Source organism: Anguilla anguilla, chromosome 12 (genome assembly GCF_013347855.1).
Source record: "Anguilla anguilla isolate fAngAng1 chromosome 12, fAngAng1.pri, whole genome shotgun sequence".
NCBI lineage: Eukaryota > Metazoa > Chordata > Actinopteri > Anguilliformes > Anguillidae > Anguilla > Anguilla anguilla.
Window position 1 is genome coordinate 365,568 of NC_049212.1, and position 58,889 is coordinate 424,456.

Consider the following 58,889-nt stretch of genomic DNA (forward strand, 5'->3'; position numbering starts at 1 on the left):
TTTTCTCGTTGAGCTGTTGAATGTTTGGGAAACCCAGGCTAAGTGTGTTCTTGATGTGTATGCAATGCAAAACAGACTTGAGCAATTAAATGTTTATTCTTCCTGAGATTATAAAACCAGTGTGGTCAGCATTAAAAATCAAGACTGCATAAGGATTATATCCTCTTGAGAACCTGCAAAGTATTTCCATTTTTTTTCATAGGACAATTGTCTTGGGTCACAAAACGATTTTGACTTTGTTCAAAAATGTATTTAATATCTCTTGTAGTGTAGGTTTCAGCATTGTAGAAATATATGGTTCTTGAAATTAAGACCATAGACTTGTGTCCCCTACAGGGGCAAAAGTAAATTTCCAGATCTTCGGAAAATCAGACATTTTGTAGCAGAACCTATGTGGTGATTTTTAACATTTGGTTAAAGGTCTACATCAGTGTTGTTTAAGGAGGCTAAGCACCAGTGGTTTTTTGGCACAAGTTTATTGTTCAAATGACTTTTGATATAAATGACTTTTGCTCAGGCATCTGAGCCAGGGAGAGGGATGTGGACTTAAACTTGCATGATCACCATTACCAATTTTTTTTCATTATCATGTAATGCTAGTGTTAACCATTTGTATAATTTTTTCATTCCATATACTGTATGTGTGAGTGAGCTTTTTCCCAGGTTTTTGTCCATGTCAGTCTGGTTTATATGTTTATGATGGGAACTGCATTCACAGCCATTTTTTCCCTCCACATTGACACATTTTTCCAGCTAACAGGAATATGGTCAACTGCCAGACCAAGCCCCAATAATGGCGGCTAAAGACAGTAGCCACAAGCCTTATGAACAGTAAGTCATCACACCCTGTATGGTCAGAATTTAGGAATTGCCTTCAAAGAATGCAAACATAAGCAGAGGACCTATTGGGGGAAGGGACTGAGTGCAGTGCATCCGTTTCTTCTTGTTGTGTTTTTCACAGGCTCTCCAAACTGCACCATATGTCTTGCAGCCTGAAGAGAAGATTGTAATTCCTTCAGAAAGTACAGAGACATCAGGGATGAGTTATCTAATGTGATCTACAGTTGCATGTGTACATTCTCAGTGAAATTTTATGACCTGTCATATTTCATAACTGAAACTACATTGCATGTTGCTGTCACATTCAATAACAATTTCAGCAAATATTTTATAAAAACAGTTCTCTTAAACCAACCAAAAGCACTAAACTTTTGAGAACAAATGCAGTCACTAAAATTCAATGTAATTTAATCATATTACACGGATTACATTGTATTTATAGATTTTTATAACATTTGGTGTACTTTTGTGTAATACTGGTCCAGTTTATTAAGTACAGTTACAATTATGGAAAATTGTTCAGAAATAATCATTTAAATTATGTAATAATAAAAGAAATTATGGAAACAGTCAGAAATGGCCAAACAGACATCATTTCCTATTGTATATTTTATCTAACATTTTCAGTGGAATCTGAATAGTACATCCACTTTAACATATAACCTCCTCTTGAAATGTAGGCAGAGAAAATTCTCGAACTCAAGTTTTCTCTGTAAATGCCCTTTATTTCCTGGAATCTTTAATTTATTTCTCAAATTGATAATGAGTTGTGACGAGACAGGGGTCCTGGATAGTGCTGGAGATAGTGTGTTTCCTCCTTATCTGGGCCCAACCCCAACACACATGGAGCCCTGTGAGGTCCCACCCTTGCGAATGGAACCTGTCTCCCCAGTGAGGGACACATCCCCCAGTGCACAGTTCTGTCTGTCCTAATAACTGCATTTATTTCTTTGGAGTTCCATGCAACATGTTCCATGTCTTTTCATTCCATACTAGTTTGCTCTTGCAGAGTCTTTAGTAACCACAGTTTTATAAACTAGTTTGTTTTATGGTCACACACCATTTAAACAATGACATAAATGACACCATTTCTACAAATTAATTTGATCTCCAGGCACAAAAATTTTGATATCCATGAAGTTTGCCAACATTACTCTAATAAAGGACATCTAAGGACTTTGCCAAACATATGATTGTACGCTCTCACAAAAATTAAAACAATGTGTGTTCCATTTCACTAGCTAAATTTCCTTTTTCTTTCTTTTTTTTTTTTTTTTGTTTTGTTTTGAAAAGATCAAATCATTCAAAAGCATAAAAAAATCCTGTCTAAGTAAGCATGTGCAATAATCTTTTGGCTACATTATTCATTATTAAAGAGTAAACTGCAATGAGGGCACAAATACAAATTTTAAATGATCATGAATATTATATTTGAGGAAATGCAGGTACCACTGGATATAATCAGGTTTTATTTAAATGATTATTTAAATGATTAGTAATTCCTAATTATAGCTAGTAAATGTTTCAATTAACATAGTTGCAGTTCTATCAAGTGAAGTTACATATTTGAGCTGAGAAAACCTGGCTTGATGGATAAGGAACTAATAACGTTATGTTCACCAAATGTAAGTTGAAACTGTTCAGTCTGCTATTGGGAGGATCTATCATTGGTCAGCAGCAAGGTTGGGAGCTGATAAGGACTGGGCAAAGCTGGAAGATATGCAAATGAGGGAGCGCCCTTATAAGGCGGACTGGGAGGGTCTTCCCAACTGTCCCTGGATCTTCAACAGCATGAAGACGGGCTATGACAATGGCTTAACTCTTCACTGATTCGCTCTTCCACAAGACATTAGCTGCAAAGGTAAGAGATGTTACATAGATGACTGCTGTCTCAATGTTATCAGAACAATATATTAGCAAACCAAATCTGATAATTGTCATAGTCCAGAAATATATTATAGGTCTATGCTTTATTAAAATATGAAAACAAGCTGACCTGGTTGTGTCCAAATAATGTGAAATTATTACTGCACATTAAAAGCTATGTGATAACAACATGGTTACTACCAAGCTAAACAAACCATTAGGTTTTATATGTGTGATTTCTTCTCGTTTTTCATTAAACCTCTCTTCCCTTTAGACTGAATCAGGGAATCAGATGAATGGTGACTTTTTCATGTGGTGCACTCTGGGCAGGATATCATCATATACTGTAAGTTGGTTATAGAGACACTACAGTATAGATGATGTACTATCCAGGGCTTCATTCCCTCACTTGGAAACACTGGGGTTAATGGCATGGATTCACTAGCTGGACGCACACTTGGGAAACCAGTAAGAGAGTGGCAGTCAAACCGTTACCATTACTGAGCTTTAGTAATGGTAAGGGTTATATTGCCTCTTCTCACTGTCATCTGGTGGACAGAGAACTAACAGTTACTATAAACCACTGTGAATCATAAAAATAGCACTTATTAATGTTTTCATAAGAAATAATAATTAAGCTTTGAAAATGCATATTGATATTGTGCTCAACAACTGAGTAACTACAATGTTTTCTGAATAAAGATGTAGTTCCCGCCACAATATGCCTGCATCCTCTGTCTCCCAAAGGACACAAGCTTCTCTGCTTGCACATTTACCAGTTTAAAAAATTTGTTTTTCTTTTATACTCAATTTACATTCCTCATTACATATTGTACATGACAAATCTTACAAGACACATTATTTGGCTTGTATCTGAACAAACACCTTTGCATTTATCATACACATCCTTATTTACCTAAATTAGTTCTCTACCTGCACATTAACATAGACTGTGTTGCAAAGACACTTAAAGTGTCATGTAAAACAAAAATCAAGAGTATAAATATTTTTAAATGCTTTTAATGCTTAATTATGTAAAATGGTACACATATTTGCAACTCAAAACAATAACAAAATGCTGTATGGAAACAATAAACAATATATAATTTCATATATAATAAAACGTATTGATTTCTGATGTAACTAATTTATCTCAATAAAGTGATATGAGTTCTGGTTTGGTAGTGAAATGGTTATTTCTATGGGGGCAACTGGGGCATTTTCAGAGAATTCATAGCTTGCAGCCCTGTCTGTTAATGTTTTCTCTTGGTTTGTTCTTAAAAAGCCAATATAGTTTGTGTAATTTTTACATTTTCTTGTGAAATTTGAACAAAGTATGTGCAGTAAATGATGTGGCTCATTTCATTTGACTGCATAGCGTGACATAAGGAAGCAATTATTAACTTCACAGCACAATAACCAAATCAGAGAATTCAAATACAAATTGTATTACTTTTCAAATATGAGGGTCATTTTTACAAAATAATAACTTGTTGTGGACAAGCATCTTACTAGTGCTTCATCACAAGAATAAAATGATTCCAATGACATTGCTTATACACAGGCTATGGACAGGGCGCTTATGAAGCATTTAATACCACTGATTTTATCATAAGGCGCAGTGATACAACAATACGTTGGAATACATTGCTGCTCTGCATGAATCCAAAAGTTTGTAATTAAGCTAACCACAGCGAGTACATCCTGAGTGACAGCCAGTCACCCTGAGCTAACCACAGCAAGTACATCCTGAGTGACAGCCAGTCACCCTGAGCTAACCACGGCAAGTACATCCTGAGTGACAGCCAGTCACCCTGAGCTAACCACAGCAAGTACATCCTGAGTGACAGCCAGTCACCCTGAGCTAACCACAGCAAGTACATCCTGAGTGACAGCCAGTCACCCTGAGCTAACCACGGCAAGTACATCCTGAGTGACAGCCAGTCACCTGAGCTAACCACAGCAAGTACATCCTGAGTGACAGCCAGTCACCCTGAGCTAACCACGGCAAGTACATCCTGAGTGACAGCCAGTCACCCTGAGCTAACCACGGCAAGTACATCCTGAGTGACAGCCAGTCACCCTGAGCTAACCACAGCAAGTACATCCTGAGTGACAGCCAGTCACCCTGAGCTAACCACGGCAAGTACATCCTGAGTGACAGCCAGTCACCCTGAGCTAACCACAGCAAGTACATCCTGAGTGACAGCCAGTCACCCTGAGCTAACCACAGCAAGTACATCCTGAGTGACAGCCAGTCACCCTGAGCTAACCACAGCAAGTACATCCTGAGTGACAGCCAGTCACCCTGAGCTAACCACAGCAAGTACATCCTGAGTGACAGCCAGTCACCCTGAGCTAACCACGGCAAGTACATCCTGAGTGACAGCCAGTCAAATGAATGTGATCTTTTCTCAATATAATTGGTGATCCATCACAAATTACGTACACTTATGCAAATATGAGCCATTATGGCTGCTGTAGAAATGGCTTGAGAAACCACCTCCTAAAGTTCAGAAAATGGTTTATTTGTTGGGTCAGGCTAACATGCAAGGATATATATGACCTGTTTGAGCAGAGGAAAAATTATGAGCAGGTTGGGTCCTACCTCTCATTTTCCAAGAGACCTGGAGAATGCCATGAGTGCTCAGCATTTACTTAACCCAATGGAGATGTCATTACATAACATTACATTACATTACAGGCATTTAGCAGAGGCTCTTATCCAGAGAAACTTACTCAATGTTTCTCATAACATTGTCTCGAGGAAATGTCTCCAGGTATACTTACTTAATAACCTTTAATGATGCCATCCATTACAAATGAAATGGCAAGGTTTGCCATCAGTACATAAGCGAGTTTGGGGTTACTTGAAGTGTATTTTCTTGCATGAAACCATGAACCCTGAAAGTCATACACCTAAACTTGTAAAGTTGTCTAAATATCTAATATATCCTTTACACAAGAACTACCTTGGCCAATTGAAAAAACATACACTAAAACTGAAATAATATTTAAAACCCTCAGAAAGTAAACTATCCAGATTTAAGTAAGATTAGGTTTTCAAATGTAACATGCTGAAATCTTAAGTGCCTGTGATGAAATTGCCTGACACCGTGGTGTAAATTTGCAGCCCCTGGGAAATGTTTTTACTGTGGTCCTCCAGCCCCTGATTATCCTGTTGTGAATTTGTTTTCAGTGAATTTATGTTTAATTACAGATCATACATTCAGTGTAATTTATTCTTCTTTATCAACAACAGAGGAATTGAAATAATTTTCTAAACATTTTCCCCAGAACATAGGCTATTGTGAGCTTTCTTTGAACTGTTTTTCCATGGCATATGTATTGCCATTGAACATCTGCAATCCACTTCCTTTAGTTAGAGACATTTCTGTTTTATTTTATATTCTGCCTGAATTTCCAGTTATCTTTATTGTCTAATGTTTGCCTTTAAGGAGAAAATTCATACTGCTGTGTTCGGGTTTGTGGTGTGCAAAACCCCGCTTTTATTTGTTTAAACGATGCTAGCATGGCCAGAGGCATTGGCTGTCTATTTTGGTATTATTTAACATCAAAATTTCATCCACGGGAGAGTTGTCCGGACAACATAACCCACCTACTTTCAGGATTCACTATTCTACCATTTGTAAAGGCTTTCCCATTGAACTGAAACGGGCCTTCCTCTGCCTCTCCCCCTTCTTACGCTGCATGACTGAGCATGCGCCAGAAGTTGGTGCCGCAGAAATCAGCGGTGATTCGGCAATGCATCGTTACTAAACCGAAAATATTGGTGTTTTTAGTGAATCATAACGATGTTTTAAACCATGCCTTTTGTTCGAGTTTGTGGAGAGTAAGTATGTGCACTCTACATGTGGTTCGTGGTATTATATTTGACATTTGGTCTCATAAAGTCTGAAGCCGGTAGCAGCAACAAAGAAGTCCCCTTTCATTGAGTGTACTGGTGGTAGCAAGCTAACAAACGTCGCTAAGGTAGATTTTTTTCAGCAAGCTTGTGACTGTGTTGGATATATTAAGGTAGCTAACTATGAGTAGGACGTAACGCTGTGCTAATCTGATCTTGTTGCCAAGTTAATTAGCTAGTAAGATAACCAAATGTGTCAAATGGTGTTACCAGGTGCTGGTACATAGTGCTAGTTTCTGAAAGCGCAAGCTGGGTTGGCTAAATTAGCAAAGTATATAGATAACGTTAGCTAGCTAGCTAATGCCACATTTTACGATGCAGCCTAAACTGATACTAGCTTCCTAACTTTGCTGTCCAGCGAACGTTAGAACTTAGCCCTGCATACTATAAAGTTGCGTTTCTTTGAACCGTTAATACGTTAAATTGAATATCAGTATTGCTTGTCGCATGTTTGTATTAACCCGCTGCTAATGTTAGCTTGCTAGTATTGTTAAGAGGTAGCTCGGAGTAGCAAGTATTCATTCCTAGGCAATGGCTACGAGTTTTGCCAGCTAAGGTTGCTGCCGTGCTTAAGTGAAAGGGCAGCATGCTAAGTGAAATATTTATTATCTTTTGACCCGAATTGGTTAAGGTTAGTCGTCTTAGCTTACACTAACACCTAATGTTAAGACGACTAAGCCAACACAACCTTGATAACCTTATCAAGACTACTGCTTGATAATGTTATACTATTTAGCGAGCATTTGGGCTCTAAAATTTGAAACTAAATTTTATAGTAGGTTATACATTTTTCGTTTAGGTAGACTAAGTGTTTGTTGTTATCTTTTGAGTCCCCTTAAGTTGCATTTGAATTTCAAATTGCGTTGACCTGTCTTCATTCGTATTATGAAAACTCACTACACCCAAACCACCATTCGCTGGTGTAATGTGGTTAAAGCATGTCAGACCCCTTCTTTTGCTTGTAAATGTATAGCTAACACACTTTTATAACCAGTTCTGACTGTATGTGCTTGAGCCTTCATAAGACGTTGGTAAGCCGCCTGTGTCCAATACAAATGGACAGTTGTCCTTGGCAGCTGCACTGTGACCACCACTAAATATATAAACGCAGCTCAGTTTTTGCTAATTCTTTTCTAAGTACTGTTTCCAGTCAACATATGCTACTAAATTACAAGATTTTTTTAAGAAACTAAGGAGTTAACCCTTGCAATAATGTTGGTCAGTCATACCGGAACAGAAGCGGTGACACTGGTTCTTCGGTGCAGGAGTCGGTGCGGTAACTTGCATAGGTAGTTTGGTCAGTAAGAATTGAGATAAATTTCACAATGAATGTTCTTTACAATTGGGTGGATGGTGATAATACTGTGTTATGGAACGGACAAACTTCATGTCGTAGCTAGGCTAGTATCGTGTGCATTTAGCACTGTAGTTATAACCTGTATGATACATTTGCATTCATACACGTGGTATTGATACAACACGCCAATGAGTTTAGTTACTTTAGCTAGAGAATGCTAATGTTTTAACGACGTTGCCATTTTGGCTAACGCCACTGTATAAAACAGGTTGCTGTTGCAGCTATTTTTTTTATTTCAGTAGCTAGCGAAGTACTAACGTCTGTCATTTTCCTGCTAGAATAATCAACTCAACTTGTTTTTCAAGTTAAGATGACTTTAGTTAGCAAATTGGTTAGCATAGTGATATTCCATCACAATTCTGTCGGGTAATTCCATTTTACTGTTTGTCACCATCATCCTGAGCATTCTTTAGCACAAATCTGAGTTGAAATGGGTCGGCAAGGTAACAAAGGAGTGACGTAGTTCTTTATCCGGCTCGTGACCTAAAGGCCGGAATCCCTACCTTTTTAACTCTGGTTTGGCTTTCTTATTGGTTATAGCGAGCCGGTTGAACGTTTCCTGTCTGATTCCGAGCCAATCGTGAAGATACCGGATTTTTTATGGGTTGGGTTTTCATATTCTGGGCGTGGTCTCAAACAGTGTGTTCCCAAAAGCAGGATGCAGCTGGTTCATTGAACGTTAACTAGCTAATGCGTTCCCTGACATTTTTCGAGTTGTTTACTTTACCATGCGATTTTGAAGGATGAGTTCAACGAAATGATTACATTCACTTTGGTCCCAATCCTGCTCCAGCATCAGCTTTTCACAGAGAGGAGGTAATTATTTGATACAAGTTCGTTGGGCAGTTGGCGCTAGCTAGCCTATCGGGAAACGAACCTGTGCGTTCCACTTCCATACTAGTTACACTTAGTTACGTTACTTTAGCTATGCGTGGGACGTCGGTCTGTCATTGAAGTTTGCTTGGCAGAAAGGCAGCATAAGAGCTATCCGTCTGGCTTTTTCATTCGTGTCGTTAGTGAGGTGATTGAGCTGAAGTGTTGCTGCCTAGTTAATGTTAAGTTTGCAGTTAGATTTTAGTAGTGTTATGAAGCAGTAGGTGCCAAACTTGCCTAGACTACTAAAAATACTTAGTTGCTGATTAATATTACACGTGTAGTAATATTTCCTAATGTTTCCTAGCTATTTATATGTAGTCATTTTGGTGTCTGTATATAAATTAACTTGCATGAATTTTTTTTAGTGTAAATTACGTGAATTGGTTAAAAGTTAGTTTGATTTGAGAGCAGATTGACTCACTTTCCACTCAATGAATTTCATAACACACTTGCTCATTAACGCGCTTTCAACTGTAATGTCGCTTTTGTCTTGTCGATTTCGTAACATAACATAATGACGAGAACAGACCATTCAGCCCAACAATGCTCGCCATTTTCCAGACTAAATCAGTGCTACTTTACATTGTCAATTTCTCAGTTTATAGTCTACTTTGCTTTGTAGTGGGTGATACTTAGGATAGCGTCTAATGTATCACTTCTAAACACAAAGTTCACATAAACATGACACTGCTGACCAGAGTTTAGATTTTAAGATTGTCGTATTATTTTTTTTAATGACGACTGTGAATGTGTTGTTGGGTAGACATTTATTTTTAACTTTAAGTGCTTTTCTTTACAGAAAGCCACCACATGAATTGCCATTACCTCTGCAGAACATGCCACATTTTTAATGTGACTGCAGTATATTACTGAGTCAGAGAATTGATGATGATAGTCACCTCCCAATTTCTGTCTTGTAAGTGTATATTAGGGGACAGCTTGTACATTTGGTAAGATAGGAAGTCTATGGCTCCACATTAACTCTTAAGAGTTTTAATAAATGCTGCTGGGTGGCCTAAGAGGGCTATTAAAATATTAGCCTACAGCAGATTAAATGGAGTATTTCTCTCCAGTCTCACATACACAGTAGCCTGTTGCCTGTTGTTATTGGTGGTGGGTCCTGTCTTTTTGTGCAGTGTCAGAACTGCATAAGCTAGCTTTGGCCAGACTTGTCCCCACATTGCTCCTGCACTTGTTGCTCCATGAGGCCGTTTTGGGTTCATAAAATGCCAGAGGACATGACCCAAGCAGTCGGTTGTTTTCTGTTTCAAGATTTAAAGGCACACATGAAATAACAATTGAATGTTGAACCTGGTTTTGAGGGAGCCATTCATGAAGGCATTTGTACTTTTCAAGGCAGTGATGTTGAACTGCCTTGATGTGCTAGTGAGAGATGCTGAATCACACAGCAATGCCATTTTACCTCAGCCTTGCTTCAGCTGTATATAAGGTGTGGCTTGGGTTTATGTCATGGTTGCATTCATGACCCAGCATATCCTCCCTGAAGCAGGGATTGTTTTTCTTTCAGCCTGTTCTCTGATATCATACTCTGTGCAATGGCATGCCAAGCAGATTTAACCAGCAGATTTTAATGTTTTTTGTGTTTTCAGCGAAAAATCCAGAAGTACATTGGAATATACATCCAGTGTCACCTGTAAGGGCGTAGTATAAATGAGACTCTTATATATATGAACTGTATGAATGAGATTTTGAACATGGAGGCCCAGTAGACGCATAACTAGCTTCTCCATCCTGATTGAGTGCCTGCCCACCCAGTTGCATGTCCATCCGCCTAATCCATTGGCCTATTAGTACTCCGCTCGAGCTGTGGAATGGGTGCTAGGAAAGAGACCGCAGGGATGAGTGTCAGAGCAGAAGGTGTTATGTCATTCCTGATTCCTTCAGAATGGTGGGAATATGCGTTCTCTTGTGGCTTCTCTGAAGGCATTTTATGCTTGCATCACTTCCAGAAAGGTACTTCCTTTGCTGGTCCTGGCACCTTTTATTTAGTTTCTTACTGAGGAGCGAGAAAGCAAGCATTCTTTGACATTTTTATTTTACACCAGCAACTTGCTTTTGCTAACCATGTTGACGTCTGTACTGTTGCTTTTTCCGGCTATTCACAAGCTTCTGGGTTACTGGGTATTTATGCATGCGCATTTTCCTCAGGAGTGAGCAATGAGTCCCTTGTTCTTTAGTACAGTGGGAAACATAGATGTTTGAGACCTCCCAGTGGGGCTGATGTATGTTCCTCCAGAGTAGTCTCACGGCAGAACAAAGGAGAAAGTGGCTATTGTCACGCGTGGGGGGTGGGGTGGAGCCTCCTGTGTTTATGGCAGGAGATAAGGAGGCCAAATGGCCCGGGAGCCAGCTCCTCGGCCCTGCTTAACCAGTGGCGTCTCCGTCAGTGTAATTCACACTGAGCCACTGGAGCTCCTGCAGTGTGTTGGGTCTGCGACTTTGCCAAGTCCGGGGGTGTGACACAGGAAGGCTGCTTTTAAGGCCACCCTGGAAGAGGGCTTTGCAGAGCGGGTCTGGTGAGGCCTTCCCGCCCAGGTAGGCCCCAGGAGCCGCAGGGCTCCCACTCAAAGACTTTGTGCTGATCCAGAGATGGAGGGAGCAGGCCACTGCTGCTGTCATCCCTGCCATGAACTCCAGTCTAAAAACTAAGCTAGCTGAAGATAGTTAAGTGTGTTGCCTAGATTTAAGCCAGTTGGAGATTTAACGAGTTGTACGGTGTAGAATGTAAGTCAAAGTGGCAACCCCCCCCCCCTCTTTAAGGAATTTTCTTCCCTTTTTTATATGGACAAAAAAGGACAAATGGACAGACATTGTCTGAGAGTGGGCCTACTATTGATCTCCCAAGCTGTGAGAGCCGTGACCTTTTAGAGGAGTTAAACGCGATCTGTAGAAGAGCAGCTCCTCCACACATGCCTCTGCCCAAAGCCTCTGCCCACTGCTTCCGCTCACAGCCTCAACCCACTGCCTCTGCCACAGCTTCTGCCCACAGCCTCTGCCCACTGCTTCTGCCCAAAGCCTCTGCCCACTGCCTCTGCCCAAAGCCTCTACCCACTGCTTATGCCCAAAGCCTCTGCCCAAAGCCTCTGCCCAAAGCCTGTGCCCACAGCCTATGCCCACTGCTTTTGCCCAACGCCTCTGCCCACTGCCTCTGCCCAAAGCCTCTGCCCACTGCTTCTGCCCAAAGCCTCTGCCCACTGCCCACAGCCTCTGCCCACTGCCTCTACTCAAAGCCTCTGCCCACAGCCTCTGCCCACAGCCTCTGCCCACTGCCTCTGCCCAAAGCCTCTGCCCACAGCCTCTACCCAAAGCCTCTCCCCACTGCCTCTGCCCACAGCCTCTGCCCACTGCCTCTGCGTGCTGTGATGTCTGACTCCTGAGTGGCATAATGTTTCTTTCCGGAAGCTGTCTGCGGCTGACGCAAAGTTGATAAATGTTGGGGGCTAAATGATGACTGTTGAATCTAATTAGGTAAATTCACTGTCACTGATAAACATTTAATTGTACTTATTGGCTTATAGGTGCTTTACTGTACACATAATTGGCTGTGGTTGCTTGGTAAATTGAGGTGACACAGTTTGAACCTTTTTGTGGCACCAATGCAGATCGAAATGAAGTGTCAGAAGGTGCTTGCACTTGTTTCAGCCTGTGTTAGTTATATGAAAAGGTAGCTTAAGGTTTAAGCATCATGTTCTAGCCAGGGTAATGAATGCTTGTTATGGCAGTTGACTGCATAAATGCTGAATGATGGCTTACATCTTTCCTCTTGTGAAAACATGCTGCTTCTCCAGCTGTGTGGTTGTGGATCAAGAGAAAATGAAAATAAAGCCTGCTTTTCAGAGTGCCTAGCATCCCATCCAAAGCGAAAAATGAAGGCATCGGACTCTGCTATTAAGGTGAGAAAAAGATGAATGAATATATGGCTGATGCCGTTTCATTTATTAAGGTTATGATAGTAGATGCGTTAAACTTGGACAACCAGCTAGCAAAATATAGCTTAGTAGAAGATCTTTTGTTCAAAAACAGTACTGCTATAAAATTATTTAATAACCTAGTTATATTTTTTGACAACCCTGTTACTTTCATTTGGCATCACAGTTGCAGAACACTTCACTGGTGCTTCATGATACTAGAGTTAAATTTGGAAATTGGATAGGCTAAATGTAAGAAATTCCCCCGACCTAATTCATAATTGGGTACTGTGACCTTGACAACCAGCTGCTTGGGTGCACATGCCCTTCCTGGGCGACTGTCTTTGTAATCTCATCAGTAGCAATGAAGCGGAATTGAAACCTGGCGCCTTTGCTTACAGGTGCAAGCCACCGGTCTCCTGCATGTCTTTGCTGGTAACGCTAACTTGCCTGCTACCTTTCAAGTGGAAAATGGTAAAACTGTGCATGATCTAATTGGAGGGTCACTCTTGCGTGGTGATATGAGCGGGTGGGGGCTCTGGAACCTTCCCTCCCTGGGTGTGCTTTGGCCAACTGCACGTCCCTCTCCCTCAGGCCCAGAACTCACATCGCTTCTCCACCACCGTGCCGGAATCCGTGCTCCCGCTTTGTTTTGCTTCCTCCACTGCCACCTGACCCGTGCCGGGACACAAGTGCCCGTGCCGATTTTAGCTACTGCTCTAGGGTAGGTACCAAAAGGTACTATCCGTGCTGCAATTCGATAGTGCAGACCATTGATTGGTCAATGGAAATCTTCACAAATACGTCATCCCATGTTCAGTTTGTTCACCGGTAGCAACCGCCATTTTTAAATGCCACAACAGCAAGAGAGAGTAACGTTAACTAGCGAATTCTACAGTCAATATCTGGGACTAAATGTTGAATAAATACACAACCTTACCTTTGGTTTTACGCGTAGAGATATTCCTTTTGAGACTGAGTGGTCATATATTGTCTTGGACAATCTGTTTGTGAAATATACGCGCGTTTATGATGCATGGGTACCTCCATAAATAACAAGCTGTGCGTAATACCACGTGTTGTTTACGGCATTGTCGCCCTTTTTAGTACAATCTGGTTTGATTGACAATTCATTTATTCAGTAGGTGAGAGTATAAGCTTTCTAACGATGTGTAACCTATCTAATTTTGCGTTTGGAATAGTGTTTTATAGGTCAGTGTAACCAAAAATTTCCTTATCGCATTCACTTACGCATTCACTCTGGGGTAGCAGTAAAAGACGTAAGACGTAATGTAATATTACTGCTCAAATATTTCGGTTATATACGTTATTTTTTTATATTGAGTGTCTTTAAATAGGTCAGTGGTATTATATAATATGGATATTTCACACTGTAATGTTAGCGTTAGTTAGTAGTGTAATAGTTTTTGTGATGCATGCAACAGTGATGAGGAGGGCTGGAACATTGGCAAAACGTGGTGGACGGTGGAAACTGTTTTCATGTCGTCCCATCCCCATACAAGAAAACATACAAGAGTACATAGTATAGAAATACATACAAGAGTTAATTATTACACATTTAGGATCTACAGGTCGTCTGACTGGACCTTTAAAGGAGAGAACACTGGATTGCATACCCTGCTTGACGCTTTTGTTTTTTACCGGAAATTGACGTTTGATTTTGGTTTACGCATTTGCATATGCTAGTTGTGTGTTCGTAAGCCTGGTTTAAAAGGTGGGTGCTTCAGTGCAGTGGTAGTTTCAGTCCATGATGGTGCAGGGCATTCCAGGATAGCATCGCATTTCAGCGACTCTGTCCATGTCAGCTTTCTGTGATTGAGAGCTGACTGCGAAACCCAAATGGATGCCTAGTGTAACTCAACTGTTCCAGTGCTAGGAAACTTCCTGGAAACACAGGTGATTCAAGCAGCTATTCTGTGGGGGAGAGGGGGTTCCCTCTTCCCTTCTCTTATCGGTGCATTGAATTTCAGATAGAAAAGATGTGTGTAATGTGCTCAGTGAGGAAAGCATATAAAGATTTTAAAATACTTTTCGTGGAAGCTAATATACAAAGCTGAGACTTGCTAACTTGCTAACATTTAGCTGCAGTAGAGCTTTTTAAAATAAGCAATCTTGTGATTCTCATTGAAATTCAGTGCATGCATGTCGTTCATTAGGTTAATTTAGGTAGTGTAGCTCACTTTGTGCTTAGCAGTCCTTGCGAGCACCTATGGGTTTCAGGGCTGTTTCTAGCTTCCTAGGAGTGATAACCACATTCTGATTGGGTTTCGCAACCTGAGAGAGACCGATAGCAGCCAATGAGAGCCAGTAAATACAGTAATATGCTCCGGACAGACGCCTGTTTTCTGTGAGCAGCTTGCTGTGGAAGAAGAGGCCATGGAAAGGCCGGTTGAAGATCAGGGATTCGCTTTACTGTGGGTGGATTGGGCCTGTTTAGAAAAGAGCAATGTCATGTTAAATTTGGTGCATCTTTTGTGCAATTTGAGTTAACTGTTCAGAACAGCACCCAAACACTGACATGTCAATTTTAATAATGTAAATTTGGCTAACGCAAGATTAGTTGAATGAGTTTGCTTTGGACTGAACGAGGGCCGGTTGTGTGACTCATATTCTGGGGAATGTGGGGAGGAAAGGCCACTGCAGGCATGTTAGAGGTGAGCTCTTCAGAAGTAGTGCTTTTCTCATAACACACGGGTCGCAGTGCTAAGTGGCCCTGGTGGGCCGTGGCTTTCGTCATGCATTGCTTGTTGTGGCTGTTGTCTGCAGGTTTTAACTGCATGTTCAGGTGCACTGAGCTTTTTAAATTTTTAAAAATGTATTTATTGTATTTTGTGCACCACCACTTATTTGACCGCTTTATTAAGTATAGTGTTTCTGTTCGATTACGCAGTGGGCCTGCCCAGGCAGTTTGGGTTCTGAATGTGTTGCTATGGTTTTATGCCCTAGACCATTTAAAACTATTAAACCCTTCCGTTTTTAGTCCCCAGTGATGGATTCTAAAAATAGAAAAGGTTAAGAAGTGCTTTCCAGAAAAATCAAAGCGTAGTGTTGTCTATCCTCATCTGACGCCTGCTTCCTGAGCAAATGTTTATTTAAATGGACAGTTCTAGAAAATCAGTCCAGTAGCCTTTATAAAGCTTGAGGGCGTGACTTTATCTTGAGTGCTTGACTTGTGGAGTACTCATCCCCACCGTTAGCGGTGAGGCTGCAGGGGAGTTGTGGAGTACTCATCCCCACTGTTAGCGGTGAGGCTGCAGGGGAGTTGTGGAGTACTCATCCCCACCGTTAGCTGTGAGGCTGCAGGGGAGTTGTGGAGTACTCATCCCCACCATTAGCGGTGAGGCTGCAGGGGAGTTGTGGAGTACTCATCCCCACCGTTAGCTGTAAGGCTGCATGGGAGTTGTGGAGTACTCATCCCCACCATTAGTTGTGAGGCTGCGGGGGAGTTGTGGAGTACTCATCCCCAGTGTTAGCTGTGAGGCTGCAGGGGAGTTGTGGAGTACTCATCCCCACCGTTAGCTGTGAGGCTGCAGGGGAGTTGTGGAGTACTCATCCCCAGTGTTAGCTGTGAGGATGCAGGGAGCAGTGCATGTTTTCTTTGACAGAGAGTCACAGTACAGAAAGCACTGAATGCTGACCTCTCATTCAGAGGCTTAAGCAGCTATGTTCAGGACAGTGGTGATCAGGGATGCATTGTTGAAAAGGCTTCAGTGTCATTTGGGTCGTTTAAGCATGGTCAAACGCACAGGCTGAGTAAACGTGAGAGATGCTCGGCTAAGCAAGACTTGTTTGTAATGTTTGTGTGTTCATGTGAAGTGACAGAATTAAATTTTAAATCAGCATTTTGCAAAGAGACCAGAGGAATTACAGCATCGTTAATAATGCAGGGTGTAATTAAAAAAGTAGTGCTTCCCTCGTGGTAGATCAGCAGGCTACATGCTGAAAGTCCCTTTTGGCAGTACTGCTGCTACAGCAAGCATCTCACCAACACTACTACTTTCCTCCTTTTTAGCTGTATTGGCCTAGATATTTTCTAGATGAGTTTCGCGCGGAAGTATTGCAACCAACCACATGGGAGTAACTACTCGAGTAAGTGCTCAAGGGAGTGGATATGTTCATTGCTATCGTAACCATTAGCTGCGTCTCTTCTCATTGCTTTGATGTGAACGGGTCAGTTTTAGAATGTTGTAAACAATGAATTTCGTGAAGTCAGCATTTGCAGCGATCTTTGGTCTGAACTGGGCTTCAAATTGCATGGAATGCAAAGCAATCTTCAGGGATAAAGAATATAACGTGTTCAGCCATCCATCGTGGTCCGGTGAACACCATAAACAGGCAGGACATCCACGCTATCAACAGCAACAAAGATCTCCTGGTTGAATGATAGAATAATGATTAGAGCCCGACCGATGCCAAATTTTTGGGTCCAATGCTGATCCCGATTTTGGAGAGTCCAAGCCCACCGATTACCGATGTTTTGACCGATATTTTGTCAAACCATGCAACATTTTCAAATCAATTTGAAAAACTTATATTTTATGAAAGTTTCTATATTTAAGAACATTTAACTTAAGCAAACAAATAGAAATAAAAATAAACACACAGAGAACTTTTTAGATAAAAAAATGTAAAAGATGATATTAAATTAAATATATATATTAACACCATCTTTAAGTGTGTGAAATCAAAATAACTCCACATCTTGCTTTTACTCCTTTCTTTTCCAGCCATCTATAAAAAATTAATAAAAAAAAAAAATCAGTTTTCCAGTTTCAAACATAAATTTTTATGAATATTATTATTGTTGTTATTCATTTGTTATTATTCTTTCTTAGTATCTATTCTCAGTAAATGAATTATATTTTCTTATTTTATTCCTACTACACGATCTCAAAGAGTAAGACTTTACCTAGCGAGCTTCCCTGTCCATAAGAATTCGGTGATGAAAATAACTACAATGCGCTCTGACCCGTGACTAGATGACACACTCGCTCGCAATAACGCATTAGCTATTGACACAGCCTCATTATTTCTTATTATATATTCTCAGTAAGTTAAATGAATTATATTTTATTTCTACTACATGATCTCAAAGAGTAAGACATTATCTAGCGGAGCTAATGAGTGAATCAAGTGTAACGTTAGATGAAATTAAATTGACTGGATGAAATACGTGAAAAAAACTACAATGCGCTTTCGTGCAGGTTACCCGCGCTAACTGTTGGTTGATTCACTTCTCCAACAGCAATTCTTCTCTCATGTTATCACGACGAAGCTAGATAACATGGCTTAAAATGGTCCATGTTAGAAGTGTTTTATCGGCGTTTTTTACTGTCTGGTTAGCTTGCTCCGATGACGCGTGACTGGATGACACACTCGCTTGCAATAACGCGTTGGCTATTGACACAGCATCATATAGTAGCTAATATCATTATCTCAGATAAAAAAACAAATGTGTGATGCATTCAATCACCATTTTATTTTGTCTGGTTATTTATTTGAGAATACAGCGATGTCCTCTGGAAATGTAGATCCTACGCTGCTTATGTGCTCACTGCCACTTCATAAAGGCTTGCTAGCCAGCTAGCTTGCTAAAGTGAACCAAATAAGTTAGCTAGCTCGCTCGCTTGATAATGAGGATTGATAAACATAGTGGTCGTATAAACGCATTTAATTAAAAACTTTCACTAAATATACATACCTTTATTGCGGCAGTCGAATCTGTGCAGACAGGTCTTGCAGTGGAGAATATTGGATGAGGCACGAGTGACAAACGTCTTATTACAGAAGTAGCGCGTCAGCTGCTGCAGTTCACACTTGTATGAGAGCTCCCTCTACTGGATAATTCTAGTAAATAGCAATTACAGCGTTCGAACAGACCAGTACACATAAATAATCAATGTTTTTTGTTTTGTTTATTATACTTATTTAAAAATCGGGACACACCGGCTGCATAACTGCCGATCACGATGTCGTCAAAAAAAATCAAGTAATGGCCCATATATCGGCCAAACCGATATATCGGTCGGGCTCTAGTTATCCAATCCAATCCAATTTTATTTGTTAAGCACTTTAAAACAGCCATGGCTGACCAAAGTGCTGTACAGACAAATAAATACATTGCAAAATAAACACACAATTGGAGAAATAAATAGGAAAAAATAAAATAAAATAAATAGGATAAAATGAGGAATAAAATAAAGGATAAAATAAGATAAGATAAGAAAATAAAATGAAGTCACTGTCTTACTAGGAGTCAAAAGCCAAGGAGAAGAGGTGGCTTTTGACGAGGGATTTAAAAACAGACAGAGAGGAGGCCTGTCTGATGTGCTGAGGCAGGCCGTTCCATAGTGTTGGAGCTGCAACAGCGAAGGCGCGGTCCCCTCTGAGCTTCCGCTTAGTTTTAGGCACTCTCAGGAGCAGCTGATCAGCTGACCGGAGAGAGCGAGTAGGTGTGTAGGGGTGTAGAAGCTCAGAGAGGTACGGCGAGGCAAGACCACTCAGGGATTTAAAAGCAAATAAAATAATTTTAAAATGAATCCTGAAGTGTATGGGCAGCCAGTGGAGTGAGGCTAAAATGGGGGAAATGTGCTCATGCTTGCGTGTGCCGGTTAAAAGACGTGCCGCAGCATTCTGAACCATCTGGAGACGGGAGATGGAGGAAGTTATGATAGGAAGTTGCATTTCATGGACAAAATTACAATTGGAGATCTACATATTATTCTCTTAAAAACCTATCATACTATTCTGGAGTAAAGGAAACATATGCATTTTCATTTTGAAGCGCATTTGCATTGTGGTAAACTAAAAACTTATGATGAAGGAAATAAATTAATACAAAAAAATATTTTTGGTCAGAGGTTAATCTATTTGGGCAGGCTTCCCAAATATAGTGAATGTATGGGTGACACTGTGCTAATGTATTTCTTATTAAATGGGCCTGTTCGTAATTTTAGATTTTTTTTTGTAGGATATTTTCTGACAGATCTCAAGAGGGCACTGTAATCTACATGTAGCTGTGTAGACATAGACCTGTTTGAACTTAGCTGAGATGTGTAGTTGCAGACTTGTAGCTTTGTTGTCTTGGCACAGCTCGTAACAGTGATGAGTGGCTGCTGTGTCTGTGCTTGGATGGTTTGCCTGTGACTGCACAACCAAAGCTGGGTGGGCGTGACCTTTCCCAGGTCCCTGCGGGGTGAGCCTTACGCCGCTTTGACATCGCAGATCGGCTTCAGTCATCTCCCACTCAGCACAGCTTCTGGACATCGGTGAACTTTCATACTAGGTTACTACATGTGGGGCCTCATTTATAGAAATTCACGTCAAAGCAGTGGTTTATAAAATTTCAACATGACGTATGCACGCAAGTTCATTTTATAAATGAGCCACCTGCAGTTTCTATAGCCTAATGCGCAAATGAATAAAGCACTTTCTCGTGGATGTAATTTGCCACAACTCGGCATTTATTAATCACAATAATAGGGAAATGATTGTTTATAGGAAATCCCTGTTTATTTCTTAACACAAATACTATTCAAACGGCTAATACCTGTTGCCTAAAACAACATAAATTACTTGCGCGGTTTAGTTTGTTTAACTTCTTTCAGCATCCAATTTTATCAAAATCTTCAGAACAGAAGGGAAACATAGCCTGCCATGGGAACATTATTTAGCCTAAATTGTTAGCTGACCAGTAACGTTAGTGCGGGAAATGAACTTTGCGGGCACAAACATGATTCGCCACATGAAATTAAAGCCTGTATATTAATTACAAAATGTTAATTACAAAACGCGGGATCCAAAACTAATATTCAAATGCTCAAATTTATATTCGAACTTTAAAAAATAAAAAAAAAATAAAAAAAATAAACATTTTTGAATAGTTTTCGAACTTAGAATATTTTTTGACAGCCCTAACGCTCAGCTGCTCTTGTCTCGGGAAACGGAGGAACGTCCTGAGACTCGGTCCAACACGGGGGGGAGCCCTGGACCGCCAATCCGGGACCGCCGAGGTTAACGGAGTGGAAGACATGAATTGTGTTGGAAAATGTTTACTGTGAGGCTAGAAAGCACAGCACAGCTGGGTTAGCCTCGGGTGGCCTGGCTGTGCGTAGGGATGGACTGCATGTGACTTGTGAAGGAAGAGAGCGCTCTGTGTGTGTGTGCACATGTAGCCTGTGTGTGTGCGTGCACATGTAGCCTGTGTGTGTGTGTCTGCACATGTAGCCTGTGTGTGTGTGTGTGTGCACATGTAGCCTGTGTGTGTGTGTGTGTGTGTGCACATGTAGCCTGTGTGTGTGTGTGTCTGCACATGTAGCCTGTGTGTGTGTGTGTGTGTGTGCACATGTAGCCTGTGTGTGTGTGTGTGTGTGTGTGTGCACATGTAGCCTGTGTGTGTGTGTGTGTGTGTGCACATGTAGCCTGTGTGTGTGTGTGTCTGCACATGTAGCCTGTGTGTGTGTGTGCGCACATGTAGCCTGTGTGTGTGTGTGCGCACATGTAGCCTGTGTGTGTGTGTGTGCACATGTAGCCTGTGTGTGTGTGTGCACATGTAGCCTGTGTGTGTGTGTGTGTGCACATGTAGCCTGTGTGTGTGTGTGTGTGTGTGCACATGTAGCCTGTGTGTGTGTGTGCACATGTAGCCTGTGTGTGTGTGTGTGTGTGTGTGTCTGCACATGTACCCTGTGTCTGTGTGTGTGTGCGCACATGTAGCCTGTGTGTGTGTCTGCACATGTAGCCTGTGTGTGTGTGTGCGCGCACATGTAGCCTGTGTGTGTGTGTCTGCACATGTAGCCTGTGTGTGTGTGTGTGTCTGCACATGTAGCCTGTGTGTGTGTGTGCACATGTAGCCTATGTGTGTCTCTGCACATGTAGCCTGTGTGTGTGTCTGCACATGTAGCCTGTGTGTGTGTGTGCTCACACATGTAGCCTGTGTGTGTGTGTCTGCACATGTAGCCTGTGTGTGTGTGTGCACATGTAGTCTATGTGTGTCTCTGCACATGTAGCCTGTGTGTGTGTGCGCACATGTAGCCTGTGTGTGTGTGTGCACATGTAGCCTATGTGTGTGTGTGTGTGTCTGCACATGTAGCCTGTGTGTGTGTGTGTGTGTGTGTGTCTGCACATGTAGCCTGTGTGTGTGTGTGTGTGTGCACATGTAGCCTATGTGTGTCTCTGCACATGTAGCCTGTGTGTGTGTCTCTGCACATGTAGCCTGTGTGTGTGTGTGTGTGTGCACATGTAGCCTGTGTGTGTGTCTCTGCACATGTAGCCTGTGTGTGTGTCTTCACATGTAGCCTGTGTGTGTGTGTGCACATGTAGCCTGTGTGTGTGTGTGCACATGTAGCCTGTATGTGTGTGTGTACGTGCACATGTAGCCTGTGTGTGTGTGTGTGTGTGTGCACATGTAGCCTGTGTGTGCGTGTGTGTGTTTGCACATGTAGCCTGTGTGTGTGTGCACATGCAGCCTGTGTGTGTCCACGCACATGTAGCCTGTGTGTGTGTGTGTGTGTGTGTGTGTGTGTATGTGTGCACATGTAGCCTGTGTGTGTGTGTGTGTGCACATGTAGCCTGTATGTGTCCGCGCACATGTAGCCTGTGTGTGTGCCCCGGCCCTGCCGCGCCGCCCCCCTCCCCTTCCCCGGCCCGCCGTGCCGCCCCCCTCCCCTTCCCCGGCCCGCCGTGCCGCCCCCTCCCTCGGCCCGGGGAAGGGTTTGTGTTTGTAACTGGCTGGGGTGTGACAGCACACACGCACACACACAGCCATCGAGGCTGCTGAGGTCAGCTTTTCAGGCTTCACTGTGTGTGAGTCCCGCGTTACGTTTTTGTCCCCGAGCTTTAGAGGAATTTACTTGCAGTGCAGTAGTAATTCTTGGCTGCAGGAAGTAATCCCTCTCCCCCCACATTAGTGGGGCAGAAGGTGCTTAGCCACAGGGAGATTTAAGAGTGGATACATTTTCACCCAGAGTGTAAATCAACCCATGATTTATCACCCAGCCACCGTTCTGAATTGTCATCGCAACCCGTAATTTTATACTGCAGCCGTTGCTCATTTGTGTGTTAGCATCCTGTATGGCTGTCGTAGTGTATGCCTGGGCTGTTCTCTGTTTAGTGTGTGTGCGGGGGAGGATGGGTACTTGGAAAATGTGAAAGGATATTGAAATGCAAATTTCACAGTGGATGTTGGAATTTCTCAAAAATCCTGTTCAGTTTTGGTGAATCACCGATGCAAAATCAGATTAGCTTGAGGATTTACAAATCATTTAGAACCTTGTCAAGAATAATTATATCCTATAATAATCGCACTATTCTTCTCTCAAAGAAATGGTACCATTTAAATTTTGTTAGCATAGAATTCTCCACTGAGCCCTATGATATACACACATTTGTGTTCTGCGCTGTGGTTTGATTTTGGCCGAGTTTGCCTTCCTAACAAATTTACTCCCAGCTTGACTGAGGAAGCAAGAGCGATAAGGTGAGGTGGATGGGGTAATGGGATGAACACACGGATTGCACCCATTGCTCATGGGAGATGTAGTATCATGTAGTGTAATCTCGGATGGACTTAATTATGTCAGATGCCTTTTGTGAACCACAATAATTGTTTTAAAGAAGAAACTGCTACCGAAAGTTCACCCGCCAGAGTGGCTAGTAAGAGCGACGCAGTTATACGCCAACTCGCAAATTCTACCCAAATTTGGCGGGTGCTGGGTGTTAATGCCAAATTCTGGTTATTTCCTTGTGCTCTGTCTGAGTAGGGTTTCAAACTCCATTTGCCTGTTCATCTTTTTCTGTACCTTTCTGGCAAAGCTGAGCTGTTTGGGGGCTTCAGTTAAGGCACTTCAGTACCTAAACTGTGGGGTGCTTTTCTCTCTTGGCGGTGTTGAAGCAACAAACATCAGCTGCATGAATTCTCTCAGCAGTTAATGGTTGCTAAAGGGAAACTTTAACCCTGTCCACATTTGCATGTGCAAGTTTCTTTCCTGTATGTGTGATCGCTTTCTCTGGGAATTTCACTGTCCCATCTGTTCTGATCAGCTTTGCTTGCCTCCATGCCGATCTCCACAGTAATGATAGAGGCAGGGGGGTGAATGCTGCTGGTGTCCAGCCAAGTGGCATGGTGGAAGCGTGGTTATTTGCAAAACGCCATTCTCTCTGGGGGTGAAGTGAGCTGTCAACCTGACCTTTGTGTGATCATTTTAAAGTGCTAATTTCTGTCATGCAGACCACTGTAGATGTGTTAGCCTCTAGCTGCTCTGTTAAAGTTGAAGATTATCACCAGATCATGTGGATCATGTATGATTGTAATGGTCGCACAGTAAAATGTCCCATGTTAATTCAGCTGCGTGGTGTCTGACACTAACACCCCCCCAATCCAAACCCAGACATCAAGATGTTATGTGTTTGAAAATGTTTTGGTCTTTAACATTTTTGTGCTACTTTTAGCAGCCCTTCCAAAATCAAAAATAATTTTTTTGATCGCATCGTTAAGCTCAAGCTGCTTGCACATTTCGTAGGAACTGAAAGTAAACCTGGTTGTGCTTGAGGGAACTGGTTAGTAAAGATGAGTAATGGTAATGGAGCCTCTCATTGGCCCGGGCACATCCTGCTTTACAGCACAGTCACTGATGGGAGCTGTAGTCAGCAAATCGTCTGTGACATCAGACAAACCGTTTGGAAAGCAGCTGGAGCCATTTCTCAGAGAATGTCAAGTGATTCATGCATCTTGAGAACTGCATACTACAGAATGAATTGTAAATGCATTAACTTAAGGTTTATGAATCAAACTTGACGAAATGTTGCACAGTGGTAGATTCTGGGGGACATTAGCCACAAAAATGCTAATAACTCTCAAGCCATTTGACATAAATTTATGGAACTCAAGTAGATTGGCATTCACGTCAAGAGCATAAACTTAAAGTATTGGCCCAATTGAAACACATGGTGGTGCTATAGAGCTTTTTTTTTTAGAATTCACAAAAAATCAGTTGTTGATTCGAATCTCTTTGCTACAGATGTAGGACTTTTTGCTAACAATAATTGGCCCACAGTCCTTTGCAAATCTCGCTCATGTCTTTATAGTGATTGAAATTTCACCAGCCAGCTTTGATTCAGCTGATCGCCCTGGGATGCCACGTTTGATGCCTTCAACCTTAGAAAATATTCCAGATAACCCGAATGAAACTCTGTCCCCTGGAAATGAACAAGGGATTTTAAAAGCAATGTTGGTCATCCTTTTTTTAAAGCCTTTTGATCTAGGTTTTGGAATTAAAGTAGACTGAAATAGTACAGGGACAAGCTATTTGCTGCCCAAGTACAGCAGGAGCCAGTAAATTCCGATTCCATTTGAATAATAGGTTATTGATCTCATCTGATATCTACGTTTTGCTTCGATTGTCTAGGAAGACAACGTGTGATTTCAGTCTGAGCTCTGTTGGGGAAATTGTGCCTCTTGGCAGTCAGCTTGTGTGTCCCACACATTATCATTGTGTGTTCTGTCTTTTTCAGTGTGATGCGGGTGCCCTGTGCTGCATTAGTCTTAACACTGTGTGTTCTGCCTTTTCCAGTGTGATGTGGAGAGGGTGCCCTGTGCTCCATTAGTGTTAACACTGTGTGTTCTGTCGTTTTCAGTGTGATGTGGAGAGGGTGCCCTGTGCTGCATTAGTGCCTGTGAAATGCTGGCCTGTCTGCCAGTAGCAGGTGACCTTTCCCTCCAGCTTCTCTCCCACTCGCAGATGAACTCTGGACTTCAGAAATGTGAGTGCTTCCTCTGCCCTTCAACTCCATGAAAATATGTATAATGCCTTTCATGTGAGCAGTGATTACTGGTTTGAAATAATTGCTATTGCAACTGTATTAAATTTAATGCATTATTAAAACTCGACATCTTACAATTGCATTTGCGACTTAATTTAATTCATTAAAAAATTTTTCTGGTTGTTTTTATTGCGTATAAAGGTACAGAAGTTCAGCTGGTTTGTTTCAAGAATGCCGCCATGCAGCTTATTCTATGGCAGTATCTAAGTATAAAAGACAAAATGTTTTCATGAAGAACATTGTGTAATCAGGAATGAATTGCTCATTTTACAGCCAAAACATTGACACTTCTGTGAAAGGTGTGAGGGAGTTTTAAGTGTATACATTTTTGTGGTTTGTGTGGAAATGGGCCTTTTGTGGTTTGTGAGGGGCAGAGTCAGGCCTCATACCATTCTGCTGTGATGTTTTTAGTCTATGAGACTCAACACAACCTTTGCCACTTGTTTTATTATTAAAACACGGCCTTTGGGATGACCTGGATGTGCTGGAATTGTGCTTTAAGTAAAACAACTACTTTAAGTGAGTTAATTATTCTGGCATCATTTGTTTCCCCTCATTCATCGAAAGAATAAGACTTCAATATCAGTGAGAGGGTGCCAACCTGTGCCCTCTGTAATGCCAAAGCCATCCGCCTCGAAGTCACTTCATAATGGGCCTTCACACTGAGATGCTGGTGGTTTGGAGACTGCCTGTCTCTGGCTGTTGGTCTGGAGACTGCCTGTCTCTGGCTGGTGGTCTGGAGACTGCTTCTGAATGAACTACTTCTCTGGGGCCCAATTTTTCACAGCTAATTGGGGAGCCCAGCCCAGCCTTAGGGAGTCCAGCCTTAGAGAGCCCAGCATTAGAGAGCCCAGCATTCGGGAGCTCAGCATTAGAGAGCCCAGCCTTAGGGAGCCCAGCCTTAGAGAGCCCAGCATTAGAGAGCCCAGCCTTAGAGAGCCCAGCATTAGAGAGCCCAGCATTCGGGAGCTCAGCATTAGAGAGCCCAGCCTTAGGGAGCCCAGCCTTAGAGAGCCCAGCCTTAGGGAGCCCAGCCTTAGAGAGCCCAGCCTTAGAGAGCCCAGCATTAGGGAGCCCAGCCTTAGAGAGCCCAGCCTTAGAGAGCCCAGCATTAGAGAGCCCAGCATTCGGGAGCTCAGCATTAGAGAGCCCAGCCTTAGGGAGCCCAGCCTTAGAGAGCCCAGCCTTAGGGAGCCCAGCCTTAGAGAGCCCAGCCGTAGGGAGCCCAGCCTTAGAGAGCCCAGCCTTAGAGAGCCCAGCATTAGGGAGCCCAGCCTTAGAGAGCCCAGCCTTAGAGAGCCCAGCCTTAGAGAGCCCAGCCTTAGAGAGCCCAGCATTAGAGAGCCCAGCATTAGAGAGCCCAGCCTTAGGGAGCCCAGCATTAGAGAGCCCAGCCTTAGGGAGCCCAGCCTTAGAAAGCCCAGCCTTAGGGAGCCCAGCATTAGAGAGCCCAGCCCAGCATTAGAGAGCCCAGCCCAGCCTTAGAGAGCCCAGCATTAGAGAGCCCAGCCTTAGGGAGCCCAGCCTTAGGGAGCCCAGCCTTAGAGAGCCCAGCCTTAGAGAGCCCAGCCTTAGAGAGCCCAGCATTAGAGAGCCCAGCCCAGCCTTAGGGAGCCCAGCCCAGCCTTAGAGAGCCCAGCCTTAGAGAGCCCAGCATTAGAGAGCCCAGCATTAGAGAGCCCAGCCTTAGGGAGCCCAGCCTTAGGGGGCCCAGCCTTAGAGAGCCCAGCATTAGAGAGCCCAGCCTTAGAGAGCCCAGCCTTAGAGAGCCCAGCCTTAGAGAGCCCAGCCTTAGAGAGCCCAGCATTAGAGAGCCCAGCCTTAGGGAGCCCAGCCTTCGAGCCTTATTTAAGAGTAGTGCACCCAGGTAGAAATTGCCTATTTAAATGCTTTGGGTTAAGGGATTAAATGGGTTTTCTGTGGAAACTTGCTTTCTGAAGCAAAAGCTTGATGGAATTAACAAACATAACTAAGGAGAGCGGGAGTTGGGCGGGTCTTGACAAAGGGTAGATTTCGCCTCAAGGACATCGTTTACATAATCTCAGTCAAACAGGAACAACTTTTTTGATGCATGGAAACATAAAATCTCAAATGTGCGAATCGGTAAAAGCCAAAGGCAATATGAGCCTTGTAAACAAGCTTTACCCGGCTTATTATCTAGTCTATAATACAAGCTTAACCAGGCTGATTATCTTATCTGTAATAAAAGCTTAACCAAGCTGATTACCTTGTAGGCTGAATAATATAAGTATACAAGCAGTAATACTCGAAAGGGTCTGAAAACGACCTGGAACGTGGAGGCAAAAGCATTAGATTATTACGCACAGTATGAATCAGGAGGCTCCACTCCACACACTGCCGACTCATTTAGACCCAAAAGGGCTTTAGCAGGTGCATGCTCATATCACTGCATGTGTTTCAGGGTTCTGCAGGGGCTTTAGCAGGTGCATGCTCATATCACTGCATGTGTTTCAGGGTTCTGCAGGGGCTTTAGCAGGTGCATGCTCATATCACTGCATGTGTTTCAGGGTTCTGCAGGTAGGATTGAGCTCTGGGTGAGTTCATGATAAACTGTCCATGTTAAATTTCGCTGTTATTTACACCATGTCCTGCAGCTGAAAAGCAGAACTGCAGTGTTAATAGATGGTGTGAAACTGGGAAGGAAGCCTCTTAGACTGGAATGAAAATCGCACTGTGTGTCATTTTTGATTAATCCATTTTTCAGATCCACTTAATGCTTTACTTGATGTGGCTCGTGGACTGAGTTTCTAAAACGTTTGTAACGCCTTTGCCCAACGCAACCTTTTAGATCGAATTTAACCAATGAAGTGGCCTACAACTTCTCCTGCTAACCCTCTGATACAGAGAACAGTGATTGGTCAGTGGCCTCTGTGATGGAGTTCCATGAGGAACTGTGTCCGTGGCACACAAGCATATCTATGTCACCCTAATTAATGAGGAAAATGGCTTTCTTGCTTTCAAAAGAGGAGCATCTAGATAGATAATTCAACAATTATAAACGATCTGACGCTTCACATGTCCAGCATCTTAACATGGCTGTAGGGTTGTACTGTAAATTACCTAGAGAGATAGAGCTTCCTGCAGTTTTGGATAGCCTGTTTCAATGCATGTGCACATGGTCACCATCATTTCATCTGCATTTAAATATAGTTAGAGCTTTTTTTCCCCAATATAGTCAAAGTTGTTTGTGCAAATGGTAAACTAGAGGGGCCAAGAAATGTAACCTGGAGGTACTCCTTTGGTCTTCCAGAAGATTCTACAGTAGAATGTTTTTGACCAGTTGTATGGTTTGAACATAGACAGTAGGAGAGGACCAAGATGGAGTCTACAGTCCAGTGAAAGTTAAACTGAGCACTTGTTTTATAGGGTGGCCGTTAAGGACAAGACAAGTGAATAAATAAAAACGGAAAAAACAACTCCAAAACGCTGCAACAATTTAGCAACACAACATTACACAAAACAAAGTGACTCTCGAAAAAAACTCTCGAACCGCAATCTTAATTTCCCAGAATGCATTTAACAACACAGGAAACACAAAGACCACTTGGAGATGCAAGATTTCACAAAACAAAATAACAAACCCGAGAACACAACTGAACTCTGATAGTCTTTATGATCGTATTGGAGCATCAGTAGTTGCATGCTGAGATACGTTTGTAGAAAAGAATGCCTCTGTAATGTCAGTGTCAGCGTGACTATTGTGAGCACACACAGCCTACACTCAGTCATGCCTCTGTCACAGATATGTTTATTTACTCCTGTGCATGTTTATGTATGTAATGGCCACCGTAGTTTTACCATTTTTCTGTATGTATGTCAGTTTTGTATGAATTGTTTATTTCAGGTTGATAGGGACTTCTCTGTTCTCAGAAAGAAGAAAGGCTCAATGAAATCACTTGTGTTTAATGAACTTTCATAGTTAAAGATTAATGAGTTCATCGTCAACAGGAAGTCAATATTTCTTTCAGACCTAAACTGCCTTTCCTTTTGTGTTTTTGTCTTGTTCACCAGGGGACACTACCCAGAAAATGAGATCTGCACAGTATCCAACACCAGCGGAACTGGATGCCTATGCTAAGAGAGTTGCCGACAGCCCACTGACGATAAAAATCTTCCCCAACAGCATCAAAGTTCCGCAGAGGAAGCACATTCGGCGCACCGTGAACGGCTTGGACACGTCCAGCCAGCGCTACAGCCCGTACCCGACTCCCGCCAGCGCCAAGACCGGCCTCCTCGCCATCGTCAAGGGGCCCCTCAAAGGGCCCATCAAAGGGATCCTCAAAGGCTTTGAAAGCGGCCGAGCGCGTCTGCTCCCAGAGGTGACCATGAACCCCCCCAGCGGGCCGTACGGCACTCAGAGCACTTTAAACCTCCCCCAGGCCCAGAGCAACGCCCGGGCCAGACCCCTGCCCCAGCGCCAGGGCCTGCTGCACCCGCACCCGCAAACTTTACAGCTGCAGCAGCAACCAGGCCTGCTGCATCCGCAAACTTTACAACAAGGCCTGCCGCATCCACAAACTTTACACCAGCAGCAACAGACTCTGCAGCGCCAACAGACTTTACAGCAGACGCTGCAGCAACAGCAACAGGCGCTGCAACAACAGCAGCAGCAACAGACGCTGCAGCAACAGCAGCAGCAACAGACGCTGCAGCAACAGACGCTGCAGCAACAGAAGCTGCAGCAACAGACGCTGCAGCAACAGAAGCTGCAGCAACAGCAGCAGCAACAGATGCTGCAGCATCAACAGACTTTACAACGGCAGCTGCAACAACAACAGCAGCAACAGACAGGCCTGCCCCATCCACAGACACCGCAGGATCCGAGGCAGCTCCCAGGTATGGCCCAGCTGCCAAAACTGCAGCAGCCGCAGGTCCTGCCCCAAGCACAGACTCTGCAGCAGCTGCAGGTCCTGCCCCAAGCACAGACTCTGCAGCAGCCGCAGGTCCTGCCCCAAGCACAGACTCTGCAGCAGCCCCCTGGCCTGCCCGGACTGCATGGACCCAGGAAGATGGCGGACGGCGAGGCTCCGCCCAACGTGACCGTGTCTACCTCCACCATCCCGCTGTCCATGGCGTCGGGCCGGCAGCAGGGCCGGCCGGCGGACCTGAGCAGCATCGTGCAGCAGATCAGCCAGTTCTGCCAGCCGCGGCCGGGTGCCAGCACTACCTCAGTGTGCGAGGGACAGATCGCCAACCCCAGCCCCATCAACCGCAACCTGCTCATCAACGCCAGCTCCCGCGTGTCCGCCCAGAACCCCGCCCCCGCGCCCCTTCCGTCCTGCGCCCTCGGCTCCATGGACAAGCCGGCCGCCCCACCCGCCGCCACCAACCGCATGCCAGTCTACAGCAGCGACATGCAGCAGCAGCAGCAGCAGCGCTGCTGGAACCAGCAGCACCTCTCTCACCCACAGCAGCGAGTCTCAGAGGAACGGAACCCCTGCAGTCGGCAGCCCCGGGACCGGCAGGGGCGGAGCTACCCGCAGGACCCGTGCGCTGGCCAGCCCTACGGCTTGGCGGCCCCCATGGAGAAGCCTACGCCCTCCCCGCCCGTCAGTGGGATGCCGGGGGTCGTGCCCTACGCCAATGGCCACTACTTCCAGCCCATGTGGAACGGCGTCCTGCCGACGCCTAACAGTGACAGCTCCGGGTCACAGGACCTGGCCTTGCCATTCCACGGGGGACCACCAGGGGGCCCTGTAGACTGCGCCCCAGGGACGCAGTACAGGGCTGGGGCCGGGTCCTCTGGCCAGACTGGCGTGATGCAGGGCATGGAGTATGTGGGCGGGGAATACCAGGCACCCTGCTTCAGAGACCAGAGCCTGGCCCTGGGGGGCAGAGCCCCAGAGCCCAGCCACAGCAGAAATACTCATATTCAGGTTCCAGGGTTCAGATAAGCTACAACTTCTGTGTACGTAGTTATTGATCTTTTAGTCTTAAATGCATAAAAATGAATTCATTCAAATGAAGCTAACTTTAAAAAAGTATATATATATTTACATATCTATATATATACATATATATATATATTTAAGAGCAAGCAGTGTTTTTGTTGTTGTCAATCTTGCAAGTGATCAATTGAAACGTTTTCTAAATAACACTCCTTAATGTTACTCACTTGTTAGAAAAACGAGCTGTTTTCTTCTGCGTTTTAAATGGGCTTCATTTCCTCTTTCCCCCATTTATCATCCATGTTATAGTGCACCCTCGTCCATTTTTATTTTGTTTGATTTCCAAGCTAGAAATCTAGCACCTGGGAGTGTATTCATTGTGGTGGTGGTATTATTATTATTATTATGATGATAGCCGTTTCTTTTCTTTATCATAACATTGATCTAACAATGTCATTTTGTCACATGTTTTTGCACCGATGCAGAACTGCTGAGTGCAGAATCTAGAGCCGCTGTTCATGTTCTTCTGACGTTCAGGGCCTGAGTCTATCTATATTGGCTGCTGTTCACAGAAGCCCTATGCAGCACTCTCCCACCAACACGCCTTTCCCGGGCCTCCTCTGTGCTGAACAGCCAAAACCTTCTTAATGGTTCAGTGTGAGGCCTCACCCATTCTTAATGGTTCAGTGTGAGGCCTCACCCATTCCTAATGGTTCAGTGTGAGGCCTCACCCATTCCTAATGGTTCAGTGTGAGGCCTCACCCATTCCTAATGGTTCAGTGTGAGGCCTCACCCATTCCTAATGGTTCAGTGTGATACCTCACCCATTCTTAATGGTTCAGTGTGATGCTTCACCCATACACAGTTTGCCCAAGCTGTTCCACACGAGTATGAGCTTCTACGCTGAACATATTGCTGGACCTCAGAAGTGGACTTTGCATAGGTTAACCAGGCGATAAACTGATACAGAAGCTAGCGTGGGGCTTTGTGTCTGCCCTACTCCACACTACACCCTGTTTTTGCAGTCATTTTTTGCAGCGTTGGTGCGTGCTGATTCTGGTTTTGTCAGCAGTTGGAAATGTCACTTCAGCCGTAACTTAAAATGAAACCGCATATACTGATGTGAACTTGAAGCAGTTGGCTATGGTTAAAAAATATGTATGTATGGCCATGTTCTACTTTGAGACGTTGGTCCTTCATAAATCTTTTTAATCCTATTAGTTGTATCTGCCACACAATATCACATAGTATTCTGTGTAGAAGTCAATCTTAGTGAGTTTGAAAAATTTGTGGGTGCTCTGAACCACTTGTTCGGTTTTAAGCCGATTGTTAGAATAGTGTTTTTATGAATGGGATGACTGAAGAGAAGTGTAAAATGTTACCAGTTTCAGAAAACAATATTGAGGCATGACATATTTAGATTTTCGTACCTGTGTGTTTCTCCTTTGATCAGTTTTAATGGGACTGCTGACCTTTTTTCCCCCTTAAGTTTACTTTTTTTTTTTTAATTTGCTCTTTTGTAAGAATCAAATGTTCATTTGGCTCTCCAGAGGACACAAACTGACACTTTGTATATGTTTAGTGTTAATGCATCTTTATTATGAACACTTCTTAAGTTATTTTTGAAAGGTGACTGTTAAATATGTTCAATCAGGTCGATGGCCAAGACTGGCTCTCTCAGTGAAGCTATCTCTTATCAGGTGTTTGTACTGATGAGTAGCACCCTCAGAAAGGGAGAGCGGTTGACATTCTCTCAGACACTACAGTGCAGATACAAATCCAGGCGTCTGTGTCCGCATAGTTTCTCACACATTCAGTTTCCGCCCAGCAAGTTCATTAGTAATATGCAACGTTTTTTTTTCTTTCTTTATTTGTGAATGGGATAGCTTCAAGTTAGAAAACAACTTTGGAAGGTGTAGCTTTTTTTTGTCATTTTAACCAACACTTGAATTACTGAGATGAGATATTTGGTTGATTTGTTGGGTGGGAGTTAAACATTTGGAAGACTAAACTTTCTACCACACCTGACATATAGCCAAGTATCTGACAGAGTAGTACTAATCGTAACTACAAGCCAAATCAGAATTTTGATCTTTTTTTCACTTAAAAATAATGTTAGACATAGTTGCTACTAATTTGTAAATGAAGAAATGAAGAGTTACCCAGTACACATGTGAAGAAAGCAAATTGATCACTTGCAACTGCTAAGTTAAAAAGAAAGGACTTTCTCAAGCAGAATAGCAAATGTATTGTTTATTTTGATGTACACTGGTTTCACTACGATACTGCTGTAATTTAAAAGGAAGTATTCTCTGAATGTTGCCTGTGATCGTGTGTGAGTAGTGTTTGCGGGGGCTGTTTGTGGGGGCTGATTCACACACTCATGCACGCACTGTTTGTCTCCCTCCCAGACAACCCTCAAAAAAGCCTTAAGTATTTGGACCTGGGACTCGAGAACAAGCATGAATTGGGGAAATCAAACTGATCTAATGGACAGTGTTGGCATATTGGCAGCATGTGTCTTCTTAAGTTAGTAGTTTGATAGAAGTACAACGATTGAATGAAGTGGCAAGGAAATAAATTAGAAATATTTTATTTTAATTAAGTTTTATACTGTATAGGTCTATGTAGTCATGGGCTGTAACAAATGTCATATTTTTTAAATTTTCAAACTACTACTTAATTTGCCTGTTATTTAACATGATTATAGTCTTAATTCTTTGTTTTTCTTGAAAAAATAGGGCTGTGACTCATTTTCTATATTTCAAGGTTGGAGCACATAGGAAACTGAATGCAAATGGAAAATTCAAAATTTACTGAATTGAATGAAAAATGCACAAATAATGATTGTCAAGCAGGAACCTGGACACAAGATCTTTATTTTCACAAGTAAGTTTTATTCCATTGCTCCCCCCCCCTTTTTTGCCCTGTTGTCTCCAATGTGCCTTGCCCCTCAGACTGTGGTTATATGGCAAACAAGTCAAGTCTGGGATTTGTGCTACAGTTTTACTTTAACACTGCTGTGATAAAAAAATATATATTTTTAATTTATGTTTTTAAAAGTAGTGCGAGACAGATGTGACATTTACTTATACCAAGGTAACATTTCCAAGATTAAATATTTACTTGAAATGTACTGGATTTCAGAGGGGTGAGAGAGGGTCTGATGGAATGGAACTGATTTAATTCACCAGGCTAAAATTGTTCATTTTCGAGGAGTCCCCTGTTCTGCTCCATACCCCCCCCCCCCCCCCCCCCCCCCCCAATGTGTACTTTGTACTTTAATGAAGATTTGTTACAGCCCAAAGGGAAGGGGAAATAAAGCTTGTTTTTTTGCAAGTTTCTGTTCATTATCTGAAGTGCCTCCGATGGATTAAATCTGTATTTGGTGTTTGTACACACGCGCACACACATGCTCACCCTAAACATACACTAATGTTGCAATGTCCATAGTGAGAGGAGTCCAGTATTCTTCACTACTGATACTGTATTCATTAACAGAACTCCTAATGTGTTACGGGTAGCTAATAAAACATGTCAGTTGGTTTAAGCTGTTGCAGATTCACAGGTGACAGGTTTTCGTTTCCCCTGAGACTGACGGTGGACTGTAAGGTTTATGAATATTTACGAGCTCAGTTCCTCAGGGATTGTGCTGTCCCAGTGGTGCTCAGAGTGCCTAAGTGTTCATTTCTGAGGAAATCTCACTGGGATCTGTGAAGTACATTTATTCCCCCAAAAACGTCACACCTTTTCAGCTTGTGTGACCTAAAAGAAAACAAGAAATAGAACTGGGCCACTGGGCAGTTGAGTTGAGTTTGTTCAGTGTGCAGGGCATCGTCAGGTGGTGCCCTGTCTCCCTCTGGGGGTTTGTTCAGTGTGCAGGGCATCGTCAGGTGGTGCCCTGTCTCCCTCTGGGGGTTTGTTCAGTGTGCAGGGCATCGTCAGGTGGTGCCCTGTCTCCCTCTGGGGGTTTGTTCAGTGTGCAGGGCATCGTCAGGTGGTGCCCTGTCTCCATCTGGGGGTTTGTTCAGTATGCAGGGCATCGTCAGGTGGTGCCCTGTCTCCTTCTGGGGTTTGGGGGGTGGGGGGGAGGTTTGGCTTTCCCTTTCATGTAGTTGTTTTTCCTCTTGTTCTCCTGTTTTTGAGAGGCATTATGTGTTGCACAAACATTCCCTTCTAACCAAAATAAATTATGACTTGCATTTGTAAAACTCTTGTTACTCAGACTCTTCCACTGTTTCTTTCTTCCACGTGGACTTGCAATGGAGAGAATAATTCAGATGTGAAATGTGTTTACTGGGGTATTGTTGTGGCATTTGCTGTTCCCATGACATGTTTAAACTGCATTGTTTGCAGGGATGTAGGGGCCATAGCAGCTATTCATTACATGTCTGATGCGCTATATGAACCTTGTTAACTTCATAGATCAGAATCGCCACGAGTGCACTGGCAGTGAATGGTGTCCTCTTTCTCTGAAATGACTGCTCATTTTTCAGCTTCAATCACAATTTGAACAAGCCAGCAGTGCCGCCTTTGTCCTAGTTTGACCAAACACGCGTCACCCTTTCAACTCCCTGCCACAGCTCCAGGGACTGAACTGAGTGGCAATGGTTTGGCTGAATGCAGCATTCAAGAGCCTCCTTAAATTCTGGAAAATATGTCTGCTATGCCCAAAACCAGTATGTATCCATAAAGTTTCATCAAATCAAGCTCACCACCTCTGGATCGGATGGGATGGGATGGGAAGGGAGAAAGGGAAGGGAGAGCCAGAAGAAGTATTTTCCACTACCGGGCCAAATGCCAGTGACGCTGTGCTTAGCAATCTGAGTCACAGATGATTGATGGATGCTCAGAGCATGATGGAAAGTGGATTGCATTATGTAGTGCCAAGTTGTAAAAGCAAGTTTCCTTGGAAACTGCTGTTGAGTGAAGCCATCGGCACCATTTATAGGGTACATTGAGCTGATATGAAACTGTATTTTGCTTCCAGGCAGTATGAAACATCATCCATGCCAATTTTCTGGGGTTCTTAAGCAGTCTTAAGAGCATGCTTCTGTTACGGTCAGCTTTATGGAAATCAATGCATAAATAACAATTTCAAATTGGAGAGAAGTTTTTAGGCTTCACTTTGTAATGAGATTCTGAGGCAGCCTCCTCTGCTGCTCTTATCTCGCACACAGGCCGCAGCACCGGTGTACCGCGCGCACTAGCGTCAGGGTTCTTACAACCGGCACAATTTTGTGTGTTTTGATCTCAAGGGACTACAGGCTTGATGAGCTCAGGATTCCCTAGGTTTGTTCCATTGCTCTTCCTCTTACATTGCAGAATATGCTCAGGCTGCATTTCCAAAGAACCGTGGTTGTCATGCTAAGCAGAAGTGTGTGTGTCTTACACAAGGTCCTTACTGAGCGATTTGTTCAGGCAGAGATACCAACACTGGTGCATACCTGCTATATCAAGCTAACCAATGAGGACTTGCACAGTTAAAAAGGAATTAAAAATAAAGATTAAAAATTCAAATTAGTTTGAATCATTACCATATTCATGAAATTGAATTTAAATCTAAAAGCCCAATCTGATATTTCCAGCAACCTGAGGTTCAAATTTAAGTCATGTATATTTCTATAGCCGCGTTTCCACCAAAATTACCCGGAACTTTCAGTCCCAGGAACTACTTTACCAGGAACTAAAAGGTTCCTTCAGCCAATGGTTGTCTGCGTTTCCACCGGGGTCTAAAGTACCGCGAAGATTAGGCAAATTAGCCCACTGACGTATGAAAAAGCGATGTTGTCGTCGGTCCATCTGTCATGATTTCTTCTGTAACCCCATACTACCACCGAAGTAGCCTACATTATTTTCTAATAACCGGGACAGCCCGGAGGGGTTTATTCCACTTATATACAACGGGTTACCAACAATGACTATATATGGTTACTTTTGTATTTATTGATTTTCATATATCCTCTCAAACACATTCATTATGTTTTTATGCGAACATTCGCTTTCATGTCTTGACATCCGAAGCGACAGAATGCATTCACATTTATAGGCCCTATGTATAACTGGCAACAACAGCAGAAAACATGCACACGTTGTAAACAATTTGCTGTTTGATTACTTTCTCGTTGTCAGTTCCATATAGGCTAATCGCAAAATGACAAGAATAAAACGAAAACTTGGACTTGCGTGAAAATGTAAATTAGTAGTGGTACAGCCACCGTTTGCTTTCCTTCGAAGTTACTGCTAGCCGAGCAGCGAAGTGTGCCCTCCAGATGCGAACCATGCACCATAAATTAGTCCATAGTCTTCCTGGTCTTTTCGTGGAATTGAAAAATGGCAGTAAGATTACGGCAGTCTGAAAAAGCTAAAGGTACGATTACTAGAATTAACCTGTTATTTTACCCTGACAAAAAGTGCAGAAGGTGATTTCCAGTTTGCTTTTATTGTATCACCAATGTGAATTACGCAGAACTACCGCATACCTCACATAACTGTATCAAACGTTTTGAGTCAATTACAACGGGCTAAGAAAATCCGGAAGAAAATATTCAGCAACCGAATTAATCCGTTTGAATGTTTTAGTACGTAATATGCTGTCCCAGCACGAATGCTTAGCATTTTATAAAACGAATACTAAAGCAAGAAAAGAACAGAAGAGCACACGTTATAATTCCAAGACGTTGGCAGGTTATAACCAAAAGTAGGCTACTGCGCCGCATAACATACAAGTTTGATTTGAAGTTATTATGAAAATAAATTGGTTTGCGCCTGCATATTTTCAAACATGGCGCCTGAAAATAGACACAAAAAAATCCCGTGAGTACTCGACCAATCAGAAATGTTCAGCGCTGCAAGCTCCACTCAAAGGGTTCCTGTACTTTCGGAAAGTACTACCCCCCGAGCAGGAACCATTTGGGGGGTAAAACAAAGCCCCCAGAACTAAATTTAGACCCTAGTTCCTGCGGTGGAAACACACTGAGTTCCTCAAAAGGTTCCTAGTTCCGGGGTATAGTTCCTGCGGTGGAAACGCGGCTATTGTTTACATTTGCCCCCGAGCTTGTAGAGCAGTGCTAGCCCACTCTGTTCCTGGAGGTCTACCGTCCTGTTAGTTTTCACTCCAACCCAAAAAAGCACACCTCATTCAACATCTAGAGATCTTGTTGAGCTGCTAATTAGAGGCAGGTGTGCCAAATTAGGGTTGCGATGATAACATACAGGATGGTAGATCTACTTGATTGGTTTGTTACCAATGTTGTTGATAATCAGCCAGTAAATATTTGTGATTAAGTGACTGCAACCCAACTTGGGTTTAGTGACTCAATACACTACATGACCAAAGGTATTTGGGCACCCTTTGGTCTGGGCCTGTTTTTTTATGGTTTGGCCTAGGTCCCTTAGTTCCAGTGAAGGCAAATCTTAATCAGTGCTTGACCTCACTAATGCTCTTCTGGTTGAATGGAAGAAAATCCCTGCAGCAATGCTCCAACATCTAGTGTAAACCCTTCCCAGAAGAGTGGAGGTTGTTGTAGCAGCAAAGGGTGGACCAACTCTGCGTTAATGCCTATAATATTAGATGAGAATTTGAATGTCAGGTGTCCACATACTTTTGGCTATGTAGTTATAAGGCTTAAGTCAAGTTTCAGAGAAATGTGCTGTTCACAAACTAAAGGTAAACGTACTCAAGAGCAAAGTATATTTCAGACTCATAAAGGCACACCGCAGATTCAAGTTCAAATTTATTCAAGTGATTCACTGCAACTGAGATCTTACGGGGGCAGAACGAGTTCGGGTATAAAACATCTTGCTGCATATTTTATACTTGACTATATGGCTTGGAGATATTCTTTTTAGGCTCTTCTGTTTCCTGATGTATATTTGTGCTATAAATCTCACAGACTTAAAGCTTTGGAAAAGCTGTTCTTGGTCTGCTCAAATGAATAGATTGCCGATCTGGGTCATTAGCTTTTAATTAAAGCTTTTTGCATACATTTTATCACACTCTACGAATAAATACTTTGAAACCACCAAACTTATTCTCCAAGACTACAATATTGGTTAGACATTCAGAAATCAGCATATTGCAGTGCAAAATAAAATATTTTGTATGGCTTTGTGTGTGGTCATCTTGTATATTACTTAATTCAATTTATTAAATGTGATGTTTCATTTTGTCTCTATTATAGCTATGGTCTGATTCTGCGGATTTTCATTGCCCACAGATATTTCAAAAAAAAATAAAAAAAATATGTAGAAAGGCTTACAGTAATTGTCAGTGTAGCATTTACTTAATAACAGTCCACACATTTAGTTCCTTCTTCTGGAATGATCTCTCAGTAAACACTTCTCTGTCATGGATTTGAATAGCGGCCCAGTTTCATGCAGCCCTACTGTCCCATCCCATTCACTGAGTCTTCACTTGGTCACATAAAGATGGTAGTGATGTCTGTTTCTGGAAATATTAAAGCCACTATCTGTTTGGTGTAAAAAGGCTAAATCCACTTTGGAACAGATGTATAGACATAATGATACCAACTTGTCGGACTTGTTCTGTATCCCAGCGATTCACACTAAAGTGGTTCCCTTTCTCTCCGGGGGACCGAGAGATCAAATGCAGTCTACACTGTGGAGGGCGGATGAACACAAGCAATTCTACATAGATTTCTGATGAAACTGCAAGCACAATGCAATTCTGAATCACAATTCAAGTCATTGCAGGATCATGCATTTTTCTAGCGTAAAGAGTGTCAACCTGATTTGAACATGTCCAATGCACTGCTTTTCACTGCTACGAAAACATTTGTTTATATTGCAAAAAATGTTTTGCCTTGCAAGCGTGTCATAACATGGCTTCTCCCATCTGCTGATAACAGTGGGGCTGAGAACCACAGAAGGCAGAAAGGCCAGACAGAAATGTCAGTGTATTTTTTTCAGCTCATCGCTTGTGGGGCCTGCCCGGGGGGGGGCACAGCAATGCTGTTGTGTTCTTTGGCAGATCTGTCCTGTGGTCACGCTTGTTCTCTGTCTTTCAGCTTGACAGAATGGTAATACATTCAAGCTGTGGCATGTCGAGGCTGGAGTCTAGCATGGCCTTGTCCATGAGGCTGACCTGGCACTGCCGAGTTCCAGATGAAAGGGGAGGGATGCTGACGGAAGGCTCTGTCCCATCCATCCGGCCCCCGCCCGTTTCTGTGCTCTGATGCCAACAGCTCATCCTCTTTGAGCTGTTCGTCTGCTAAGCTTCAGGCGACAGATCGGTCAGCTGCCGCCGCTCCAGGATCTGTTTCCTGTGCACCCTGTCCTCTGTCTTCCCCTCTCCCGTTTTATGGCTAGTGCTGTTCCTTTAGAGAGGCACAAAAAACCCACGCACAAGAACCTGTAAGAAAATACACTCACACAGGTCATGCATCTGCTTGATCAAGAGAGGGCAATACTGAACACACAAAAAAGTGAATAAGGCTAAAGCAATAGATCCCTGAAACTGCACAAGAAAGGAAAAGTTAAAAATGTCACCATCCTATGACAGATTATATGGCTATTGGCCATATAAACTGAGGAAACGCATTTTAGAAATGAATCTATTTAATGAAAAAAGTTATCAAACACCCGTATCACCCATGTGAAGAAGTAATTACCCCCTTAAACTTAATAACTGGTTGCACATGGTTTAGCAGCATTAACTGGAAACAAACGCTTCCTATAATGTGGTGTCAGTCTTACACGCAGGTTCTCTTTCTCTAATTTGTATTAGGATCTGAAACCATTCAGTGTGAGAAATATGCAATAACAGGAAATCAGGAAGGAGGCAAATACTTTTTCACAGCACTGTATGTGTGTGTGTACAAGCATTATTTCTCCTGATTGATTTTCCTGTTGAACTCAATGGAAAAAATATTCAGGAGAAACAATGCTTCTCTAGTATCTACCGCATATCTGGCAGCAGCACGGTGGATTGAGGCTCATTTGATACCTTGGACCCTTGATGACTTAAAGCTATTTAGCCAACAAATGTGTTCCATACGGTATCGGCATAATTTACAGCTGAATCTAGTCCCACCCCCCAATTCCCATAGAGATCCATCAAATGCAAAGAGTTTTTGTATCGCTTATAGGACAACCTGAAAATAAGATATCCAGACTCTGATGATATTGATAGGTCACAGACATCAGGAAGTCATGGCATGCAAATGACATGCAACCAAATACAAAACATGACTCTTATTTGACATTGTTAATTTGTCTACTGTATCAGTGAATTTCCCTGTTTCTAGCTTTTCCAGTTCACTGCAGCAAAAGTGAACAAGCAAAAGGTGGCACAGGAGTTCTCAGGAGTGAATTTGTTTAATTCTTGCTAATTTTCTGACCAATGATTGGTTGTTAAGACCATTAAAAGCTTAATATTTTGCCATTTTGGGCTTGGCCCATTTTTTTGCCCAGGAATGTATATATATATACACACAGTATTTCTCTCATCCATCCATCCATTATCTATACCCGCTTATCCTGGTCAGGGTCGCGGGGGGTGCTGGAGCCTATCCCAGCGTGCATTGGGCGAGAGGCAGGAGTACACCCCAGACAGGCTGCCAATCTACCGCAGGGCTCACACACCATTCACTCACACACTCATTCCTATGGGCAATTTAGAGTCTCCAATTAGCCTACCTGCATGTCTTTGGACTGTGGGAGGAAACCGGAGCACCTGGAGGGAACCCACGTGAACACAGGGAGAACACGCAAACTCCACACAGAAAGGCCCCAAGCCGAGATTCAAACCCACAACCTTCTTGCTGTGAGGCGACAGTGCTACCCACCCGTATTTCTCTGATGAGCATACTAATTGGTTAACAACTAGTTGCCAAATTGTGGAGTGCAATCCTACATTCTGAGAAGACTCTTACAATAATCTACTTACACTTTTAATATTGTGGCTTAAATATATGTGCTAAAAAATGCATGGCAGTCATTTAATTGCGCAAAAAGATCATTGCACACTATTATGCTCCCAAGTAATTTATTACAGAAGAAAGTGCGACTATCTTTCTCTTTTTATGATTGCTTCGTTAGACAGCACCTCACTATACTGTATATATTTAGGTGTGTGTCCTCCTTCCCTATCAAGTAATTTCATAGCAGACAGAATCTCCTATTATTTCACCTGTTTCACTATGAAATAAGTGTGAAAGTAGAGTGTTCTCTGATTGCATGAATTACCAGTGTGTAAATGTGATATTACGGAGTCATACTTGGCAGATTCAAATTTACTCTCTCTGTAGAATGTACTCTTCTTCATCATGTAGAGCAGCACCAGGTCACAGAAGAATGCCCCCTGAAACAACATGGAGTCTGTTTGGGTATGTCCACACTGAATTATTATCTGTGCGTTACTGTCACCACTCAGTGAATCTCTGTGTAATTAAAGACAGTATTATCACCAGTATGTTCCTTTTGTATCTACTTTGAAAATCCATACAGGAGATTATTGCTTAAGATCATTTTCTGTTCCAGAGGCATGACAAACATCACTTCAGTCGTGTTTGTCTAATCCAGGGATGGGTAAAATCACATGCAAAAGGCAGCTGTGATATTCTCTAAGTTTCAGTTTGGGAATATATTACTTGGAACAATGTTTGAAAGCATGCCACTTTGGTGCAGTAATTTCCAAAGTGCCCTCGCTTGCAATTGGCAGGGAACCAGGAAGAAATAAGGTTATTATTGTTATTAATTAAAAATGTTTATTTACTTACAAGAAATGTTTGTCAGTTCTAAACCTGACCTGCTGCCACAGGTGTACAATGGCACTTATTGGTTTTGTGAGTGTAGTGTCAACTACTAAATGTCAAACACAGAGTCGGCAATATGATTGCATGACATTGTTGCGCATGCAGTTATTCTTGCATAAATATAGTGTACTGTAGTAAGTAGAGCCTCCATCTTTGTTCTCTCCCTCTCTCCAACTATGCCTATATTCCACCCATTCATTAATGGGGATAGCTTAAGAACTCACAGCTTTATTGCCACATGGTGTACAAAAGCATAGAATTACCAAAAATGTGTGAGCCAAAGCTTTCAAGTGCTGTATGAAAACCAGCACTGCATTTCCGGAAATAAAACTAGGCGTTGCCTAAGGCAACTACAAAGCTTTCAAGTCCACAGTCTGGTAGCTTTGTTGGAGAGGCTCTGGTGAATGATAATGAAGATAATTGAAAATCTTTTAAAATTAACTTTTTTATTTAATCACTGAAAATGCAATCTCAGAGTAATGGGGGTGATCAGCAGTACACTGACATCCATACCAGACAACAGGTAAGAGCAATCCTTACTTGGTAGCAGTGACAGGTGCAGCTAATTAGACAGCACTGAAAAGTGTTTCATATACATCAAGTCATTATAAACTACACACGTACCAAACTGGAGCTCATTCAAGTTGTGAGAAATCCTTTTTACCTCATCTTGGGCATAGCCGGTCAGGGCCCAAAAGTCTTAAAGCACTATTTGAGCAGCTACAGTCCATGACCAGTTATAGTTAACTGAGAAATGAAAGAATGAACAATGTTGCCTGGAAAACATCTGAGCAAAGCTGGGTCATGGTTGCCAAGTGTATACATGAAAGAAGAAACAGGATCAAAATGGAGGCAGTTCTGTGCATATATGAATAGCACTAAAATGATGCACCACAGCCAAAATAACAATATACATTTTGCAATAGTTTTAGAAAGTAAACAAAATATATTCAAATAATTAGAATATTTTGAATGTGAGCTGAATCTGCCTCTGCCAATCAATGAAACTGAACATTAGCAACAAAATAAAATAAAATCATGTAGTGACCGCTTCTGATTAGACACTGTAACTGCACCCTACAATTTACCCTCCAAAAATGCACCTGGTCAGGTGTGTTATCCATTATATATATATTTTATTCAATGTTTATTCAATGTAAAATATGTTCATACTTACTGCACCCATTAAAGCAAGTCCAGATCCAATATTAATTATTGTGGGGATAATATTAAACTTCCCAGCCTGAAAGAGAAAGGCATAGTGTCACATGAACAGACACATGAATTAATTAACTTTCCTACTTTTTCTTTTGTAGCCTAAATAAGACTACGAAAAGTTTTTGTTTTCATACCTTCCCATGGACCATGATGTCGAAGCGAATTCCATAGACTTTATATAGCGTTCGATAACTCTGCCCTGCTCCACTTTTGTAATAGCGTGCGTATCTGAGAAAACAGGATTACACAGAAAGACAACAAACAAAAGCAGAAAAAGGTTCACAAATTCACAGTGTATAATATTGCATGTAGCAATCTCTTGTTTATCCCCTCCACCTGAATGAGCTCCTTTAACAGGGGGTGAAACCTTAAAACGCACCTGAAGTTGTATCCGGATGTGATGGAACTGGCTGAAGACTTCACATCCAGACGGGTGAAGCTGTAGTGTGGATTGCACCTGGAGTAGCCCTTGTCCAGGTCACAGTTCCATTCGATCAGAATTCCGATCGACCCTCCCTGGGTGAGATACATTAAGTTTTTATGCAGTTACATCACAGGTGTTCTACACTATTACTGCATTTGCAGTACCATCACACTCTAGGAAGCTTACAACAGATAGTTCTTACCACTTCTCAGATTAACTGAAAATGAATTTAACTGTAAAACAGAAATAGAGCAAAATGTATATACTGTGAGCTAAAGCTAAAGTGGCTCCTTATCTGTTGCATTGTCTGAAGAATGTCCCTCATGTAGCTTGATGGTCTGCAGTCTTCCTCTGAAAATACACGACATGGCGAAAAGTATGTGGACACCCTTTCTAATTAGTGGGAACGGCTACTTCAGCCCCACCCATTGCTAACAGGTGCATAAAATCAAGCAGCCATGCAATCTCCATAGACAATCATTGGCAGCAGAATGAGTTGTACTGAAGAGCAACAACAGCTCAGCCACAAAGTGGTAGTCCACACAAGCTGAAGTCACGAGTCAACGGGACTGGCGAGTGATGAAGCGCGTAGCGCGTAAAATTCATCTGTCCTCGTTTGCAGCACTCATTATCGAGTTCCAACTGCCTCTGGAGGAAATGTCAGCACAAGAACTGTTCGTCGGGAGCTTCATGAAATGGGTTTGCTTGGCCGAGCAGCCGTACACAAGCCTAAAATCATCGTGCACAATGCCAAGCGTTGGCTGGAGTGGTGTAATGCACACCACCATTGGACTTTGGAGTAATGGAAGCGTATTCTCGGGAGTGATGAATCATGCTTCACTATCTGGCAGTCTGATGGACGAATCTGGGTTTGGCGAATGCCAGGAGAAGGCTACCTGCCTGAATGCATAATGCCAACTGTACATTTTGGTGAAGGAGGAATAATGGTCTGGGGCTGTTTTTCATGGTCTGGGCTGGGCCCCTTAGTTCCAGTGAAAGGAGATGTTAATGCCACAGCATACAATGGCATTCTAGAAAATTGTGTACTCCCAACTTTGGGGCAACAGTTTGAGGGAAGGCATTTCCTGTTTCAGCATGACAATGCCCTCATGCACAAAGTGAGGTTGATAAAGAAATGGTTTGCAGAGTTTGGTGTGGAAGAACTTGTCTGGCCTGCACACAGCCCTGACCTCAACCCTATCGAACACCTTTGGGATGACCTGGAACACCGACTGCAAGCCAGGTCTTATCGCCCAACATCAGTGCCCAACCTCACTAATGCTCTGGTGGCTGAATGGAAGAGAATCGAAAGCCTTCCCAGAAGAGTGCAGGCTGTTATAGCAGCAAAGGGGGTAGCAACCATGGCCATGGTTTTGGAATGAGATATTCACAAACACATATAGGTATGATGTTCGGGTGTCCACAAACATTTGGCCATGTAGCGTATCTTAGACTGCAAGCAGATTGTTTGATCGGCTGATAAACTGAGCTGCAGTATGTAAATACTTACCATCAATGCCATGTCCTGGAACTCATGTCCAGACCAACTAACAAGATCTCCCAGTCGAAAGATAGGGCAGTATGGCTGGGTGATCTTGTCGTATGAGCATCTTTTTAAATATGTGTCATTAGCTGTATCCAGAACATTCGATCTGAGAACAGAGCAAGAGGAGAGATGTATTGCACAAGACAGACCTGCATCAACTGAAGTCAGTACTGGCTTGGGCTTGTAGGTGTGAATGCAACAGTTTCCCTCACCTGTAGTGTGCCGGGAATACCCCCCTCCCCCCCATGTTGTCAATTCTACAGTTCAGTAAAAGACATGAAAATAAACCTTGATTTGCTGTCTGATCAAACTGTTGTTTACACTTTTGCTACAGCCAAGACTTGTAATTTTAAAACCTACCCGCTCATTGAGTATGCTTGCCTACAATCTGTGTGTCACAAAAACGCTTCCTTAAATGTGTCTTTAGAGCAGACAATCTAACTAGTGCAATAGATCATTGGCATCCACTCACGCAAATGAAGGGTCAACTTAACAATAAAAATCTTAATCTTAAGTTAAAATCTTAAGTTAATACTGGATCTGAGCTGTTGTCTCTCTCCCTTTTATGGTTTCCTCATGCTCATTGATGGGTGTTCCATGAGTGTCACTTACTTTGAAAATCCAAATCTAGGAAATCTGATGAAGTTCTTTATGTAGATTGTGAAGTTCTCAGCCTTTCTTAACAAGGGTTCCCTGAAAAAGAGGGACTAAAAGACTAAGATAATTCTTTTACCTGCATAGAATGGTGATATATTTCAGTGAGTTAAGCCATCATATACAATACAGGCAATTACAGGCTCATAGCGAGAATGAGACCTCATTTAATTCTTACTAAAAATGCCCTATGTATGCATGCATGTGTGTGTGTACGTGTGTGTGTGTGTGTGTGTTTGCATGTGTGTGTGCGTGTGTGTGTGTGTGTGTGTGCGTGTGTATATGTGTGTGGGTGTGTGTATGTGTGTGAGCGTGTGCATGTGTGTGTGCATGTATGTGTACGTGTACATAAGTGTGTGTGTGTGTGTGTGTATGTGGAAGTGTGTGTGTGCGTGTGTGTGTGTGTGTGCATGTATGTGCGTGTGTGCACGTGTGTGTGTGTGTGCATGTATGTGTGCGTGTGTGGGTGGGTGTGTGTGTGTGTGTGTGTGTGTGTGTGTGGGTATGTGTATGTGTGTGTGTGTGTGCATGTAGGTGTGCGTGTGTGGGTGTGTGTATGTGCATGACGGGGGGGTCGCGTTATACAATTCATCATATCCAGACTCAGCACTTTTGCCCAGAGGGAGTTGATGATTAAAACCAAAATGCCAGATTGTGCTTTGCTAAGCATGATCGTGTGTGTGTATGTGTGCGTGTGTGTGTATATGTGTGTGTGTATGTGTGTGTGTGTGTGTGTGTGTGTGTGTGTGAGTGTGCATGTATGTGTGCGTGTGTGGGTGCATGTGCGTGTGTGTGTGTGTGTGTGTGGGTGCGTGTATGTGTGTGTGTGCATGTATGTGTGAGTATGGGGGTGTATGTGTGTGTGCATGTATGCATGTGTGTGTGCGTGTGTGTGCGTCTCTGTGTGTGTAAGTATGTAAAAATCAACTTTCAGTGATATATTTATTTGGGTAGGATGTATCAGCAGTGAAGGTCTGGTCTTACTGTGGTTGTCGGTTTCTCTCAATGGGACACCAGCCATATATTTCACACGTGCCAGTAGAGTTCCTGTCCTTTTTCAAGCAGCGTCCACTCTTAACTCCTGCAGGAAAGCTCATATATCTTTAAAACAAATCTAAAGGTGTTATTATAAAACATAAATGATATCCAAACATAGAATTACTTTAATGTGATATATAATGTAAGAAATAATGTCTGTATTTACCACAGTGGTGTCTTTTTTCTGACTTTCAAATTACCATCGTACATTATGAGAATTTTGCACAGAGGGTACAGTTGTGTCCTCATTCAGCATGGGACATATGATTAGTCACATGTTAATTTAAAACAGGAGATTTATTCACAAGGTGTCATTTCATTAACCACACTCTGACAGATGTTAAAGACTACAGTGACACCCCATGAAACCCTCTGCTCCTGTCAAGGATTAGAGTGATGAAATACCATATTTTAGAACCAACAAACTTTTTCTCCCCTTCAAAGGTAAGCAACCATACCATGGCCAGCTATGACCGATTCACCCTCTGCACAGTCAGCATTTTCCCTACAGAGGCCATCCGGCACCCTAAAGCTCTGGAACAAAACAGAAAAAAATCCAGAAGATTAAACGTGCACACACACATTAAACGTGATGTACAGCTGAGCATGAGAGAGAAGTCACCCCGTACACTGCACAAACGTACGGTTTAGGGAATTCACCCCACACACTGCACAAATGTATGGTTTACCGAATTCACCCCACACACTGCACAAACGTATGGTTTAGGGAATTCACCCCACACACTGCACAAACGTACGGTTTAGGGAATTCACCCTATACACTGCACAAACGTACGGTTTAGGGAATTCACCCTATACACTGCACAAACGTACGGTTTAGGGAATTCACCCCACACACTGCACAAACTTACAGTTAAGGGAATTCACCCCACACACTGCATAAAGTACGGTTTAGGGAATTCACCCCACACACTGCACAAACGTACGGTTTAGGGGATTCACCCCACACACTGCATAACGTACGGTTTAGGGAATTCACCCCACACACTGCAGAAACGTACAGTTTAGGGAATTCACCCCACACACTGCATAACGTACGGTTTAGGGAATTCACCCCACACACTGCACAAACGTACAGTTTAGGGAATTCACCCCACACACTGCACAAACGTACAGTTTAGAGAATTCACCCCACACACTGCATAATGTACGGTTTAGGGAATTCACCCCACACACTGCACAAACGTACGGTTTAGGAAATTCACCCCATACACTGCACAAACGTACGGTTTAGGGAATTCACCCCATACACTGCACAGACGTACAGTTTAGGGAATTCACCCCACACACTGCATAACGTACGGTTTAGGGAATTCACCCCACACACTGCACAAACGTACGGTTTAGGGAATTCACCCCACACACTGCACAAACGTACGGTTTAGGGAATTCACCCCACACACTGCACAAACGTACAGTTTAGGGAATTCACCCCACACACTGCACAAACGTACAGTTTAGAGAATTCACCCCACACACTGCATAACGTACTGTTTAGGGAATTCACCCTATACACTGCACAAATGTACGGTTTAGGGAATTCACCCCACACACTGCACAAACGTACGGTTTAGGGAATTCACCCCACACACTGCACAAACGTACAGTTTAGGGAATTCACCCCACACACTGCACAAACGTATGGTTTAGGGAATTCACCCCATACACTGCACAAACGTATGGTTTAGGGAATTCACCCCACACACTGCACAAACGTACAGTTTAGGGAATTCACCCCACACACCAGGGTTTCCGCCAGTGTATTGCAAGCCCGGAGGGCCGCCGGGCCTAAATTGACCCCCCGCCAGGCCTAAGCATCGGTTTTTAAAAAAAATTTATTTTTAAGATGTTTTTTAAACAACAGTTACAGTGGTGCGGCTCAGTTGGACAGCTCATCAGCGACATCGGATGGTTAAAACGTGAACGCACTATAGGAAAACAGCAGGTCTGAGATCAGTGTTCTTTACCCTCATTGTGCATAGAGTGACGTTCAACACTTGATGCTTCCAACTATCCCAAGCTAACGGTACCAAGCAAGGCACCATTTCTTTAGTAGGCTAACCAACCTCGTTACAAACTGTGTTATCACTTCATCTCGTCAGTAAGTACATTCTTTTTATATTAACTTAATCAGTGTGTAGGTAACGTTAAACTAGTAGCATAAATGTAACGTTCGATACATTGTAAAATTACATGATTTATTAATCGCCATCAAAATAACGACTTCACTTGTTTATTAATAACGTTAGCTTGGTGACATTGATGTGCACGACAACGTCGTCATTTAGTTAACTTAGCTAGCTAGACAAACAGTCAGTAACACAGATACATAGATATTTTGCAGTTGTTGAAATATGCCCAGCATTCCAAGGCTGTGCATTGTTGTAAGATTCAGTAGCCAATCAATAGGCAGTGTTGTGCATATCCCGCTCTTACAGCTCATTTCCAGCCCAAACCACTGCAAAGAGAGCAAACTTTTTTTGTCAGTGACATTTCATTCTGACATCTACAACGACAATCGTAACCATGACATTTATTTTGCCTTTTTGTATAGCTATTTCCATGGATAAAATCGCATTTATTATTATTATTTATTGGTAAAAACATTTTGCACAGAGGGTACAGTTGTGTCCTCATTCAGCATGGGACATATGATTAGTCACATGTTAATTTAAAACAGGAGATTTATTCACAAGGTGTCATTTCATTAACCACACTGACAGATGTTAAAGACTACAGTGACACCCCATGAAACCCTCCGCTCCTGTCAAGGATTAGAGTGATGAAATACCATATTTTAGAACCAACAAACTTTTTCTCCCCTTCAAAGGTAAGCAACCATACCATGGCCAGCTATGACCGATTCACCCTCTGCACAGTCAGCATTTTCCCTACAGAGGCCATCCGGCACCCTAAAGCTGTGGAACAAAACAGAAAAAAATCCAGAAGATTAAACATGCACACACACATTAAACGTGACGTACAGCTGAGCATGACGTACGGCTTAGGGAATTCACCCCACACACTTCACAAATGTACGGTTTAGGGAATTCACCCCACACACTGCACAAACGTACAGTTTAGGGAATTCACCCCACATACTGCACAAACGTACGGTTTAGGGAATTCACCCCACACACTGCACAAACGTACGGTTTAGGGAATTCACCCCACACACTGCACAAACGTACGGTTTAGAGAATTCACTGCACAAACGTATGGTTTAGGGAATTCACCCCATACACTGCACAAACGTATGGTTTAGGGAATTCACCCCATACACTGCACAAACGTATGGTTTAGGGGATTCACCCCATACACTGCACAAACGTATGGTTTAGGGGATTCACCCTATACACTGCACAAACGTATGGTTTACCGAATTCACCCCACACACTGCACAAATGTATGTTTTAGGGAATTCACCCCACACACTGCACAAATGCATGGTTTAGGGAATTCACCCCACACACTGCACAAACGTATGGTTTAGGGAATTCACCCCACACACTGCACAAATGTATGGTTTAGGGAATTCACCCCACACACTGCACAAACGTACGGTTTAGGGAATTCATCCCACACACTGCAAAACGCATGGTTTAGGGAATTCACCTCACACACTGCACAAATGGATGGTTTAGGGAATTCACCCCACACACTGCACAAACGTACAGTTTAGGGAATTCACCCCACATACTGCACAAATGTATGGTTTAGGGAATTCACCCCACACACTGCACAAACGTAAAGTTTAGGGGATTCACCCCACACACTGCAAAAACGTATGGTTTAGGGGATTCACCCCACACACTGCACAAACGTACAGTATAGGGAATTCACCCCACATACTGCACAAACGTATGGTTTAGGGGATTCACCCCACACACTGCACAAACGTACAGTATAGGGAATTCACCCCACATACTGCACAAACGTATGGTTTAGGGAATTCACCCCACACACTGCACAAACGTACGGTTTAGAGAATTCACCGCACACACTGCACAAACGTATGGTTTAGGCAATTAACCCTATACACTGCACAAACGTATGGTTTAGGGCTACATTCACCGATAGCGTCAGGAGTGTCCTATTCTCCAGCTGGACCCTAGTCAAGTATTTCATTGCCTTGAGCTTCACCAAACGAAGCTCCCTCCTCCTTTTAATGTAAAACGGTTTACGTACAGATGGACTATTTATTGTCCTCGCAGAGGACATTCTTTTCAGGGCAGGATGGAAACAGTGATGGAGCAGAGACGGTGTGCCCTATGACTGATGCACCATGTAAGGAAGTGCAAAACTGTTGCCATGGAGTCAGAAATCCGGCAGACAGAATGTTTGTTCAGCCCGCAGCTGGAGGTGCTCAGGCAGTGAGCCTGTAGACACTCAAGGGTGCCTATGATGTCACCCCTGAATGCGAGTGATTAGTTCCCTAGTCTGGGGACCTTGGTGTTTAACTTGGTAAGCACATTATATTTCTAGTGCCATGCAGAAGGTGAGACCTGTGGTTTGAAACCTGCAGCAGACTCAGTAAGATTAATGACCAGCAGAAACTGCATGGGCCTCACAATGAAACATTTCCAGCACCCTAATGGCCACTTTTGGAATTTGCTGTGATTATTAACTGCTGAAGTTTTCTCACTTCACTCGCCATTTTGCATACATCTCTGCTTACTTTGCTTTTTAACAGTGACTTTGAATGTATTCTTCTACTGACTCAGTCACTTGTTCATTTATCCCTTTTGCATTTTGAACAGTCAGCATGTTCTCAGCTTATCTTTGTTTCGCCAATATAGACATCGTATCATCCCCCCTTTAATTGGCTGGATAAATAACTCCCAGACAGCATACACTGTTGTTACAGTAAATGGTTTTTTTTTCTATAGAAGACATTTATTGCTGCTGTCTGTACCAAAAATTTAACTTACAGCTTTGATTGAAAGAACAGATAAGAAACCAATACAAAACTTAGTGCCTTACCTAGTTTTTGTGTAATATACCTTTGAATCCAAATGCATCTCCCTTAGGAAGACTGTGACACACCTTTGATGTGTAGCATTTCAAGAGGTCAGTGGCACATACAGATTGTCTGATTTATTACACACACAGCTCAAGATTTGTGGTCACACACATTTATTTTTAGTGATCTCAGATCTAAGGCTATGAAACAGCCAGTAAGCATGTTAAAAATGTCAACTTTCTCTGCATGCCCAGGGAAGTTATTACTCCTCTGGGTCATTCTGTGGGACCCTGTAAACACTACTAGTTCTGACAATGTTTTTTCTAAATCATCGTTTTGATAGCATTTTACCAAGCTCTAAATGTTGCATATTTATTGTTTGTTTGTACCCAGATGTGTGTGAAATACTTTTAGTTGTTGCATTATTTAGCATATTTTCGATGCATTTATAAAGTTTGAGAGTACGTAATCACACTTCTCACATGTGGCTCATTCAATAGGCAAAATCTATCCTCTGTTTTTATCAAGTCTTCCTTAATAAAAATCACACAAGATTGCACTGCATTGCATTGCGCTGTATGAATTGCCTCTAAAAAGTGCTTTGAAAGTAGCAGTGCAATAAAACTGCAAGGCAATGACAAAATATTTTTCATGAAATATTGACTTTCTTACCTCAGCACAGTATCCTAGTCTCTGATTTGGAGTCTCAATAAAATTTGTAATAATGAAAAATACTGTCTCCCCCTGAAAACAAACAAAAAAAAACATTGTTTCTGAGAATATGGGCTGTAATGTCCAAGAGGTGTTACTTCTGAGGTCTATAATGCCATTTGGTTCATAACTGAGTGAACAAACCTAAAACTAAGAAAACGGAATCTCTTGAGTTGGCTGCCAGGCTGAAAAACGAACACTGTGTCAGCCGTGCACTGTGAATAAGTGATAAGTGTCACATATTCAACCAAACTCGTCATTTACAATGAGCTGTTAGTGGTTTCCCCACTTATCACTAAACATACCATAACACATTTTTGACAGCTCATTAAACCAGCCATATACATGCGCTAATGCTGCTACAGATATAACTGTTATCTTTCTGTGGCATAGCTGTGGTGACAGCAATTATAATGAGCATGTATGTCCAAACATTGTGATTCAGACACACTGCCTAATATATCAGTTGGAAGATAACTTGCAGCTGGCAATATGAAGAATAGCGAAGACTGGTACTTCCTTAACATAACACAACACAACACAACATAACGATGAGAACAGGCCATTCAGCCCAACAATTATCGCAACTTCCCCACCACTAAATTGTACCTAGTGCTCAGGCTACATACAAATTAGATAGCATTCAGCACCATATCAAGCCTCTACTCTGTGACCTGGCAGGCTATTCCACACAGTGACTATTCTCTGTGTGAAAAAATGCTTCCTAATGTCTGCAGAATTTACCCATCGCCAATTTCCATTTATGCCCCCTTGGTCTGCTAATAACACTCAACCTGAAGAACCTCTTGTAGTTCAATTTCTTAATCCCCTTTATGAATTTACATACCTCAATCAAAATGCCCCTAAGTCTCCTTTTTCAAAGCTTGAAGATATTAAGCATCTAAAGTCTTTCCTCATAACTTCTATCTTTCATACCAGAAGCCAATTTGGTTGCCATTCTTTGAACCTTTTCCAGAGCCTCTATATGTTTCTTGTAGTACCGTCCCCAGAACTGCACGGTTGCCAGAACTGTTGTCCGACAAAAAAAGTTATACTTATCTTATAAGCTATACTTATAAGATAAGTATAACTTCCTTAGATTCATACTCAATATTTTTGCGAATATATTCCAGCATCCAGCTGGCCTTCTTTTTACTGCTACAGCACAGTGCCTAGAACCCAAAAGGCTTTGATCAACGATTACTTTTTAAAACTGAGCACATTCCAAATACACAAACTTCATATTTATTTATGTTTTATGCCTCTTAGGAGACTTTTCTAAAGCGATCCGATGACTCACCTGGGGTGGAATGACATAGTCCTCAGGACCCCACAGATGGAGCCCAGTGTCTGTAGTGTTGGTGAGGGACACCCCCTTGAGTTTAGTGATCACAGAACTCTGGACAGACTCCTCTGTTTCCTGATAACCTTTCTTTGTCAGGAAAACCCATCTGTGCACATGTTAAGCACAAACATAAAATTTCAGTAGCCCTGCCACTTACAAAACACCACCACCACCAATAATAAATAAATACATTTCCTGCAAAGTCTTGCAAATGGTGCATCTGATGCAAGGTGTTCCAGGAGAGCCAGCTACATGTTAACCATGAAAGTAGCTGACATCATGAGCTGGCCAACACCCTCAGCTTAATCATCACACCCCATGGAATTGACCATTCCGTAGGCAACAAGATGCCATTACAATCAAATATTCTCCACATCATACAGTTAAGCCTAAAATTATTCATGCCAAATGTTTTTTTATAGTGAATTTTTATTTGACGAATAGGTTTCTTCTGGCTGGAAATGACATAAGAAGGTGACAAAAGACGGTAAGACAATGTGTTCGAGATATTAATGAAAATTTTTTTTTCTTCATTTTTACAAAAAATGCCATGTCCAAAATTATTCATACCCTTTCTCAGCAATTAATGGCAAAGCCTTTATTTGTCATCACAGCAGTCAAACGGTTCTTATAATTGTCAACAAGCTTTTTGTACGTCTCCACTGGGATTTTGGACCACTCCTCTTCTGCGAAGATCTCCAGGTCCTTGAGGTTGGAAGGCTTCAGGTCTTTACTTCCCTCCACAGATTCTCAATGGGATTCAGGTCCGGACTCTGGCTGGACCACTCCAAAACGTTAATATTGTTTTCTGTTAACCGTTTCTTGACCACTTTAGCTGTATGTTTCGGATCATTGTCTTGTTGGAAGGTCCAGTGCTGCCCAAGGCCAAGTTTTTCTGCTGACTGCCTGATGTTTTCCTCCAGAATCTTAATGTAGTCCTCTTTTCTCATGATGCTGTTTACTTTGACAAGGTTGCCTGGCCCATTGGCTGAAAAACACCCCCAAAGCATTACATTCCCACCACCATCCTTGACCGTGGGGATGGTATTCTTGGGGTTGAATGCTTCTCCTTTCTTTCGCCAAACAAAAGCCACGTCCAAACAACTCCATTTTCGTCTCGTCTAACCACAGAATTGATGACCAAACGCTTTCTTCTTTGTCCAGGTGAGCTTTTGCGAAGGCTAGGCGAGCTTTTGTGTGCCTGTCTTGGAGAAGTGGAGTCCTCCTTGGTCGGCGTCCATGGAGGCCAGCCTTGTGCAGTGTCCGCTGGAGTGTCTGCCTTGAGATGTTAGTACCAGAATTGCTCAGATTCTTCAAGATGGCCTTGGTAGTGATCCTTGGATTCTTCTAGGCCTCTCGCACTACCATTCTTGCCAGCGCAGGGTCACTTTTGGCTTCCTACCACACTTTTTGAGATTTATCACTGTGTGGAACTTCTTGTACTTTTTGATGATGGGGCGACATAGCTCAGGAGGTAAGAGCAGTTGTCTGGCAGTCAGAGGGTTGCCGGTTCGATCCCCCACCCTGGGCATGTCGAAGTGTCCTTGAGCAAGACACCTAACCCCTAATTGCTCTGGTGAATGCGAGGCATCAATTGTAAAGCGCTTTGGATAAAAGCGCTATATAAATGCAGTCCATTTACTATTTACCATGATGCTTTGCACTGTGGCCACTGGCACTTGAAAACACTTGGATATGGCTTTGTAGTCTTTCCCCTTCTTGTGAGCAGCCACAATGTGCAACCGGAGGTCCTCACTAAGCTCTTTGGTTTTAGCCATGACATGCAATTGGCTAGAAACTTACTAGAGAACAACTGCATCAGCTGTTCTCAATTTATAGTTGATTAGAATTCTCTAGAACATGGCAGAAATTACCAGGATCATTTGGAATGGTATAGAAGCTTGCATTTCCTCAAAAATTTGCAACAATTTCAAGGGGTATGAATAATTTTGGATGTGGCATTTTTTGTAAAAATGTTTCAATTTTTTTTAAAATTAGGTAACATTTTTCCTTAACATCTCTAACACAATGTCTTACAGTCTTTTGTCACCTTCTTATGTCATTTCCAGCCAGAAGAAACCTATTCGTCAAATTAAAATTCACTATAACTCAAAATTTGGCATGGGTATGAATAATTTTGGGCTTAACTGTATATGCATACAGTATATGCATGGACTGTCTAAATGGGACCTGGGTTTGTTGAGATGTCATGGTGGAATGACACTGCCGAGCAGTGTGTACTATGTGTTATTAATCGAAACGCACAAAATACAACCCCCCCAAATAAAAATAAATAAATAACATTCTACTCGATATAAAGTTAGAATAAACTATCTGTTTCAAAGTTGTAGATTGGACAGATGATGTATTGCAATTTCTTTACAAGCTGTGTAGTCATCATTTGTTATTGCAACGTCACAGAATGGAATGTTGATTAAGAAAGGGTCATCAAAGGTAGGCTATTTCTTAAGCAAAAAACCTTGGCATGAAACGAGTTGCTACTTGACAATATAAGTCAGACTCTTGAATGAAAACTTGCAGTGCAGTAGACTACCACCACCGCCTTGCAGCTGTAAGGAATTTAGAAAATGACCCACCGGCAAGCCGATGGTATTTTCAAATAGTTGTCTGTTAAACTGCTATAGGCAATTTAGACGATTCATAAATCAAGCAAAACTGAAGAATATGGCAGAGCACACGTCCTGCCTTACTTCAAATACAGTACGCTCTCATACGCATACGTGCCATGTGAATACGGTAGCCTAACATACAAAATTGAGCTGCTAATATTCTTACATGGTTTACGATACATTATTACCATAGCTTTTAAAATCCTCTGATCACCATAAATCAAATGTCAATTTCAAACCTGGGGGAATACCGACGACGCCTTAGCACCAGGTAATTTTAGCCAAGTACTGAAGGTTAACTTGAACTACGGCACCAAAATAAGTCATACATAGCTCAAACACTTACCCGATAATGTATCCAATGATTGCGAGCTGGACGACTCTATATAACACTCCGACTTTCTTGTTTTTCGCAATGACATATTTCTCTGTTTTATAATCAAATGCGGAGAGGAAAAATCCCTTCCAGCTGGGTTCAGCCATGCCCTCTACGAAGTGTCGCAGCCGGGGAGTTGACGGTGGACTGTGGTCATTCAGAAGACGGCACGTATAGCCACGCCAAAGAGACTTAAACAATGAAGAAATTAGTACAGACGTACTGTGCATATAGTAGAAGCCATTCTATTTCCTGGATCATTTCAGCGGCAGTTTTTAGTAATGACAAAATACCCTGATTAAAGTGCCCAATGATCCATTTCACTACTGCACTGAAGCAAGCTGTATATCTGCATTGGCCTGACGGCAGAAAAATGAAAGGCTATTTTGATTTAGTGCGATGCTTTATAATTAAACGAAGGCTGTCTCGAAATTTCTGGTGAATTAATTTTCTTAATTTTCTATTCAAATAGATTATCACCGTGGTATTTAGAAAGAGTTTGCAAGTTGACTGTGCAAGTGCAACACTATTATGTTTAATGGTTATGTGTGACATTGAGTGCGTAGACTACATGTAGCAAAAAGTATCTCTTAAAAAACAAATGCAGTAAAAAAATGTAATAATTAAAAAAAATTAGAGAACACCCCCCA

At 42.5% G+C, this 58,889-nt stretch overlaps 2 protein-coding genes and 1 long non-coding RNA gene across 18 annotated transcripts; 2 read left to right on the forward strand and 1 right to left on the reverse strand.

Moving 5' to 3' along the window:
• The first annotated feature begins 2,593 nt into the window (after positions 1-2,593).
• LOC118209784 lies at positions 2,594-3,883 on the forward strand. The gene is made up of 2 exons (XR_004761767.1): positions 2,594-2,701; positions 2,981-3,883. It is a non-coding gene; the product is annotated as an uncharacterized LOC118209784 (long non-coding RNA).
• A 2,305-nt stretch (positions 3,884-6,188) lies between these two features.
• Positions 6,189-34,875, forward strand: LOC118209781 (protein FAM222B-like). 8 transcript variants are annotated; one of them, XM_035385407.1, is made up of 5 exons: positions 6,189-6,559; positions 12,674-12,778; positions 13,195-13,517; positions 25,442-25,567; positions 29,660-34,875. In XM_035385407.1, the coding sequence occupies exons 4-5, from the start codon at positions 25,486-25,488 to the stop codon at positions 31,540-31,542; spliced, it is 1,965 nt and encodes a 654-aa protein (XP_035241298.1). In that variant the 5' UTR covers positions 6,189-6,559; positions 12,674-12,778; positions 13,195-13,517; positions 25,442-25,485; the 3' UTR covers positions 31,543-34,875. The 8 variants fall into 8 exon arrangements, with proteins under 8 accessions (XP_035241298.1, XP_035241303.1, XP_035241299.1 ...); XM_035385408.1 differs by lacking the exon at positions 6,189-6,559 and adding an exon at positions 6,723-8,804; XM_035385411.1 differs by lacking the exon at positions 6,189-6,559 and adding an exon at positions 11,793-12,353.
• Positions 34,876-39,259: 4,384 nt separating this feature from the next.
• Positions 39,260-58,616, reverse strand: LOC118210338 (P2X purinoceptor 5-like). 9 transcript variants are annotated; one of them, XM_035386440.1, is made up of 12 exons: positions 58,210-58,616; positions 55,189-55,339; positions 53,850-53,921; positions 48,652-48,727; positions 48,140-48,236; positions 47,114-47,194; positions 46,466-46,607; positions 44,911-45,047; positions 44,666-44,759; positions 44,491-44,556; positions 42,745-42,859; positions 39,260-40,909 (listed from the first exon to the last, which is right to left on the reverse strand). In XM_035386440.1, the coding sequence occupies exons 1-12, from the start codon at positions 58,467-58,469 to the stop codon at positions 40,863-40,865; spliced, it is 1,338 nt and encodes a 445-aa protein (XP_035242331.1). In that variant the 5' UTR covers positions 58,470-58,616; the 3' UTR covers positions 39,260-40,862. The 9 variants fall into 9 exon arrangements, 7 of the variants coding, with proteins under 7 accessions (XP_035242331.1, XP_035242329.1, XP_035242330.1 ...); XM_035386438.1 differs by lacking the exon at positions 48,652-48,727 and adding an exon at positions 51,059-51,134 and having other exon boundaries at positions 42,777-42,859; XM_035386439.1 differs by having other exon boundaries at positions 39,260-40,874; positions 42,777-42,859; positions 58,210-58,615.
• Between the last annotated feature and the right edge of the window lie 273 nt (positions 58,617-58,889).

Coding starts and splice junctions, on each gene's coding strand:
- LOC118209781 (XM_035385407.1), top strand. CDS start 25,486: ATGCTGGCCTGTCTGCCAGTAGCAGGTGACCTTTCCCTCCAGCTTCTC. Junction 25,568..29,659: donor GAACTCTGGACTTCAGAAAT/GTGAGTGCTTCC, acceptor CTTGTTCACCAG/GGGACACTACCCAGAAAATG.
- LOC118210338 (XM_035386438.1), bottom strand. CDS start 58,469: ATGCACAGTACGTCTGTACTAATTTCTTCATTGTTTAAGTCTCTTTGG. Junction 47,195..48,139: donor GAGAGAAACCGACAACCACA/GTAAGACCAGAC, acceptor CCTCTTTTTCAG/GGAACCCTTGTTAAGAAAGG. Junction 40,910..42,776: donor AGTAAATTTGAATCTGCCAA/GTATGACTCCGT, acceptor ATTTTCTTACAG/GTTCTTGTGCGTGGGTTTTT.